Raw genomic sequence first — 72089 nt, 5'->3', positions numbered from 1 at the left:
TGCGTTATAAAATTTAGCGTAAACTGTTTTGAATCTGCTAAATTTGCCGAAGAACAGGGGTCGGACACTAAAAGAATTTGTCAGGAAAGTGATTGGTTTAGATTACAGAAGCTAGAAGCTCTAAGGCTGGCTACAGAGCCAACTAAGTTAGCCATTCACTGGTTTACATAAATAATGTTGAAGAATTAAACAGTTTGTCATAAATATGATCTGAGCACAAACAGTTGGAGACATTGGGGAGGCTGCCCCATCTAGACAAGTGTTGGTGTTGTGAGAGCTCCTCCTCCCCCCCCCCCCCCCACGCCCTTCCCCAGGCACACCTGTTCTGGAGTCCTTGCCTGCGTACGTATTGTCGCAAAAACGTTTGTCACATTCCAATTGTAGCTGACATACAAAAAGCCGTCCTCAAACTGGAAAACTGCTAGCATAATTACGGTTGACAAATATGACCTTGGGAGGCCAGTTTCCAGTTAGAGTTAAGGTTAGTTCTGAAGACGGCACAAAATAGACAACCACACGGAAGGCACGAAAAACAACGAAAGAGGCGCCAAGTTTCAACTAAGTATGATTTGCTCAAAGTTTTCAAGTTTTTTTATCAAGCACCCAGGAGAAAGAGGAGGAGGAGGAGGAGGAGGAGGAGGAGGAGGAGGAGGAGGAGGAGGAGGAGGGGCTTTAATAGAACAGGAGGGCAAACACTCAAGCCGTATCACAAAATACGATCACAAAAAACAATATTCGTCATACAAACTATTGACGCTCCTGCTGACAGGCAGGAAAAAAATTCAGCAGAATAGATTCCGCCTCTTGAAACAGATGCAGCAAACTTTTTAGACTGAGTCCTAAGATTATTGAAGGCACAAAAAATTAATAACAACTAATGACGCAAATTCATCCCCGCAACACGAAAGCACGCTTGTCTAAGGCAACCGATACGCAGAATTTTTTTCCCAAAACTTCTATTCTTAAGAATCAGTTTTAGCTATAAAGCAACTAGCCAAAACGGTTCTTTCAATTAAAGGCCCATTTTACTAACTAGTGTATGCTACAAGAAATGCAAAGAAGTACTGCGTTAAAGCATTTATCATCACTTAGCGGAACACAATTTCTTCACTGCTTATCGGCGTGGCTTCAGGACCGGCCACTCCTGCGTAAGGCAACTGACTGAATTCTTCTACGACACTTCTTGTTTTGATTCCGGAAAGCAGACAGACTCCTACATGACGGATTTTAAAACGGATTTGGGCATAGTTTCTTACGCTGGGGTCATTTTTAAACTCTCCTATATTGGCTTTGCACGACAGGCACTTGAATGACTTCAAGATTAGCTCACAAACGCAATCAACGTGTAGTAACTATGGGATGAGATCGAGAATTAGTCTGTGTGTCATCAGGAATCAGCTGGGACTCGTAATGAGACCACATTTGTTTTTAGTACGGATATATGATGCAGACCTACATGTTGCAGGTAAAACTATGCTATATGCGTTGATTCTATGATTTCTAGAGATAATAACAACCACGTAGACATAACTGCCTTGCAAGAGCATATTTAGCGCAAAGATATGTGGCCGTAAAAATGGCATACGACAATAAATATTGCAAAGTGTTAACAGGTTTCGTTCTGGAATAATCGCGAGCCCAGAGGAAACGACTAGTCTTTAGATGGTCTGCAAATAGCAAATAACAAAGGCAACAGAACACATGCGAGATATATTTTTATTGAACCTCACCTGGGAGTAGCTACACAGACAACATAACAGTGAAAATTAGTGGAGTACATAATTTTTTAATAACAAACTTAGGAAGGCACGGCGAAAAGCCACGGAGGTGTTACACCTTTTGACAGTCTGCGATAACTTGGAATATGCAGCTTCGCTCTGGGACTCCTAGTTTGCAGTCCTTGCTCAGACGAAGAATGGGATCCAAAATAATACAAAAATTATTGTGGAACTATAAAAAGAACGAAGAACAGTCTCCCTGCCCGTGCCACTAAGTATAACGCGCTGGCCGAAATATTACATATGTTAGGTTGAGGCAACCTAAAGATATTGAAAAAGAATAGGCCCCTGCCGGCACCACTGTAGAAAATAACATGAAAATTATTGTGGGTCTATAAAAAGAGCGGCAAATAAACTGCCCCTGCCCGCGCCGCTATCCAAAATAATACAAAAGCTATTGTGGGACTATCAAGAGAACGAGAAATAGTGTCTCTGCCCGTGTCTTTCAGTACAACGGGCTAAGCAAAATTATACAAAAATTATTGTGTGACCATAAAAAGCACGCAAAATAAAGTGCCTGCCCGTGTGCAAAATAATACATTCATTAGGTTGGGACAACCTAACACCACTAACGAACAACAAGATTTGTAACAAACTCTCATGATATTAATACTGGAGTCGCTATCCCCGGATAACATGCTCAAATTTCACGTGCTTCCTAACCGCCGTACAGTAGCTAGCTGTTCACTCTTCAATCTAAATGATTAGAATCATGTCGTCATCAACCGCCAAGTTTTCCTTTGACGGCCTGCCTTTGTCTCACAAAGGCATGATCATAAGGAAGAAATACGCGAAATTTCCCGCCGGTCAAATGTGTTCCAGTCGTCTTTCTTTTCTAGCAGCACTAACGAATGGAATAAACCGCCTCAGACCGTAGTGTGGACAAGTGACAAGATAATCGCCAGTGTGGTAAAAGTGCATCTTTGCGTTAGCACATAGTAAGCTTTTATGATGACATTGCAATTGGTGAAGATTTTTCCACAAGAAAAGCAGGCCCCAGGAACCCATCGACAACTGTTAATTGCCACGAAGTGCCTAGATCTAGGGATTCGCGAAGTTACCCCCTTTAACCATGGAATAACTAGACGCCGCCATGGGTGGTCGCCGACGGTCTTCATCGCCGGGGCCCGATGCAGTAACATACTCTGCAGCTGCAAACCTTGGTCAGGAGGCTCGACGTGTTCATTTTGAGCAATTCAACTCATAAAGGTGTACGGGTATAGTTCTGTACGCGTGGAAATCATGTCGTCTGGTTCCAGTGCTTAAACCCGGAAAATCGCCGCTTGACCTAGCATCGTACCGTCCAATCGCATTGGCTATTTGCATTGGCAATCTCATGAAAAAGATGGTACTTATGCGAATTGAGTGGTATCTGGAGCACTACCAAATTTACCCAGATGCAATGTCCGCGTTTCGACGTTGACGCTCGTCTATTGAAAGTGTGATTGAGGTGGTGTCATCAGTTCAACATCAGAAACATCTGAAATGCTTGACCAGGGCATTGTTTCTGAACGTTAAAGGTGCGTGCGACAATGTCACTCATCAGGCTGTTTTGACGCTCTGGAATCTGCAGAACTTGGTGGTCGCATGTTCTGCTGGATGCGCAGTTATTTATCCAACAAACCACTCTTTATGAGGACTGAGAACGGACCAACATCTTCCCTTTACACTTCCCGGGGGTCCCACAGGGAGGAGTACTTAGGCTAACGCTTTTCAATCTTGCGATTGTCGGCCTTATCGAAGTACTAAAACAGTCGGCGCAACTCTAAGTCTACGTGGACGATATTTGTATCGGAGGATCAGGAGTTACGCTACCACAAGTTCGAGCAAGGCTTCAAAAAGCGGTAAGCATTCTTACAACCGCAATTTTTATGGAATTTCTTTAGAACAGTGTCTCTGCACTTGGTAACTTGAAGAAAACGAATAAACGGTATCTTAAAGCGTTCAAGCTAAAGCTCTCCGGGCGTTCCTGGGAATGCTAAAATCGTGTCTACAGCCGCAACAGTTCTCTTCGCCCAGGAGAGTCTACTGACTACCTATATAACAAACAAAGCCTTGAGAGCGCATATTAGTCACCTGTCTCGGATTCCCGCTCACCAAATTGCCAATATTACAATAAATGGCTGCGTACGTCTTTTTAGAAAGTTATTGATGCCAATTGCGACTTTCTACCATCCCAATTTACACAAGCCTCTAAACCACCCTCTTCATTATAGAGCGTGCAGAAATGTAGTGCAGTTTTCCATACCGGGCATCAAAAACAATCGTGCTGTTTCGCCGACAAAACAGACCACTCTTGAATATTGCCATGAGAAGCACGGACACCAACTGCACGTATACACCGATGGCTATGTGACCCCCTCCAGTTCATCGGGCTCCGCGGTAATCTCCGTAAGGACCATAGTTAAGAGAGTGAAAACATCACACCAGACTTCATTGACTTGTGCAGAACTTCCCGCTATTCTTGTCGGCATTGAGCATATAAGTGAAAAAACAACCGAGCAATGGTCTGTTTTCACTGATTCAAAGGCAGCCCTCCAAGCCTTACAATTTGCTCTTCGTCATGGAACCCATGAACAACTGGTCGCGGAAATCCAAGAACTACGCCACACCGCAATCAATAGAGCACGATATTGTCTACCAATGGCTGCCAGGACCCAGCGGCATCGCAGGCAACCACCGCGCGGACGAGGCAGTGCGAACTGCTCACACCGGGGGTGATCCTGTGTCCATACCCATCTCAACAGCCGACGCAGCGGGTAGGCTTCGGAAGTTGGTGCGGTATATCACGCTTGTCTTGTGGAATTCCGGCCTGTTCTCGAGCCCGCCTTTTTATCCCTGGATTCTGACTTGAAAGTACGGCTTCCATCCAGCCTAGGACGACGTGAGATAACTTTGCTGTGTCGCCAAGTTTTGGTGGCGCATTAAAAAACCATTATTCTACTGTGATCGGCATGGCTCATAACTCTGCGTGGGACATCTTTCGCCGCGATGAGACCATATTTCATATTCTTTGTGAGTGTCCAGCGTACAGTTCAGAAAGCCATTCTCTACGTCGTGCGCAGGAGCACATCGATTCACGTCCGCTAAGGTAGGTCAAGATCCTGGAAACTGGCCGCGGCGATCATCGGCGGTGAGGGCCTGCCAGGCCCTCGTGCGGTTCTTATGGGTGTCGGGCCTACTCGACAGGCTGTGATTTTGCCGAAGCCTTTTCGCCTTCTGCTTTTTATCACTCTCCTTTCTCTCTCACCTTTGTACCCTTCATCCCTTTCTCCCAGCGTTAGGGAGCCAACTGCCCAAGCAGCATGGGTGATCGTCCCAATATTGAGAAGGTGCTGGCAAACGCTGGTCCCACAAAGAACCAGTGTAAAACCATTCATTTACAATATTAGGCCAATTACCTGTTCTGCTTTGGTGGTTTCATCTATACCTCCCCACCTTTCTTCCCTCTCTTCCTCTTGCGTTAATGCGTGTTGCTTCCGCTGTTAGTGCGCCACGAGTGACCTCGGTGGCAGAAGCGAGAATGACAAGGGACCGAACTTAAACAAGCATTGGCAAAACTTTCAAATCCCTACCCCTGGTGCCTGCGTGCTGCACTGCCACCAGAGCTGAGTATAATTCAACATCTTCTTCATGGTCCCTGTAACATTTTTACAGTTGTGGTAAAAACCTCCGCGGTGCGCGAAGAAGCCCAAGAGAGAGAGAGCGAGAGAGAGAGAGAGAGCAAACCTTTATAAGGCAAATAGAGACTACGAGCCGGCGCAGTTGGTGAACGGCGACATCTTTGCCCGCGTGCCTAGTCTGTGGTACCGCAAGATCTCGCCGCCTCACGAGCTCGGCGTGCGAGAGCAGCTTGTACCGTCGCACTCGAGCACTCGAGGGGGAAGGTCTCCCAAGTCAGTTTAGTGGGGGTGAGGTGGGGAGGGAAGTGCGGACTTTGTTGGCAGGCACACACCAAGTGGGATAGAGAACAGAGCTCGTCACAGTGTGGGCACAAAATATTCACTTTCAGGCCATAGCGAGCAGCCATTGTGGGGCACCAGTGGGTGTTCGCCTGTAGCTGTCGCAGAATGCGTTTTGTCTGCTTTCGGCAGCCCCTTTCCCGGTGGATTGAACAGGCGATGCCTGGCGATGCCTGTCTTTGTAGTGGTCGACTATTTCTCAGAAAGAATTCAAAGCGCTACAGACGGGACAAGGTGAAAAAGGAGACACAACACACCAGCGCTACTAACAACTGAAAGAAATTTATTGCTACAAGAGCAATATATACCATTTGGCACGCTCACTGCGTAAAAACATGAAAAATAGAAGGTAAAACAGTATCAAGATTCTGTGCATGATAAGTCATCGAGGAATCTAACCTCTTTTCTTTTTAGCGTTAAGGAGGCCGCGCAAACGCAGGTTATCCCTCTGCAATGAATAAGATAAGCTTCATACATTTCGCGCACACGCTAATACTGCTATTTTCTCAGAACCGTGCTTTTGTCAATGTTAGCCGTGCACTTGCATATTGCCATGTGGTCAGGTAAGTTTTTCCTGGCGCCATCATTTAAGTCTTTGCTATGCTCCCGTAGCCTATCACTTAGACAGCGTCCTGTCAGCCCAATGTAAGATGACATGCATGATAGCGATATCTCACACACGACTTCTTTTTTGCAGTCAGCGAACTTGTTTCATGTTTTTTTCGCATAGTTTTGACGCTGGGCGATCCTTGTTTACCAAGTGGCAAAGCTTTTCCAACTTGTTGGGGGCAGAAAAAAAGAGCTTCACGTTGGCCCGGCCCATGACCTTTTTCAAAGGATGGCTATTCCCATGCATGCAGGGAATCACCACAGTGCTTGCTTGGTCCACTTGCCTTTGGGTAGCTGTGCAAGCTCGAGTTAAATCTTTCACCAACTTGTCACACACACTGCGTAGAACGGTATCCGGGAACCCCGCAAAGCGAAGTCTGCAGTTGGCCTTGAAGCTCTCATCAATACGATGATTGCATGACCGGTTAAGGCTATTCTTCAAGGCACTTGTGGCGATTGATCTTTTGACTAGCTTGAAGTGTGCTGAACTGTAAGGCAGCAGGCCTTTCTTTTAGCGTGGAGAAACGCTCCAACAGATGTGCTTTGGGTTTATAGAAAGTCGCAAATCAAGGAACTGAAGCTGACTTTCTGTCGGCGATTCCAATGTCAGAGTGAAGTCTTTTAGCGTTTCTGAGAAAGTCTTGAGAATCCTCTCTACATCATTCTGCGAACTTGCAGCAGATTCTTTGTAGATGACCAAAAAATCGTCCACATAGCGAAAAACGCTAACCACACTGCTGTTTTCCAGAGCTTTTTCCAAAATTCTGTCATAGTGGCCGAGTAGCAGATCGCTAAGAATCGGCGCTACGCACGATCCTATGCAGACCCCTTCTTTCTGGATGTAAAGCCCATCTCGGAAAGATATGAAGGTTGAGTTGAGATAGAACCCCAAAACTTCAAGAAAGTTGTCGCAGCTTACTCCGCAGGCATTTTAAAATCTTACAGCTCCCACAGCATCAATCCTTTCCTTAACTACTTCAAACAAGCGTTCGTGGGGTAGCGAATAGTACAGGTCTTTTAGGTCGATCGAGAAGAGGCTTGCTCCTTCTGGGCACTGTTCTTGTAGGTACTTTGAGACCTGCTCTGGCTTTTTTATCTGGCTTTTTGTCCCGTCTGTAGCGCTTTGAATTCTTTCTGTCATGAACCAACTTGCCCGGCTGACTCCCCTCTTGGACTATTTCTCGAAGCCGCAGAAGCGGTAGGCTAGGCTCATCGGTTATGGAGGACGCGGAAGTATGTGCCCGGAGCACAAGTGCTCGGGCAGCCACATTCGCAGCTTCGTTCCCACGGAGTCCCTGGCGGGCCGGCGCCCACACGATGCGTTTAGGAGTGCGTTCGGAGTCTTTAACAGCGTTGTTGTGTATGTCATAGGGTAGGGGACATACCTCGCTCTTGACATAGTTCTCGCAAGCGAAACGCGAGTCTGAGATGACAATCTTGTATGGGGGGTCTGCGGCCGCGAGATAGGCGACGGCGACTTCTTCAACCAGGTGGGAATTCTCGGCGCGGAAGGAGAGCTCATTGATTTGAAATTTCTGGTGAACTACGGCTGTGGTCCAGTGGCCCGAGAGAGTCCGGCCTGCGACGTCAAGGTAGAACACGCCGGGGTTTGAACCATGTTGTGCATCCAGCGCCCGAGCACGCGCTGTTCTCCGGCCTTCGTGTGTGTGTTGTCAAGTTGTGCGGCACGGGTTCAACCCATAGCATGTGCCGCCAGAGCTCCCACCTGCGCGCGTCGAAAGGAGTCGGGCCACACATTGGGTCCGAAGATATCTGCCGAAATCTGCGGTCCATAAATATAGCAGCTATCAATTTTTAAGAAGCCCAAGTTCTGCCCTGCTGTCATAGAGGTGCACGAGCAGTCCTGGTGGCATTTGATGAGTGAGGCGACAGGGCTGCGTGAGTTGCCTTCATCATGCAAAGCACGCCCTGGCGACACAGGTCCCGTTACGCCATCTATGAGCACGGCCAGTAACGACCTCTGATCGGGCGGGTCGTCATACATAAAAGCGGCAAAGAAAGCTGAGCTCCCTGTCGCTCGTGAAGAAAAAGTTTGGGAAAGAAAGGGGCTGATGTGGAACGCTCCCTAATACTCGCGTGCCGCTTATCAGCACCGATGGGCTGTCCTAGAAAACGCGATGCCTTTCCGGCAGTGCATACCACGCATAATTTAACTGTGGACGGCGATATAGTCGTGATTTTTTTGTTTTCCAACTACAGGTTTTCCTCGTCCCTTTTTTGTTTTAAGGCAGCATTTTGTTATAACGTACACTCTAAAGATTGTGACTGTGTTTTGCGTCCTGCACTTTTTATATATATTGTTTGCTTTGTTTCCTCGTACAACTCTTTAATTGTTCATCTTAACGCTTCACTATTTACTGTTTTTACTTGTAGAAATTTTGTTCTTGTAGTGCTTATCAGCTTTTGTTTTAATGCTACCTTAAACCATTCACCCTTGTTCGAGTTTCTCGCTCAGTAACGTCTCCCTTACAACAATGTGTCCGGCCGATTTATATTTCCAGAATAAATAAAATTGGCTTTGCCTTAACTCGGCTGAGCGAGGTTATAGGGAGCGAGAGATCGATTAAGCGTGGTTTAACATGGTTTAGCTTTGGGGCAGCGGAGCGAGGCACCGCCGCGTTACCGCACAGTTGGCTAGCGCTCAACTTTATTTAGCAAGAGAAGATCACGTGGTTAGTCACGAGACACGACTGACGAAAGCAAGCGGTGGGAGCTGTGGTCTCTCCAGCGGCAGTACGAGCGGTAACAGCTGCCACAAATCACGTGGTATGACGTCACAGCCAAATCTGCGGCGAGCCTCTGGTAAGAGGTCAATTCTAAGCGTCACTGAACTTCAGCTTTTCATGCGAGTAGTGGGGCTTTCGCTTCAAGAGGAATTAATAGAAGAATTCACTGCTATCTCTCTATCGGGAGAAGATATCAGCATAAACTCCACTTGCGGCATTATAGGACGGGTCATAAATACTGGTAGCCGCACGCGAGTCTTGGGGTGCATAGCACACCAGCCGCGTTTCTTTGCTAAGAAAGCAAGGGCATACATTCCTTTGCGTACACAGCAGTGGAGAAAGCCTTAGTCAGACCTCCGTCGTGCGCCCTGCCTCTCGGCCCAAGCATTTGGTCTGTTTTTAACGCGACAGCGTTAAGGACCCCGTGTCCCTGAAGAGCCCGCTTTATCAGCGTGTGTTGTCGGCATGGGCGTCGCCGAACCTAACATGAGCGAGAAAAGAACAAAACATCCTCAAACAGAGGCAACCAAGGTGCGCCAGCTAGGTCGCGTCACTTTGTGGCGTCATATTAATTTGCCCACCATGGCAGGTGGCAGTTAGATTAAATAGGTTTTTGGAAGTGCAACCAGGGTCGTACATGCCCGATCGGTAGCAGCACCTGCCACCGCAGGCAAGTAGCGCATCGCTTAACCGCAACACCACTACGCCAGGAGGGGTACGAGAACTCCCAGGGACCTGGGAATGTTAAATAGAGAACGACCAGTTCCGCATATATGGGCATTAACGCTATCGCGTCATTCCCTAAGGCGGATCTTATGTGCCACCTGCGTTTTTATTTCAAATTTTTTACCTTAGAGCCGGCCCGCTTTCCTTCCCTTCTCTACAGTTGGGCAGTGCACCGGCAGCGCGCATAGGCTGTTTGTGTACATTCTAGGGGCTGCTGCAGGTGCGCCAGAATTTGTGTTGTAAACAGTTCGTATCGGGCTAGTTGGGGAGACAAGAACATAACGCTAAAATTCTGAACTTAAGGGGCAGCCACGAAATGTGAAATAATAACTTGCGAAAGAAGGCTGCCAATATAGCCTCAACTGCGCTTGCACTTCGCGTCTTTGCTTTTTTTTTCAGTTCTCCTGCTTGCATTGCCCGATCTCTCCTACAATTTGTGTTTCTCTTGTGTTGAGTCTTGTGCTTTATTTGGGGTACGAGGCAGTTCAGGGAAACGATGGAGAAGGCAGCTGACAGCGTCTTCAACTTGCATGCGACGTGAATAGCAGCGCACAATGCCGATAATCTTTACACGCTGAATAAGGACACGCAATACGGTTGGAACACACACAGTCCTTTCAGAACTTTTCCTAGAGAAGAGTTCTCGATCCAAGAAGGAGCGTGAAATCTTTCTTTAAATGAAGATGTAATTCTGAAAACCCCTCTTCAGTGGTTATTCGAATGGAGGACGCAAAATAGTGATCAGTCGCCTCGCAGAATTAACAGGCTATACTAAAGATTTGGAGTTTTGATTTCGATTACTGGAAATTCGGAGGACTTGTTTTGGAGCTTAATTAGCTATCAAGTTATATGTCGTTTTTTTCAGCGGATTACGCTTTCGACGGAAGAACTTCCCGGTCTTTTCGGCCAAAAGTCACATATCATATCTTGCCCTTGCGGCATCTGCTAGGAATCAGTTTATTTATATTACCACATAAATAGTCATATTTTGAGCTATACGTGCTCGTAGAAGCAGATGCTATCTCCATTTCAGAAAGGCATGTTAAGCAAAGGTTGAAACCGTTGGAAAAAAAATCAAGGGAATGTAACTGCGAAACGGTGTGTTGCCGCCGTATTATCGGTGGGTTTCACAACACCTGCTGACGGTCTAGATGGTGCATTGCAGATTGACGGAATAATAAGTGCACAGGTCAACACACACAAGAGCAGAGGAAGACACGGACTGGCGCTAACTCACATCTGATTTATTTTCAGCCACAGCAGAAAATATATAAAGGGGGGGGGGGGGGGAAGACATGCGCAGTACACACAAGATGAAAAGAACACAAGGTGACAACGCAACCAAATGATCACATCAAACCACACGTTCAAGAAGCCTGATTGCTGCTTTGTAGAGTTTAACCGACGTATCACTGACACATTTGTCGCCCAATTTCCTGATATGAAAGGCTTCTAGTAACTCGCGCGCGGTTTTATCTCGACCTTTACCTAGAATCTTTATAGCGCTCAGTCGTGGTTCACACCCTGTGCAGTTGGCGCAATGAATAGCCAAATTCGTTCCACCTCCCCTAATAGCCCTCAAATTATCCCCCGCGCGATCATTAATGCAACGCCCCGTCTGGCCTATGTAAGCCATCCCACATGTGAACGGGATCTCATACACGACTTCGGTGGAGCAGTTCACAAACTGCTTGGCATGCTTTTTCCTGCATCCCCTCAGATTACCATCTCGCGAAATGCGTGAGCACAGCTGGGCGAGCTTCTTCGGAGCAGAGAATACCACTGGCACACCATGTCGGTTCGCCGCTTTCTTCATGTGGTGGGCCACCTTGTGTACATACGGTACCACAACAGGATTAACAGGGAACTTCTCCCGTGCAATCTCCTTCCCAAACATGGCACGCTTGGTTTTTTTGTAAAAGGCCTTCCGGCACAGACACAATGACCTCGCAGGGGTAGCCAGCAGACATTAGCCGATTTACTTGCTTGTCAAAACTAGACTGCACAGAGTGTGGGCATGACTTCTTGAGGGCAGATCCCAAGCATTGGAAAGCGATACCTCTTTTCACTGTTTTTGATTGTGCCGACAGGTAGGGTAAAAGTTCCTTCTTTGCCCGTGGTGCGAACTCCCAACATACGTGCCCATTATTTAAGGTAATGTTAATATCTAAAAACTGCAACAAATTGAGAGAAGGCAGTTCATGCGTAAACACTAAACCCTTCCCATTTCTTTTAAAGTCCTTAATAATGCTACCCACCGAGTTAGTGTACGTCAAAACATGCAATTTCTTAAGAACAATAATATAATCATCCACGTATCTGAACACCTTCAGCACTCCTATCCCACTAAAACTTTGTTCAAGGGAGCGCTCCAGAAAAGATAAAAACAGATCACAAAGAATCGGCGCAACGCAGGATCCTATACAGATCCCTTGTCCTTGAAGATAAAATCTGTTCTCAAAAGAGATAAAGGTAACATTGAGATAAAACACCAGTAAACGCATAAAATCATTCATCGACAGACCGCAGGAGTTCTGAAAATCTAAAACACCGTTCCCTTCAATGGCATCTCTCACCGCAATAAACAGGGCTTCATGGGGCACAGAATAAAACAAATCATCTACATCTACAGAAAACATGTAGCCAATCGACTCTTTACTCTCAAAGAACTCACAACTTGAGTTGAGTTCTTTGTTCTAAAGGGGTCATGAATCATAAGAGAATTTAGGTATTTATGAAGGTACTTGCTCAGAGCATGTTGCCAAGCACCATTCTCACTAACCACGGACCTAAAAGGAATATTTTGCTTATGGGTTTTGGCCGTCAAAAACACAGACAGAGCACTGCACCTAGTATCCATAATAGCATTCGCTAACCTGTCTAGCTGCAACTCTTTGCACTCAGCAACTGACTTGCACTTTACTCTCGTGGCGCTGGATTTTACTTGCATGAAATTCTTGGCGATTGCCTCCTTTGCCCTCTTGTGGAATTCATCCTCAGTCAGCACCACGAAGCCTCCTTCTTTGTCAGAAATAAGGAGTCGTAGATTATTGCCTTGGAAATCCTTAGAGCGGCGGTCTGTAATCCTTGTGGTCTTCATCAGTGCATCCACTTCGTCAAGCAGGCATCTTTCTTGGTTTTCTCCTGGCGCTTTCATAGCAATTTGACGGTTCAGCGCAAGCATCTCATGTCCCGCAACACTTGGTTCCTGACAGAACTTAGGACCATTGTTTAAAATGTTGGTGACGTCCCCTGGCACAACCACATCTCCAATCACAGTCAAATCCTTCTTACGTTGACACTTGGTTTGCCTTGCCTTAGTCGAGTGCAAGGCATGGTTTAGAGTGTGGACCCAAAGGGATTCCGTCAAATTAGCTGCATGACGACTAATGGAACGTAGCTTGATACCTGCCAGCCATCCGGGATCCAGCGCATAACACAGTATCCGCAAATGGTCATAACATCCCCCCACGCGATCATTAATGCAACGCCCCGTCTGGCATATGTAAGCCATCCCACATGTCAACGGGATCTCATACACGACTTCGGTGGAGCAGTTTACAAACTGTTTGGCATGCTTTTTCCTGCATCCGCTCGGATTACGATCTCGCAAAATGCGTGAGCACAGCTGGGCGAGCTTCTTCGGACAAGAGAATACCATCCGAGCGGGTGCAGGAAAAATCATGCCAAGCAGTTTGTAAACTGCTCCTCCGAAGTCGTGTATGAGATCCCGTTGACATGTGGGATGGCTTACATAGGCCAGGCGGGGCGTTGCATTAATGATCGCGCGGGGGATCATTTGAGGGCTATTAGGGGAGGTGGAACGAATTTGGCTATTCATTGCGCCAACTGCACAGGGTGTGAACCACGACTGAGCGCTATAAAGATTCTAGGTACAGGTCAAGATAAAACCTTGCGTGAGTGACTAGAAGCCTTTCATATCAGGGAATTGGGCGACAAATGTGTCAGTGGTACATCGGTTAAACTCTACAAAGCAGAAATCGGGTTTCTTGAACGTGTGGTTCGATTTGATCATTTGGTTGCCTTGTCACCTTGTGTTCTTTTCATCTTGCGTATACTGCGCATGTCCCCCCCCCCCCCCCCCCCCCCCCCCCCTGTCCTCTTCCCCTCCCGCCTACCCCGCCCCTCCCCCCCCCCCCCCCCCCCCCCCCCCTGTTTTATATGTTTTCTGCTGTGGTTGAAAATAAATCAGATGTGAGTTAGCGCCAGTCCGTGTCTTCCTCTGCTCTTGTGTGTGTTGACCTGTGCGCTTATTATTCCATCAATCTATCGGTGGGTTGGAGCGCTGGTTTTAGTGACTGAGTGAAGGTACGCGGTAGCACATGGCCGTCGGGTTGACATCAGCGACGAAACTGGCGCTCAACGGTCACGGTAGCTAGAACACATCTTTCGGGATGCTCGTTTCATTCATTTTGTTGTAATACCCACGCACCACGGTGGGGTATTAGAGTGGGGTGGATTAATGCATCATACAAATGAAAACGGGCAGCAAGCTGCTATACAAACAAACAATGCAACCGTGACACATCACGGGTTAAATGAAACAATAAGAGATTTGAAGAGATGAAGGAAAAGAATCACTGGACCTAATTAATACTACCGCTTCAGAGCCTTTTCGAATCTCTTACAGATCTAGGAAAAACCGCGTAAAATATCACGCAGTGTCCTCTGTCTTTAATGGACTGTTTCGCATGCTTTCGCGTCAGTGTCTCTACGTCGGGTGATTAAACCTACTTTAGCGATATAAATTTCCTAGGGAGTAATTACAGTGAAAAGCACTGCGATAGCCGACGCTATTTGACTGGGAGGATTAACCTCATGGACTTGGGAGACCTGTTATTTTAGCAGAGAAGTGCTCAAAAACGCGCACCAGGGTTACCTAGCCAAACGCTACCACAGTCCTACCACGCCCTTGTCTTGCATCCTTTGTTAATTTTCTCGTACTGAATCGCCAGCTCGCACCGACTTGCATAATACGAATGCTAACTCTTGTCGGTTGAAATGAAATTTCAAAAATTCAGCTAAATGTTGTTTTATTGTTTTTATTGATATAATCCGAAAAGGACAACGTGTAGCTACAGCGTTTAGTCTGGTAGGACCGGGGCAAGCTGCGCGGAATTTTAACAGGCTTGTTTAGGCAAATAAGTATTCTTTCATGGATGACTCGACAGAAAAAAGTGCAAAGCGCATAAGTCACTGCTTTTTTTTCTATATAACGGGCGCCATCGGCTCGAGAACTGCAGCGAACAGCTTATCCTGCCGATGAAGAATTTTGTTTAACCTGGGAATGATAGACATTAGAAATGTGACGCAATTTGCGGCTTTTTGAGCGTCAATATGAAGTTCACGTGTTTATGCGATGCAGTTTCATCAAGGATGGCGCTCATCAAAAGTAGGCGATTTAATACGAATCATAATGTTTTATTTTGACCCCACCGATGGTTTTTGTTCAAAACGATGAGGTCATGGTGCATTCAAACTGTCACAGGCACTTTTTATTACATGTAATTTTAACTGAGGACTGTTGAGCAGGTTTCGAGTGTTGGGGAATTTGTGGCGAAAAATCTTTTTCTTTAGCAGTTTTATGAACCAGCTGTTGTGTTTCTACTTTCGCGTACTACAGTGCAAGACTTACAGCGGTTCAGACTACAAATCTGCTCTTACCAAAGTAAGTATACGAAATAAAGGGTAAGAGCGGTTAGATGAGATTACTTTACCACGTGAAAATGAGGGCAAAAAAATCATCTCTCTTTTAAGAGCTGGAGGAAAAATGCAATGTTTTGCGACAGGGGAGGAACAGAGGCGTGTCGACAATTTCTAACAAGGTTTACATAATTTTAGGAAATGCTGACGCAATTTCATTAAATAAATGTCTATATGTTATCTTTGCCCCAAGACATGAGGACATGAAAGAGCGGAAAGTGTTGCAGAAGGAAAAGATAAGAGGAAACGAAAATCAGTTTTTTTAACCAATCCTAAAAATGCAAGTACTTGCTCGACAAATTAGCAAAGAGTAATAAATCCTGAAGAGTTAACAGCAAAAAAGGCGTAGATCAGTACAATAGAGCTAGTAACAGTTAAAGGCGCAAATTCAAAATGGGTGGCGGGCGAATAAGAAAAAAACATAAACCCTCACACAAAACAAAAAGCAATACAAACAAGAGATGACAGTGTACACTGGAAAAGGACACGTCACCGCTGAATGAAAGCTGTATTGTAGCGAATAGAGCATCCTGGCTTTGAAGAAATTCTTGAGGCCTGCGTTATGTTCGAAAATGTAAATACAGATCATGTATTGTACGAATTGTAAAGTAGAACACGTCATAAAAGTCATTTTCGCGCAATTTCAAAGCAGTGGGGATTGCCTCTCACTAGCTGCGGTCATTCGGCGCTGGATAGTTTCCCTAACGGGCCCTCTACGTTGGACCCGCAGTGAAACTTCTTAAATAATAAGACAGTGCTTTGGGCTGAATGCAACAGAAATTGCTTATTCTCGTGGGTCATATTCTCCGCCCGACAGCTGCAGTTTTAATTCAGCGCCCGTCAGAGTCTATGCTTATTCTTAACACATTTTCCGTCCTCTCAGCTTCCATAATAAATCTGGCTGCAGTGAGCCTAAGAAAGGGTAGGCACAAACTCTTCGTCCACTCTCTTTCAGGACCCACCAGTGACCGAGAATCATTGCAGCCAAACATCGTTCTTTTGTCTAACACTCATGCTTTATTTGTTGTTCTTCTAGAGTGATGTCAAGTTGCTGTTTCCACCTTGAAACAGCCTCTAATGAATTATAGGCACGGGCCCCAGGGTGGCGCAGACGGCGAAGCACTCGCGCATCGTCTCGAAGCTGTTGCCGTTGCCGTGGCAGCCTCCATAGAGGAACGACTTGCATTGGTTTGTCTTAGCTTCGTAGTAGAAGCGTGGGATGAAAGCCACACACGGGCCGGGGTACGGTGGGAGAAAACACAGATCTGATGGGGAAAAGTTAAAGCAATTAATGATTATGCAGCACCATGCGGAGAGAAATAAACTCGGTCTTCTCAGAGTTTGCCGGAAGCAGCTTGATTTTTCAACTAAGTTATTCGTTGGTATCAAATACAAATTGGCTAGAGTCCAATTTCACTTCACAATATTGCCAATGTGTTTCTCTAGTTACGTTTTCGCCTAACTTGATGCATACTTCCGACAAGCAACACAGCCATTTCGAGTTGTTGATCAGTGGGCGTTCGCCCTGTTATGCTCGGCGTCCTGGTCAGCACAGTTGGTAAGCCGGATGCCAAGGACAGGTGCAGGTCCCGGGTTAAAAAGTTTTCAACGGCGAAATTTCCAAAACTGTGTTTGGTTTATTTTTTCAAGTAAGCCTGCGCTCGAATGGCTCCTGGGGCCATATTCCGAGTCTGTGTCATAATAAAAAGCGCCATAATCCGCTGCAGCGGCCACGGCGGATTGCTCGAAACGCCGGAAGCGGATGTCGGTTCGTCCACGACTGTGAGCTGCGGCAGGATGTCACTGCGTTGCGGCTGCAGCAGCGAAACGCCCAGCGGCTCTAGTGCCCTTTGCCCGGAAATCGAATGCGACCAAAGAGACAGAAGAAAAATTCAGCCACAAGTTTAGTTGCTCATCGGATTCCTCTGTAAAGGGGTAATACCAAAGGTGCTTAAATTACCAATGGACTTGAACAAATGAGAAACAGTAGTTCAGATACTGTTTTCTGCATCGTAAAGGCCGGAGGCGTACTTAAAGAAGAAAATATTCTACTCAACTACGCATGGCTTTGCAGCCACAGTAGGCAGCCGCTACAGCCTCCGATCGTCGTTGGTAAACAAAAAGCAGCTTTCTTGTTGGCACAACAGGGCATTTTACATTTATCATTAGGGTAAAAGGGAACAGAGAGGTAAACTTGTGGTCTGCACTCACTCGCTGTACAATGCGCGCTCCCTGCTGTGTTGAGCCATGAAGACACCAAGACGACTTGCCCTCCGCAGCATCGCTGAACGTAAGTTAATGCTCTGATCGGACGGCTGTGCAGACGGTAATTTATGTTTTACATTCTTTTTATGCAGACACTGAAAATCGCGAGATGCCGCCATTACGTTTTTAATTTTTTATATTGGAAACATATAAAAATGATTGCGCTAAAAATCGTCTTGCTGTGTTTCTTTAGATACATGGGTTGGGAGATTTCGTATACGAAGTTTTCATGGGTTCTAAATGGTACGACGCGCACGCATGCCCACACTGACGCCTGAAAACTAATTTTCAAGCTAACTCGCGAGCTCAATGTAGAACCACACCACCGCGGCTATCGAGAACATTATGGGACGCCGAAAAACCACCTGTGGCATGTCAAACGCGTCGGTGCAGTAGCGCGTCGCTGGCGACTGACCATCCGTGCACATGAGCGGTTTCACGCTGCCAGGTATGGCAGACGATCATAATTCAGGACGCTTCAAAGAGAGTTCTAGAATAGGAAATGCCCGTTAGCGCGCAGTAAACGTAAGCATTCTTCAGGACATTATGGTTTATTTTACATCATTCAATATACGCAGACGAGATGACCGGTTATATTGGCGCCATTCGGTTTGAATGAAGAGAACAATTTCCACAATAAACCAGGGCTCTTTAGGCTTAGGAGCTACCGCATCGTACAACGAAATACAAAAATAACAGGCAAAATTTAGCGCCCATCCAATTCGTTATACCCTGGATAAGACGAAGCGAAAACGTCGTACCGTGTTTATAGGCAGCTCACACGCAGAAAAACGCAGTAACTTTGACAAGTTCACTTCGAAGCGAGAGGCTCCGCTTCAAAGCTCGCCGCCGTGCTGGCCGTCATTGAGCAGCGTACGCTATGTATTTGACGTCACCGTCAGGTTTCTTCGACCTTTTCCGCTGCATCCGAACCACACATTCGCTTCCAGCATTTCGACCAATCCGGTGTGGCCACTGTAGCAGATCATGGTGCTTTTTATTATGACAAAAACCCAGAATATGAACTCTCATGAGCAATGTGCCATTTGCAGGCGAGTTTAAGGGCAGCTAAAATAGGCACGGCCAATTTTAGAGCCACTAAAAGCCTTAGTGCTCTCTTGATGAATGTAACTCAAAGCGCATCTAATATACGTACTTTATTCAAAAAATTACATGGCAAACACATAATTAGTGGAAATTGGGAAAAAAAATTTCGAAAATTAGCTTTAGTATGGGTAACGATTATATTCGCTGAAATAGTTCCTCGGCTACAAAATCCGAAGGTGGGTCTAAAAATTGCGCTATGAAAAATACAAGCAGACGAATATAGCGCCATATTTTTGGCAGTATCTTTCTGAAACTTTTGTGGCCGTGTTACTAAACTAGGTGACGCAATAGAAGTAACGTCGTTAAGGAAAGTCGCAACGTACCAGGCTTTTTCTTCGCAGGCTCACTGAGCAACACTGTGGCTTCTTGTTTTGGCTGGAAGATAGCTGCAAGGTGGTAAACAAAAGGAAGAAAATTTTTGCACAAGGGCAATAAGGGGCAATGGAAGATATGTATAGCTTTCATTTAAAGCAGCGCTTCACATGTTTTGCAGAGGGAAAAGGAGGTGATAAGAAGGTAATCATGAATTTATTTAGACTGCTTTCCATCTGATTATTCCTCTCAAGGTTAAAAACGCATGTAGCGGATTTGCGCCTATGAAAATGAAGAGGTGAGTTGAATAGTTCTCAATGTTCTAATGTAGTGCCCTATTTCTACTTTATTTTCTTTCCAATCGCCGTCATTAATTACCCTTACAACTAGGAAGGCAAGATTACAGCTCACTCGCCCTCTTTCTTCCACGTTCATAATATTTTCTCTGGGAAGAAGACGTGGTAGGGAAGGACGTGGACTAAAGAAGCAAGACACACACAGAAGCGCTTATATGTGTGCTCTCCTTCTTTTGTACTCATCTTCCCTGCTGCGCTATTCCTCCCAGACCGTATCGCGCCAACTTGCCCAAATCTTTACGCTGCCCATAATATTTGTCATTGAGTGCATTCAGGGCGGAAAGCTGGACTAGTCGGTTGCTCACGATAATATGAAATCAATGCCGGTGCATACAGGCAGTGTTCGTAGCGTGCGCCCTGTCTGCTTTATTTTCTTGTTTGCCTGTGTGAAGCACTGCACGTTTTATTACACTCACTGTAGAAGCTTATACGTAGGAACTTACGTTTTTCATCCGAGCACGTCCTCTCGCAATCTTCCTTAGTCCTGTATCTGTTCTCGTTTCCTCCGCAACCTCCGTATTTGAACCGCTCGCATTTCTTAGATGCCGTATTGAACCACTACATCGGCTTTAGTGCCAAGCAGGGGCCGCTATCATGCAAATGGACGCATTGCTTATGGAATTCAATGCCCGCTACATGGAAAAAGAAGAATATTTAGCTCTTGCAGGATGTGCCAGCCGTAACAACTTTGTCTCAATGTGAACTGCCCAATTTATATGACTTTAGAAGTGCCTGCTGTATAATACACGGGTGGCCAGGGATAGGTACGTTTGACTGAACACACAACGCATTGGCTCCTTTGGACCGCACGACTTCGAACGCAGAGTAGTTTGCTTTTCTTTTCATTATAGGCATCTAAACTAAATCATCGCTTCGTTTCCTGTCCCGCATAGGGTGGCTTAATAAACCCTGATGCTTTAATTACACAGAAGAACCGAGCGTCCAGTGCACCATCCTTCTAGAAAGGCTTTCGCTTTCTCGTGTAGTGACAAATTTCGACTAATTTTGGTGAAAAGTAGTGAGAATGTTTGCGCTAGTGGTCTTTAATAAAGATTGACAGAGTCCGTTATCTTCTGACACTCTGAGGGTATAATAGTGACCTGATGTTACAGAAAACCATCCTTGTAGTACATTCTAAAGCAGACAAATACAGTACAAATCTTACGAGCCACCAAAGAACATACAAGTACACAGAAGGAAAAACCACCGACACATACCAAATGCGGAGCTGACAACAGCGAGGAGAATGTAAGCCTTCATGTTGCCGTACTGGTGGCGTCTGCTTTCTGCATACTTATTTTTATCTGCTCAAGAACAATAGGAGGAAACGTGTGTTTGAGCTCCGGGCCTTATCATTTATCTTGTGGTGTAAATGATAAAAATCGTCTGTTAGAAAAGCCTCTCCTGGCACCGTATTTTGGGGCAATTCTTTCTCAAATAACGATAGTCGCGGCGTTATTTGGCTTAGATATCAAAGTGGGCTGAGTGATCGCCGAGCGCGATAAGGAAAAATAGAATTTGAATTTGTATACAGCAGTTTCATTGCTTGTGCCCGCCATTTGGTACATCCGGTGTCAAAGCCATAGCGCTGATTGTAAATTAATTACTCACATGAATGGGGCTGGCATCACTCCAGCTGATTATTTATGTGCCAGTAGAAGACCTTAATCAGCTACCTTTTTATTTCTCAAATATGGTGGCCTTTTAAAACAAGGCTAAATCGCGATATAACAATGCTTCGAACTCTTTCTGGTGAGTGGCAGAGTTGAGAATACCTCTTCCAGCAAAGCCAATGGCCTATGCCCTAAAAAGCGTTCGTTATTTCTGACTTTCAAATGCATTATCCTTAGCCCTCATATAAGTTAACTACAGGTTCGTTGCAAGGGTACGAGTAGCATTGTTTTCCTGAATGCTTTTTCGAGATATGAGTGATGGCATGACTTATGCGTGGTTTGGATTATCGGTCACTCGGAAGTTGAAACCCTGTTATCTGAAGAATACTATATGCAAATTTTCAAATTAAAAGCAGTGCTGCCAGTCAGTGGGAAGCGTATTGTGCAGTAAACATATCAATGCTAATATATAAACCTTGATATGCTCGGTACGAAAAACACTAATAAAAGGGAAAACGAAACATGAGCGCCGTGCAATCTTGAAGGTATTCACGACGAGTGCCTTCTGTTATGGTTTATTATAATGTCTTGCATGAGTGCTGCCAGAAAACGTCCACTGTCGGGCGTAATAATCCTGTATAGAAGCAACGCGAGTTCATAATGCGAGGGATGTCGCCTCCCTGGCTACCACGAATTTAGGAGTGAGGGTCTAATACCCTTCGTATAGGCCGTTAAGTGGAATTGTTAGTAGGTACAGCTGTAGATATTTTGTTGAAGCTGTGCATACGCCTCGCGTGCAAAAAGGACGATGGTTCGAATCCTTGCCCAACACAATTCTCTACTGGATAAAGAATGATCCCAAGTGTCGATGGAACTGAATGGTCAGGACTAATGTGCGGCCTGATTACGGCGTCCGTAGCCAACAACACATCCTCTCACTAGAACAAGATTTGACCATCTTGACATACTACCTGGACAACGCCTCGTGTGCAGGCACTCCAGTTCACTTTAGGCCCCAGCCTCTGCGGAGCCACTGACCAAGTCGGCATTCAGACCTGTGACACAGCAAAAGGTGCCGTGTTACAGCTGCCACACGGGCATTCAGAAAGGTTACTCGACGGTAAGAAATGTTCCCACCATAAGTCTGGAGATAGGGAAATGCTCAGAACATAACCAACCTCAGCAGATAGGATTCATACAATATTAGAAAATATTTGATTCTGTCGAAACCTCTGGGGTCATGCAGGCATTGCGTAACAAGGTGTGAGGAGAAAGAGGGCATGCTGCAGATCATGAATTAAAAGACTAGCGCATATAACAAAGACACAGACAAAGAAGTAGACAGGACGAGCGCTAAATTAGCGCTCGTCCTGTCTACTTCTATGTCTGTGTCTTTGTTATATGGGCTAGTCTTTTAATTCATGATGAAACACCAACTAGCCCAGCTTTCCGCCTTGAATGCTGCAGATACCGCACATTAAACGGTAAAATAAATAAACTGGGCGCATGTGAGAGAAACTCTAACCTAAGTCTTTAGAAAAAGCAGTCCACGGAAATACAAGAACAGCAAAGAAAAAAAAACACTCACGAGAGGCAAAGGGAAGAGCTTAAAAGGCGGAAAGAAAAGTCCGCTCAAATTTGATGTTCCAATGCTGAGTCTTGTAGGTGGTGCGTCGGGCGAGGAGGTGTGGCGGGGCGTCGGAGCAGTCTGCGGGTTCCAGTCGGTGCTCTGATGGAGACGTAGGGGGGAAGCCAGTGTACACGGCAGGCGTCAATGCCACGGCGTTAGCGTAAGGTGGACGGCGGTCCCTACGGCAGGCATCAACGCTCCCCCATGGACCTTTCATCTCTCTGAAACCATGGCGCGGCCCCGAGGTCACGTAGCCCGGGGAAGTAGCTGTGGAGACGGAGGCGGCCCGTGTTCAATGGTTACCGGCCACGGGAAAGGCAGGAAGCGAGCAGCGGCGCCTGGGTCTGGTGGCTTAGCCTGTCGACGGCGGGCCTTCCAGGTCTGGTAGTCCGGACATCTGTGCCTGAGGACCAAGCATCGGAACCCGGGGCGCCAGCAGATATGGCAGACGTCAGTCGCTGACCACGTTCTTCCTGCAGTTGGCTTAGTGACATGGCACATACCCACGACGTGGGATTGGCCAGGGTTCAGTGAGTAGGTTCGAGAGAAGACGGTAAACTATTGCTGACTTAATGGATCTGCTTTGGATAATAAGCCAGAGATTAGTTAAATATTAATTGAAAACAAAAACAAAAACTAGTGACAAATCAGAAAATGGCATACATGAAAATTACTGAAAGATTTTTTTTATGCGGAAATTTTGGATGCATTAAGTAAAGGAAGCTGCCGGAGCTATTATGTAATTCTGTAGGTGTCCGCAAACGTGATGCAATGCAAAACCTCTGGCTGTCGCAACGAAGGAGAGAATAAGCCAGACTGACAAAGTGAGCGCGTACTTTGTTATGGGAATTCCTTGATGCGTCCTTCGCTGATGCGCAGACCACCGGCAGGAGAGCAGGAAATGCCTGTTCTCCGCGGCACGCTCTCCACACGCCGCGTTCCTGTTCCACTTCTCTTCAAGCGTGTCCTCGTGAGGCTTCTTCAGCCGCAGTGCGGCGCAGGCTACTTACACAAAGGGTATAGAAGAGACATATGTGGAGGTTCTGGAACAATGGTTTCGCAGAAAGAATAATCACTAAGAGGAAACATGATATAATACCGAAGCTAAATAGTGTCACGCAAGGGGACACGATCTGTTCTGAATATTTTACCCGGCTGTTTAACTGAGGTTTTAAGAAGTTGACTGGAAGAAATAGGGACATAAGATAATGAATGTACCTTACAAATATTCGATTTTCTGATGACATAGCATTGCGAAGTAAATGAGTGCCAAATTGCAAAGCATGATCAGGGACCTAGACTTCCATAGAAGAGAGGTGGGTCTATATATTAATATATATAAATATAAATAATTGTTATGAAGTCTTGGAAGGCAACAGCTGTGTACGACATGCAATGAATTTTTGGGATAAGACTTGCTATCAGTGTCCTACAGAACCTAACTAAGGGGAGCAAACGTTGAGGTTAACGAATTGGTTTGAACTTAATTTTAAAACATCACAGTGATCTATGTTAAGGAAACTGATAGGCGTGACGTTTGGAAGGGTAGAAAGCATAAGAGGTCACAGAAAAAAAACTGAACTAGTGGTATTCTTGAGACGAATCGGATGAGCCAGTAGGCACGTGAAATAAAATTACCAGCTGCAAAAACGTTGCTTGCTTGGTATCGGCGTAGATATTGCAGGTTCAAAAAAGTTTACACACTACTGGTGTCAGTTTTCTAGTGACAGCTACATTACGGCAGCCTTTCGAGCTTTCAGCGTGGCGGTGGCACGTGACGGTGGCAGCGCAGCCATGGCGTGGCTAGCGTGGCGGCTCCGCTACCACCACGTGGTCACGTGGTTTGTCACGTGGCCAACCACGTGGTGCGAGCAGCTGCTGCTACCGGCGGCGCGGCGGCGCCGGCGAAACCGAGCTGCAACAGCTGTGCGCATGCCACGTGTGATGTAGGAAGAAAATGAAGAAGGAAAGCCCAGCGAAACGGAGCGGCGTAAAAATGACTTTGCAGTCCAACTGAGCAAGTTCCACCCGGCCAGCATTAGCTATCGCATCACTCCAGGTTTAACCAGAGCTAAACCGCAGCCAATTTTTTTCTCCCTATCTACATGAAAGGCGCACATCGCACTTTTACAGCGAGACTTTTTTACCGGGTACCTTCAGCCGATGATCACACTGCGCTCTTCAACGGGGCGGGAGGAGTGTCTTCACTTTCATGTCCTCGGGGGGCGCTGGCGTTTACTCGTGACCACCCAGTGCACGCACGCCGAGCCTTACGAAGCGCAGAACGTTTGTCGTCGTGCGAGAAGAGCGGATAAATGAAGCCCTGCCAAATATTTCGAAAGGTCTCTCTACCTTTGTACCCAGCCCAACGGTGACAGGCGCTGATGCGAGGCTCGTTGATCGCAAGCAGTACAAGTTGATACAAAGCCAGCAAACGCACTAGGCAAAACATTCCCAAGTCTGTGACCGTGCCAGGCTACACCAGAGGATCGAAACGTGAAATTATCTGCAGAGCACAAACATACAGTAGAGGACTTATAGACTATAGCGCACTACGGAACACAGCTTCAAGTTTTTCATCTCACAGGAAATTATGTTGAGTTAATTTTGCCTGAGACATCATTTTTTTTTATTTTTTTTTGTGAGGCGCAAATATATTCCTCTTTTATTGCTGCTTTTATTTTGGCTGCACATTAAGCTAAAATATAGATTAAAACTGTGTGTAATCTTTTTTGTAGCCTGTAATATACCGTATTGCTGAAAGTACAGTTTTCTGCTTCGGTTTAAAAACGAAATTGTACACAATAGTGTCTATTTCAGGTATAAAGTTGATAATGCAATTTCGACAAAATAGGAGCTTTCTTAAACAGTGGAGAGCATGGACGTGTTTTTTTTAGTTACATTTGCGTCGCCAGTGCCTATGCGTAAGTCCTTTTTCCAGCTTTTGCGAGTACCAGACCGCCTTATAAGACCCAGTTGCACTTGTATTGCACACGCGTGTGATGCGGTCGTCTATCTTCCAACCGCCTAGCGTAAGGTAACGGTTCTGGACATCCACGTACTGTATATTTCTCGACAATATTAAACACCGGTTTGGCCAGCGCGATACATTCCGTTCCGGCTGTTCATTTCAAGTATGAGGGCGTGCTTGCTCCTGATTCTCATCGACGCCGCTTGTGGTGAGCCTCGTGAAGACACTTGTTAACTTCTCCAACACATTTATGCGGGATGATTATTGCATTTTGTAAGCTCGCGTTGCGATGCGAAGTACATAGTTCTCAAAATAAAAAAAAAACTTTTTAAATTTTTACCAACTAAGTAGAATTCACCTCCTCTATCAACACTGCTTCTGTATACGTCAAGTACATTTTTCAGAACGCCAACGCCAGCAAATGCTCTTAGTACTCGGCAGCCCCAAAGGAGACTGCCCTGTCCAATGTATAACAGTCGGAGTGTTAATCTCGAGTTTATAAGAGGTATTCAGAGGTTGGAATTGAGAGGAGCTTGCGAAACAATTTCATACAGCCAACCTCACCCTGCCCTGGTTTCCTGATGACGTTGTTTTGATAAGTAACTTAGGGACGAGGCACAACGCATGATTGAGGACATTAAAACTGAAAGCAACAGCGTGTGGTTGAACAACGATAAGAAAATAGGGAAATCTTCTACAGTGTGAGAAGGGGTCAACAGTTTATGACAGGCGACAGGGCGTTGTGTGTGGTAAGTCAATGCAGTCGAACCCACTTAGAACGAAGATTACGGTCGCATACATTCCGTTCGCTCTATCTAAAATTCATATTATGTGGACTTCCAGAGTTTAAGCCATAATCGCAGTCTAGAAAAAGTGGCACATCTTTAATAAAAAAAATTGCGCTATGCGCATTTCCTTCCCCAATCCATACTTGATTAAAAGTCCTTCCAAGCTCTCCAAAGAGGTAATAAAGAGGTGATGGTATTGCTGTCAACAGCGTTCGTTATGAACCAACATTCGTTATAAGTGCGGCCGCTATAAGTGGGCTCGAGTGTACAACTCTTTAACGAAAATTCTCACTAAAGATCCGTAACGCGAATGAAAAAACGGCTAGGAGAATAAGAACCGTGTGGATAGCGAACGGCAGGTCCATACGCGTCAGGATTATCAGCTTACTATTATCCTTAAACAATAAAGTATAACACCTAATCACGTCTGTTTTCACTACAGGGACAGAGACCAGAAGTGTAATGCAGATGCCTCAGATTATTTTAGGACACCATGATGGGAAACGGAAAAGAAAATGATAAGCGTAACAAAAAATAGGATGTCATAAGGGAAGAGACCCAAGATAATGGTATTATAGTGAATTAAAGAAGAGACAGCAAGCACTGGCAGGGCTTTTAATGATTCGTACAGATGATAAATGAACTCTTATGATAAGGGATTTTAGTTCAAGGAAAGCAAATGCACCAACAATTAGGCTGGCACACAAACGGCAGAATTGCGAACTAAAGGGCGTTGCACCTGGGGCAGCAGAGATTTACTTGGTTATTTATGGGAGAGACATTTATTTTAAGGACACAACTGATAATGATAATTTTATTGCGAAATGGTATCTGCGGCCTAAAAGCGCCAAGGCATAACGTTGTTTTGTATGTTTAAGGTGGGGTCGAATACTCATTTTCCCACCATATCAGCCTAAATAAACGAGGCATCGGGCTAAAGAAATGCTTGTACCCGTTGCATCCCCGTGGATGCCCGGCGGCTGTATGGATCCAACCCTGTACCTCCCGCATACGAGCGGATCCTCAAACTAATTGGCCGCTTCTGTGGTTAGACACAACTGAGCTGAAGGTGGTGACATGAAGAGGGTATAAGCAGGCAACCGGAAAGTTAAGAATTGTCACAGCACTCGAGAGAGCGGTTTGCACGCTACATATCTGATTGTCATTCCGACCCTCTAGGCAGCGAATAATTAGAACATATCCTCAGCTTCTTGGTTGAAGACAGATAAACGTGTGACAGATATACGGCGCGCGAAACGAGTTTGCCGGGTCATAAAGAAAAATTCCTGCACTTATTACGGTATAGCGTCTCGCGAGTGACAAGAAGCTCAAATCCATAACTTTCTGACGAGAACTTCAAAAAGTTTGGAAATGTAAATAACGGCCTCCGCCAAACAAGAAGCAAAATTTCTAAAACCTCCAGGAAAAGTGATGATTACAGCCCTTTTTCGATTTGGTTCTTCGCAAAAATGATTTCCGAAGAGACTTATTTATCAGGATTATTTGGAATGTCAAACAGTTCTTTCGCTGGCATCATTTAATTGTGACCCGAAGCTGGAAAAGTTCAGGAAAGGTGAAGTTTACAGAAGCAGGGTCGAGGGGTGAAGGTATTTGAAGCCCCAAGTACGAGCTGTTCTTATCTCAGAGAGTTTGTGGTGATGCGTAGCCCTCCGCTTCCGATTTAGGTGCACCGTTATAGCTCCCAGGATGTTTACGGTATGAGTTGGTGATTTTGTCAATTTGTTATGCTTATGCAAACAGCCTGGCATTAAATGGTTAAGAAAAATCTATGACAGGGGCCCTCAAAACAATTGTTTCTAAATATTGCCAGTAAACTTAAGTCTCCGGTTCTTCCTCGCTAAGTTGACGTTTATTAATCAGCAAACAAAGCATTTGTCGGCGAAAAATTTCGATTAAAAACCATGGCGCTACTCGATCTAGTTTTCTGAAGCCCTTTCACTGAAGTGAATGGCAGTGCAACGAAGTGTCTGGGATTTACGGTGGGAAATAGCTGTCCACGCATAACGTTTAACTGCGAAATCTGCCGGTCTTGGTGACACATGATTTTCGATTCTTCGTCTTTTCTACGGTAGCGAGAGGGTCTGCAGATGGTTGTTAATAATCACATAGTGAACAACGGTGATAAAGAAAGTCCGTTTTTGTTTTCTGTGCTTTCTCTGTCATTATAACGTCGTGTCCTATCCATAGAGGCCAAATTGTATGTATTCTTAGTGTTCTTTTTCGAAGCAGACTCGGGAGCAGAAAAAACTTTTTCTTCAGACGGCTATGAATAGTTTGTGAGAACATTGCGGTATGAAGATATTGCGGCTCGAACCAAGGTTTAAAAAAAATAATTTATGTTGTGTTCATTAATTTTAGGAACAACCTCATAGTACACGACCTTCTATATTTAACCTTTTTCCTTGCAGCACTGCGCGCGCCTGCAATCTTGCACCTACCGACGTCAGTCTCCAGAAGGATCAATCAAAAAGTTTTCTACCAAGGACTTCACAATTTTCTGCTACATGTACCTTCTCTCCACTTAAGGCCTCGTTGTACCCTTGCTTGCCGACTGACACTTACCGGTTCTCCCTTGTGCAATATAAACTTGCGCACGACACGTTCATGTCAATTCTGCTGACTCAATATGTCGTGGAGACGAATACCATACGGAAACCGCAAAGATAATGGAAATTAACAGGGCTACCATTAACAGACTTTAAGAAATCGGTGTGAATCTGAGAAGAAGAGCGAGTTAATTATATCCTAGTTTGAATGAAATATGGGCACGGCATTTCATGCGAAAGCAACATACCAGATGGGCGCTAAAATAAAGCAATGAATTCCAAGAGAAGGATAGCGTGGCAGCGGCAACAAAAGTTAGTGTGAGCGGGTCGGATTAGGAAGTTCGCGAGAATAAGGCAGCTGCCTCCGGCTTAGGAGCAACATAGTTGGAGTGAGATAAGAAAGAAATTCATCCTGCCGTTGACACAGTCATTATGAACGGTAATAATGATAATATGGCGTTACTGCAGGCGTTGCGTAGAAGGAAGGAGCAACCACAATTCGTGTTAGCGTATGAGCAAATGCGATGCTACCCAAATTCACCAAGAATTGTACAAACTTGTACACGAAGCAGCGGCTCTTGTATAAAACCCTGCTCATGAATGAGCACTCTTAACGTTACTTCCACATACATTTTCAAGGCTAACGAATAACATTTGCCTGAAGCGCCTAGCCTGACGTACAGCAACGTGGCCACACCATTTTCTAGTTCTTTTTGTGTAAGGATACTTTTCAAAAGAGCCTGGAGAAGATTGCGCTTGGTTTCTATACATCAATACCACAGCATGCTTTCTGTTATATTCCTAAATTTTATAAGTGGCATTCTGTTCTAAAAACAATAATGGCTGTCTGGGAAACTTGTATGAAAAAAACAGATAACATTTTCTTGGTACTGCAAGGCGATACTTCATTTTAACTTTGTATTGTGCCCCACTACCTTAATGTTATCATGTTACTTTACCTCCACAGCAGCTACAGATTTTGAGAAACAATGCACTCCAAAGGCGGAAGTTGGGCGGTGCAGGGCTAAGCTCCCGAAGTGGTGGTTCAATACAGAGTCTGCCAAGTGCGAGCCCTTCTACTACAGCGGCTGCGGTGGCAACAAGAACAGATACCTCTACAAGGAGGACTGCGAAAAGACATGCGCTCCACAGACACGTGAGTTTCTGCCCGTAACTGCACAAATGTTTAACGCGTAGCCCTGATATAGAGCGTTAAAATGAAAAGCGTGTTATAGGATACTTTTGAACAACTTGTTTAACCTGCTATACGGAGCAAATAAGAAAAAATTTATGCATGGAAGGATAGTTGCCAGTAGTACTGACTGACAGTCTTTGAGAAGAACTCAGCAGATTTGGTTTTAAATGAGATCAGGGACTATTGCCAAACAAACATTTAAAATATTGCATCAAAAAGCGTCTCACACATAATGCTTCTTAAGGCTAAATAATCCAAACCACACAGTAACCATTACATATAATAATTTTAAAAGAAGAAATAGCTGAGTAGAATTTTTCTCACTCGCAAGAAAATTTGTTTTCCTAGAGTGCACAAGCCGAAGGAAGACCAGTTTTTTTTCTTTGTTACTGCATTTCACACTGCTTTGTTGGCACTAGAGGCAAGTGAATCCCGGCTGCTTGACATAATCTATGCATTCCCATAACCAGGATTGTTCAAGCAACCCAGGAAGGTCACCATTTTCCTGATAATGACGTTTTTCTCTCTCCCTCTCAAGATAAACAGGAAGCAACTGCTTGTTCTCAGGAAATATGTTTATGGCAAGTTTCAAATGGCGATGCTGGACCTTTAGGAAAGCGATGTACAGCATTGGCTACTCATCATGCATTTCCTTTGTGATTATCACGTTCTCACCACCCCACACGAGCGCGACACAGCGTGTTACACACAACGCATGTCGCCCAACAGGTTTCAGGCACAGATTTTTTCCGCTTTTGACTGGAGCAACGTATTTAGTCATAAAAAAAGAAACCAGCTCTACGCATTGAAGGAGGCGTATTGTGAAAAGTTCAACTCTGAGTTCTAAGTTAGAATGCATTTTAAAATAAGGAATTAGATCTCTATCTTACGGTTCCGCAGGTACGGCTGCAGCTTTCACTGCAAACTAGAGCTCAGAGTTAAACCGTCCGTACTTGGCTACCATAAACCTTACTGCAATATCTTATTGAAGTCTGAGGTCAAGAAAAATCTCCGATTTCCGTTTGATTGCTTGTCATAGTGAAAAACACTACCAACCTAAATACATTTATCTTTACTTCCTGGCTTAAAACAAACCATAGGGCCTTACAGACAAGTAAATTGAAATAACAAATGGAGCACTTAGTCATCAAACTATTCATCCTGTTCAATAGTGTATAAAAAATGGCTTTTTTTCACGCAGGACTAGAAAAAAATGTTTTCGGCTTGCACTCTGCAAAATTACTAAACATTCTAAAAAGAGGTTTGATCACAGTTACTCTAGTGATCAAGATAACTTTCGTAAAGTACAATTCCAACTGTTGAAACTTTCAGAATAAAACAGCTAGCATAGGTTTAAGAGAGCCTGTGCTATTCGAACAGCTGAGCTTCATTTCCTGTTTGTAACAATATTATGCGCACCTTATTTCCTCGTGTTTGCTGGATTACTGTCTTTATTAGAATAGAACATTTCAGACAGCGAGTAAATCTTTCATCGATATTAGCTTTAGGATTGACATCGGCAAGAAGGGATATATGGCAGACCGTTTGGTTTCGCTATCCTAGCCCCAAACATCACCCCAAGTTTCCTCCAAATTGCCAACCGGAGTAACATTTGTATCCTTTGCATTGAACCAAACGCCTCACAGCGTCAAGAAGGACACATTCAACGATAAGAAGGGCGAAGTACTCGGTAAGTGGCTGTCTTTTAGCTACACCATAATTTAAACACCTCTGAAAATACAATGAGCAAGTGCGATAAGCGTAAGATTCCTTCTCTCCAGCAAACTCTGTAACGAAAATGGACTTGATGTCTCACACGTGCTTGCCTTTTTTATTTGCTGGTAAGTATATATCCCAAATGCTCAAGCGTATGGCACAACAGTTTCTCTACACCTTAGTCACTTTGGCTGTTATCGGTAGGTGACTGGGCGTAAGTAAAGATTCTCAGCTTGTAGCCGGTAATGTAAAACAAATTTTTCTTATCCAAGCACAGTTTTGCTTTCGGCAATGCTACGACAACGTCAGCACATTCCGGTACTTAAATTCTAAACAAAGACGAGTAGACCACACCAATCCATGAGCGTAATCAACTACGCTTCACCTAACGGAAAACAAGGTTGAAAATCGGATGTAGAGAAATATATTGTGCAATGCAGCTGGGAGGAGCGGCAGGTGGATAGCGATGAGTTAAAATGTTTGGATGCAGCGGTCCAGAAAACACTGCAACCCTGCGCAATGAATGCCTCGTGATATCACACATTCCAAGAGGATGAAGTAATGGCAGGACTACACTACCAGGGTGCGTATCTACGTTACCTTAAAGAAACTTACCGGGCGTGATTTACGTGCTGCTTAGTTGTGGAGTTCGTAATGAAATGTAATCATTTCATCAGACTTCAATAACTTCAGAAAAAAAGCTGCTTCATGGACTATTCAATGAACAAAAATGCAAACTCCCATACTTAGCCTGATTGCGGGGAAGTCCGCTGTGTTAAATCCTTCTGCTTATCTGGGTTTTATAGATGCAATCTTGAAGCGTATTTAAATTTTTGAACTTTTACCGTTCATGGGAGGTTTGCGTAATGTTAGAAGAGTTACGATGTCTGACGATTTCCATCAAAACACAGTGAACTTCACACCATTCATACTCTTAAATAAGAAAGTAGATAACATAAATGAGCATGTGCGCGAAGGAAGACGAAACATTCTTTTTGACGTTGTCCACTGTGTATTTAATTAAGTTTCAAGGCACGGTACTTGCCTAAGCGAGACCTAATAAGGATTATAAAAAATGTTGTTTAAATTTTTATTTGTTCATGAAAAAGCATGAAAGTGCCCAGCAACGTAATATATTAAAAAAATGCTGCTCATCTTACAGAGACTTCAGGTTACAAGTGCGAGTGTAAGCAGAAAAAATGCAATGAAGATTTTAAAAAAAATTTCTTGCCAGGGAATTCAATAAGACTTTACTATATTGAAGCTTGAGCGCAGTACTCTTTCCATGTCAGCTACGAGTCAAGTATCCGGCACTTGAAAAGAATTACAGGCAGCGTGCGGGCGTTCATCTGAAACGCTTACGCGTCAAGGGAAACAAAAACCTTACAATATTTTCGTGGCAGCATAGTCAGCTTCGTAGACAGAAATAACAGAACAAATAAATTTTCTCCTGTTTCCTGTTGTAAAGAAGCGAACTTTGTCTTGCCTTCGTACTTTAATTCATTACTTCCAAAAGCTTATACAGAGCGTAACAATCTTCTCCTCGCCCGTTGCCTCTACTGTGGATGCACCATGTTTCAATTCCGCACTTAGCAGATTTTTAACATGACCATTATTATTTCTTTACAAGTCTGCACATCGCGCCGTTTCTAATAAGGTATTTACTTAGATAATCACTGAAAGAGGACGGAGAACCTTCGATTTCAATCATTCAAATGATTAGGCCGTCTCTCGTGACGATTCCTCGAAAATAAACCACATACTTCCTATCGATCAGGTGACAGAGAAATGTGCAGAATATAACCAAACCACATATATAGCCTTCCTTTATTAAGACAGTATCTGACTCATTCGAAACCTCAGCAGTGTAGATGGCATAGCGGAATCAGGCTGTAGGAGAGCCTTAGGTCAAAATACTGGAAGATATATATTGTCACGTAGTGGTGACGGCAGTCGAAGCAACGATGAAGACGGACGAAAGGGTCTTCTAAAAGAACTGTTTATTGGGCTGACTTGCACCCAAAATGGACTGAATCACTCGGCGGCGGCGAAGCGACAAGCGTGCTCGGCGGTCGTCGAACAGAATGCCCGCCGCTGTCGGCCGTGCTCAATTTAAAGCTGCTAGCGAACATTCGAGATAAAGGGCGCAAAGTTACTAGAACATTCCGGAACAACGTAGAATCAGCTTCGCCTGGCTGCGATAAATCGAGATAAACCTAGTCGCGTCTTGCGTCGCAAACAAAGCGATAAGGTGGTGTCGCGGCGGATTTGAAAAACGAACAAACACTGCAAATATTGGCGGCATTACTCCCCTCTCAAAGAAGCATCGACCCGATGCATTAAAACAAATAATGCGACTAGTAAGGAAAAAAAACGGATCTTGCGAAAATAGAGCATGGAAATGCAGCGGCCTTTAGCGCGCATAATACGGCTTCAGACGGACTACATGGACAACTTCTGGTAGTACGCGGCGTCGCTGGGATGCAGTCATTGCGTCAGGGATGACTTCATAATCCAGTTCACCCAGCCGACGAAGAACCTTGTACGGGCCGAAATAGCGGCGCAAAAGCTTTTCACTCAATCCACGGCGGCGAATGGGCGTCCACACCCAGACTTGGTCTCCTGGCTTGTATTCCGCGTTGCGTCTTCGTAGGTTGTAGCGTCTGGCGTCGGACCGCTGCTGATCTTTGATCCGTAATCGGGCAAGCCTTCGAGCTTCTTCTGCGCGTTGAAGGTAGGCGGCAACGTCGACGTTCTCTTCTTCTGTAACGTTGGGCAGCATGGCGTCTAGCGTGGTCGTGGCCTCCCTGCCATGGACGAGCCTAAAAGGCGTCATCTGGGTGGTCTCCTGCACTGCGGTGTTGTAGGCGAAGACGACGTAAGGCAGGATGACATCCCAGGTTTTATGTTCGGCATCGACATACATAGCGAGCATATCGGCGATGGTTTTGTTCAGGCGCTCGGTCAGTCCGTTGGTCTGCGGATGGTATGCAGTTGTCCTCCGGTGGCTGGTTTGGCTGTAGCGCAGGATGGCTTGCGTGAGTTCCGCCGTAAATGCTGTTCCTCTGTCCGTGATGAGCACATCGGGGGCGCCGTGTCGAAGAAGAATGTACTCCACGAAAAATTTGGCCACTTCTGCTGCTGTTCCGTTCGGTAGGGCTTTCGCCTCGGCGTAGCGGGTCAGGTAGTCGGTCGCTATGATGATCCACTTATTTCCAGATGTTGACGTTGAAAAAGGGCCAAGCAAGTCATGCCAATCTGCTGAAAGGGTCTTGAGGGAGGTCCAATAGGGTTCAGAAATCCTGCTGATCGTGTGGGAGGAGTCTTTCGTCGCTGACAATCTCGGCATGTTTCCACATAGTGTGCGACATCGGCAGACAGTCGGGGCCAGTAATACTTGCCTTGAATGCGGCGGAGGGTGCGAGTAAACCCGAGATGTCCAGCTGTCGGCTCGTCGTGTGAAGCCTGTAGAACGTCTTCGCGGAGACAAGTAGGTACAACAAGAAGGTAGGCTGTTTTGTTCGCTGTAAAGTTCTTCACAAGGACCTCATTCTGCACACAGAAATAAGACAGTCCTCGCTTGAATGAAGCGGGGAGGGAAGAAACCTTGCCTTCCAGGTACTCGATGAGGCCTTTTAGGTTGGGGTCCGAGCGTTGCTGCTGAGCAAAAGAGCTTGCGCTGATGGGTCCCAGGAAGACGTCCTCATCGTCGTCCAGCGGCGGTGCATCTACAGGGGCTCGTGAGAGGCAATCGGCGTCAGTGTGCTTGCGTCCGGACTTGTAAACGACGGTGACGTCAAACTCCTGGAGACGCAGACTCCATCGAGCGAGTCGGCCAGAGGGATCCTTCAAATTGGCAAGCCAGCAGAGCGCGTGGTGGTCGCTGACCACCTTGAACGGCCGTCCGTAGAGGTAGGGGCGGAATTTCGACGTAGCCCAGATGATGGCAAGGCACTCCTTCTCAGTGGTCGAATAGTTAGCCTCGGCCTTGGAAAGGGAACGGCTAGCGTATGCGATGACCTTCTCCAGCCCGTCACTTTTTTGAACGAGAACGGCGCCTAGTCCCACGCTGCTTGCGTCGGTATGAACTTCAGTATCGGCGTTTTCATCAAAATGCGGAAGGATCGGTGGGGACTGTAAACGACGCTGAAGTTCCTTGAAGGCTTCTGCTTGCGGCGCTTCCCATTTAAACGGCACGTCTGCCTTCGTCAGTTGGGTCAGGGGCTCGGCGATGCGCGAAAAGTTTTTCACGAATCGTCGGTAATATGCGCATAGTCCGAGAAATCTGCGCACTGCTTTCTTATCGGCCGGTGGTTGAAACTGTTCAATAGCAGCTGTTTTCTGCGGGTCTGGGCGTACTCCTTCCTTGCTAACGATGTGGCCTAGAAACAGCAGCTCTTCGTAGGCAAAGTGGCATTTCTCTGCTTTCAAGGTTAGGCCAGACGACTTGATTGCGTCTAGTACTGTTCGAAGTCTTTTGAGGTGCTCTTCAAAGTTCGAGGCGAAGACAACGACGTCATCTAAATATACCAGACAAATCTGCCACTTCAGGCCTGCCAGCACTGTATCCATTAGTCGCTGAAACGTCGCTGGTGCGGAACAGAGACCAAATGGCATCACCTTGAACTCAAACAGCCCATCCGGAGTTATGAATGCTGTCTTCTCGCGATCTCTTTCGTCGACCTCAATTTGCCAGTAGCCGCTCTTGAGGTCCATCGATGAGAAATATTTGGCGTTGCAGAGGCGGTCCAGTGTGTCGTCGATGCGGGGGAGGGGGTAGACGTCCTTCTTTGTTATGTTGTTCAAGCGGCGGTAATCCACGCAGAATCGAAGTGCGCCGTCTTTCTTTCTCACTAGAACAACCGGTACCGCCCATGAGCTGTTTGAAGGCTGGATGACGTCGTCGCGAAGCATTTCTTCGACTTGGTCCCGGATGGCTTGTCGTTCTCGCGGAGACACACGGTAGGGGCTTTGACGGAGAGGTCGGACGTGTTGATCCGTTATAATGCGATGCTTGGCAATTGGCGTCTGTCGCACCTTCGGCGATGTCGAAAAGCACTCACTGTAGTTTTGACGCAGATTGCGGATCTGGTCTTGTCTGTTCCGGTGCAGGGCTGGGTTGATGTCGAAAGTGGGCGAGTTCTCTTGGTCAGGCGGATCTTCTGCGGAGGAGTCGGAGAGGGCGAAGGAATCTCGTACGTCAGATATTTCGTCGTAGAAAGCAATTGTCGTTCCTCTGTTAATATGCCGGTATTCTTCGCTGAAGTTAGTCAGCAGTACTTCGGCCTGGCCATTGCGTGAATGTGCGATGCCTCTTGCGATGCTGATTCCTCGGTCTAGTAGTAACTGCATGTTCCCCTCGATGATGGCTTCAGTGTTTATGGCTTTCGTGGCGCCTACGGTCACGATAACGCTTGAACGGGGTGGGACGCTCACTCCTTCCTCCAGGACACTTAGGGCAACGTGATTTTCCCGAGTTTTCATCGAAGCGATGGCTTCGTCCGTCGAAAGCGTGATCAGCTTGGATCGCAGGTCGATGATCGCCTGATGCTCATTAAGGAAATCTATACCCAAGATCACTTCGCGGGAGCATTGCGGTAGCACAACAAAGGTCGCAGGATAGGTATGTCCTTTGACAGTCACTCGCGCTGTGCATTGTCCTGATGGCGTAATGAGGTGGCCCCCAGCGGTGCGAATTTGTGGGCCGTCCCAAGCCGTTGTGACTTTTCTGAGCTGCGCAGCGAATGTTCCATTCATCACCGAGTAATCGGCTCCTGTGTCGACTAGAGCGGTAACTTTCCGGCCGTCGATAGTCACTTCTAGGTCACTTCTAGGTGGCTTTTGCATTGCATGTCGTTCTCGGCGTCGGGTCACGGCTTCGTCGCGTATGCGAGTCACGGGTTGGGCGTGTGGTCGAAGCTCCTCTGGGTGGCGGCGTCGATTTCAAGGTAGCTTGCGTCGTGGTCGAGGTTCTCATTGTGTGCGGCGTCGGTGCAGCGAGTGTCGGTTCTTCATGCGGCGTCGCGGGTGCAGCGTCCTCATGGGGCGTGGTCGGAGGAGGATCTTCGGCGTTTAGCTCGTGAGCAACCTCACCTCCAGAGGTTGCTGCCTTTAGTTTCCCCTACGGGGGCTGGGCGACCTTCCTCGTACCGCGGCTGCGTAGCTGCGGCGTGGCGACGCAAAGCGCGAGGTTGACGGCGATGGTGAGCGCGAAAAGCGGTTCGGCGTGTACTCTTCTCGACGCAGGTACTCGTCGATTTCGTGCGGACGTTGTCCGAAGCGTGTCGTGGGGCGTTAACGGCAAATCCTCGAAGACCGATACGTCGGTACGGGCGGTGATGAAGAATATGGCCGGCCTCACCGCAATGGAAGCACAACGGCCGGTTGTCGGAAGTCCTCCAGGCGTCGCATTTCCTGGGGCTTGAGCGTCGGTCATAGGCTGGGCGGGCGGGGGCTGGGAGGCGGCGTTGTGGAACGATTGGCTCATCTCGGGGAGGACGTGGGGGTTGTCGCTGGGGCTGAGCAGTACTTACTGCAGCGGCGTAGGTCATGGCCTGGGGTTCTGTGGCCGTCGGGGTGCCAAGTGCCTGTTGCACTTCTTCCCGTACCACATCCATCAGAGTCGCTGCTTGTGGCTGTGGGGAAGATGGCAGTAATCGGCGTAGCTCCTCTCGGACGATTTCGCGGATAACTTCCCGCAAGCTGTCGCTGGTGGTGGCCGGCGTGTCCGAACGGATTGCACAGGCAGAGGAAGGGCGATTGTACTGCCGAGCTCGAACGTCGAGGGTCTTCTCAATTGTGCAGGCTTCTTGCATAAACTCCTCGACTGTTTTTGGCGGCTGGCGGACGAGGCTTGCAAAGAGTTGTTCTTTTACGCCGCGCATTAAAAACTGAACTTTCTTTTCCTCGGTCATCCCGGGATCGGCGCGGCGAAATAGGCGCTTCATCTCCTCGAAGTAACTGCGGACGGGCTCATTCGGAAGCTGGATCCTGGACTCGAGGAGTCGTTCGGCTCTTTCTTTCCTCACGACACTGGTGAATACCTTCAATAGTTCTCTCTTGAATAGCTCCCATGTCGTAAGGGACGACTCGTAGTTTTCGTACCACGTGCGTGCGGAGCCATCCAATGAGAAAAAAACGTGTCCAATCTTTGCCGCATCATCCCACTTGTTGAATGACGCCACGCGCTCAAATTGGTCCAACCATTCTTCAGGGTCTTCGCCTAGGGATCCATTTAAAGTTGGCGGCACCCGCGGCTGCTGCAGTATGATCGGTGTCGACATCTTTGGCGAGGTTGCAGTGCTGGTAGCAGCGTCTTTTCGCTGTCTGGTGCGGTCCGGCAGTTTCCCGAACTCAGGCTCCTCTCCCTGGAGACGTCAGCTGGCTCTCTGAGCTGCTGGTTCGTCCTCGGGTGTGAAGCGCTTAGGGCTGGGTTCACGACTTGAAGGGGGCGTCCGGAACATGGAAGTTACCCCGAACCTCCACCAGATGTCACGTAGTGGTGACGGCAGTCGAAGCAACGATAAAGACGGACGAAAGGGTCTTCTAAAAGAACTGTTTATTGGGCTGACTTGCACCCAAAATGGACTGAATCACTCGGCGGCGGCGAAGCGACAAGCGTGCTCGGCGGTCGTCGAACAGAATGCCCGCCGCTGTCGGCCGTGCTCAATTTAAAGCTGCTAGCGAACATTCGAGATAAAAGGCGCAAAGTTACTAGAACATTCCGGAACAACGTAGAATCTGCTTTGCCTGGCTGCGATCAATCGAGATAAATCTAGTCGCGTCTTGCGTCGCAAACAAAGCGATAAGGTGGTGTCGCGGCGGATTTGAAAAACGAACAAACACTGCAAATATTGGCGGCAATATAATGGCTTGCCAGCCACGATTATGCTTCATAAAGTCAAAAGTAAAGTTCATATAAGGATGGATGGCAGACACAGAGATGTGATCTCGCCAACGCTATTCTCCGTCTTTTTACGGGAGGTATTCGGAGACCTGCAATGAGAACAGTTTGGGTAAGAGTTAATGAAGAATACCTTAGTAATCGACAATTTCCTGATGATATTGCCTTGTGATGTTACTCAGGAGATGAACTGCTAACCATAATCTATAATTTTCACAGCCAGAGGAGAACGGTTGGCCAAAAAATCTGTAAGTTGTAAAGCAAAGCGATGTTCAACAGTGTTCGAAGGGAACTGCTGTTTTCAGTTGGTAGCGAGGTGCGGAAAGTGGGTAGGAATTACTCATAACTGTCGCAGGTAGTGACTGCAGATACGGATCACAAGAGTGAATTAACTAATAGAATAAGAATGTGTTGGGGCGCAAATGAAATGTTTCCTCATGTCATGAATGGTAGTTTTCCAATACTCCTCAACAGCAAAGTATACAACGGATGTATCTTGTCGGTACTCACCTAATGTGCAGAAACGTATCAACGGAAAGGGCTTAGCTAAAATTAAGGACAATGCAGTAAGCTATAGAAAAGAAAATCCTAGATGTAATGTTAAGAGACAAGAAAATGGCAGAGTAGGTCAGAGAATAAACGAGGTTTATTGACATCGATAGTCGAATTCAAGAGAACAAAATGGGCATGGGCAGGGCATGTATAGCGAAGACAGGATAACCGAGGGTCGTTAAGGGTAACACACCGGATTCTAAGAGAAGGCAAGCTTAGCAGGAGGCGGAAGAAAGTTAGATGAGCTGATAATATTACGAAAGTTTCATGGTTAGGGTGGTCGCAAGCATGTACAGGAAAGTTTTATTTAAAAACATTTGGGGGAGGGGGCCCCTTCCCTGGAGTGGGAGTACTCTTGCTGATGGTAATAATGAAGGGGTCCAAATTATATAATTAAGAATGCCTATTATATGGACACAGAGTACAGCCTCTGATTACTGTTGCCCCAGAAATTATATATTTGTCTTGTCCTGGTTATGCTGACGTTTAGTCAGGAGGAAAAGACCCATTTTTCTACAAAAAATCTTGGTATGCACATCATGCCGCTAGTCAATAGAGTGGTCGGAAGCCCTTCAACTGAAGTGAATAGCACGTTAAAATAGCGTCTGGGGGTCCCGCCGAAAAGTATGTGTCCATGCACGAATTTTACTTGCTAAATAAACCGGTCATGGCGACTCATATATTTTTCGTTTCTTGATATTTTCTAGCTTATCAAAGCTAGTTTCTTTATATGTAGTTCCTTTGTGATTAGAACGCGATGCCCTGTCGAACGCCAGTTCTCTTCGTTGGCATTGTTCCTTTTCCGAGTAGACTGGAGAGCAGAAAAAACTTGCTCTTCAACAGGCTACGAAGCATTTTTGAAAACACTAGGATCTTGAGATATCGCTGCTCAAAACAAGATGTTAAAGAAAACAATAATTCATGCTGTGTTCACTAACCTTAGCAACAAGCTCACAGTACACAATGCCTTAAATATACCCTCTTTAATTCCTGCGTTGCAAGCGCTCGTAATCTTGCCCCCCCCACCCCCCCCCCCCCAATCTCACACTACAGAAGGTTCACTAAAAAACATTGCCCCTTTGCCTAGGCAAAAAATATTGCCTACGCAGGACAAAAGACCAATATGTCAGTTTTAACAAATATACATATATAGCTCTGGCAGTTAAAAAAGGCGTTCCACAGGTGTCGTGCGCGGCTGGCTTGGGCACATCCGGAGCCCCAAGTAATCACGTACGGAACGCCGCCTGTGTGTGGACAAGAGTGCGTACGCTGTGATCCATTTCCTTTTGACTCCACATGGAACTAATGAGTCAAGCGGACGGCGACGGAGGGGAGTTCGGGGTGCGCAGGCGACCCAGCTTGGCCGGGCCCCATTGTTCGCAGCCCGGCTCCGAGAAGCAGCAACGAAGACGCGCGTCGCCTTTCATCCCTACCGCGGCGACGCTGCCCAAGGCCATTACCCGGGCGGCGGTCGTTCAGTGTGTGGCTAGGAGGCAATTTTGGAGACGCGTTCCTCATGTTCACTGTGAGCGCTTATCAGCTCCATATTACTGCCAGGCACTTCCTGTGCACGTGGGGGCATCAGGAAGAATTGGGGAGCGGTGGCGCCTTAAGTGGCCCCTCGTGGACTGCTTTCGACAATCTGTGCGGCCCTCGCATGCTATTTCAGCGAGTAAACATGCCGCCCCGCGGGGGAGGATGGAGTGATCCGAGAGGGGAATTGTTAGTATTCGTGACAATGACCTGTCCCCTCTCCCTAATCTTTTATTGGGCGTGTTTTACGCTCCTCTGTTTCTTTTTCAATGTGTTTTTCTTTCCCATCTGTTTTATTGGATGTGTTTTCCTTTCCCCGGTCCTTGATTGGATGCGTGCTTGTGTTTTGACCTAATTGGTTGGTGTCCCCACTGAGGGCGGGGACTTAGGGATTAAAAGAAGACGTTTTGGTGGGACCGGGGGTTGATTTTGTCTGGTCACTCTGCGGATCAATCACTATGTACATAGTTGTTCTCCTTGTTGTACTTTCGGTTCTGTCTTAACTATTTTATTTGTGATTAAACAGTTCCTGAAGTTCCACGAGTAATGTGACTGAGCAAGTTTAGAACCTCAAGACGTCGGCATCAAACAACTTCTACCTTTCCCCTTCGGGCTGACATCAAAGAAGAGAAAGGGGTAAAAAGGAAGCCAACTGGCGCAGTCGACAGGAATGCGACGTCTTCCTACTCGAGGCAACTGAAGGAGGGCGGAAGTACAAGGCGGCGGACGAGCTATAGCATCGACGTGATGCTGAAGGTTCAAGTCAGCGGGCAGCTGAAGGAACCAGGTGACCTGAGTCAAGGAGGGCGCTGCTGATCAGGAGGAGCCGACGACGACGCGGATCAAGGAGACGAGTTCCAACCGGGACCGTGCGGCGCAGCGACCAACTTCCGGGCCAGTCTTCCATGCTGGGGCACCGGCAGCCTCGTAAAGCGGAGCTTCGGTAGCCAGGCGAGTACCTTTCTGTTTCTGTCGGGCTTGTGCTGATGCCAAAGCCTTGGGTTTTGAGAAGTGACAGTGTTAAACATAAAGAGATGGAGAACGGGGCAGGAAACGGAGAGTTGGCAGCCGCGAGTCAGGCAAATGAGGGTGCGACGTGTCCTCTGACAGTTAGCGCGCCGGTGCAACAAATGACCGAGTTGCAAGTGCAATTACGAATTGCTGAACTAGCGGTGGAAAAGGAGCGGTTGGCTTTGGAAAATACAAGGCTGAATCTTAAGCAGAGCGGAACAGCGGGTGGGCTTGGTGAGAGCGCAGGAGCGAGCGGAAGAATGGACGAGGACAGAAGGTTGAAATTTGCTAACCTTATGAAAGGCGTCCTCACGCCGATGCCGCTTCAAGAAGCCCTGGTGCCGCGGTGGTTCGAGGACGTAGAGGCCACGTTGGGGTCATACGAAGCTCCAACCCAGTGGTGGGCTGGATTAGTTTTGCCACACCTAAGCGAGAGGGCACGCACGCTACTCACGCGGTTGTCCGCCGAGGAGAGGAGCGAGTACGCACTCCTGAAAGATAAAGTGTTAGACGGCTTGAGGCTCACTGCCGCCGAATACAAGCGGCTTTACTCATCCGCGAGCAAAAACCCAAATGAGACGTGGGAGCAGTTTGCGGTACGCCTGCAGAACTACCTGGAATACTATTTAAACAGCTGTCAGGTAACTTCGCTAGAGGAGTTCAAACTGCTAGCCGTCGCGGACCGACTAAGGGAAGTCCTCAGTGCAGAGGCGAGAGCGCACGTTGCTCTAAATGATAAGCCAGGGTTCCTAAAACCTAGTGAGATTGTCGCGCTGGCAGAAAACTACGACGAAAGCCGAAGATATATGGTCGGGAAAGCAGCGAGCGCGGCGATGGCGACGAACGAGGCAGTCGAGGTAACACAGCGCGACGGAACCCAGTCCCGACCAAACAACACGCGGCCCCGGGAACGTGGACAGTGTTTCCATTGCCACGGGCATGGGCACATCGCAAGATTTTGCCCGAAAAGGCAAACCGCGGAAAAGCCAGACATGGGGGGCGGACGCGAAGACCAGAAATCGGTAATCGCCCGAATATCGGTCCCCTTGCATGACAGGGAGACAGTGCACGGCTCAGTAGAAAGGCAGCCCGCGGAGGAGAAGGTCAGCGCCGGAGAGGTGACATTGTTGAGTAGTGAGAACGCTATAAGTGCGCGCATTGACTCAGGGGCCGACATCACGGTCATCCGCAGGTCGCTCGTGCCGCGATATGAATGCGCGGGGGCAACAATAAAACTCACCGGGGCTTTCGGAAAGCAGGTTGTCGCGGAGCTGGCGTACGTTCCCCTAGTAACAACTCAGGGAGCACCGCGAGTATCATTTGACCCGTCGGAGCGGGACATACTGTGTGCAGTCACAGACGAGCTTATAACTGGGATAAGCGCGTTAATCACTCCCGAAGACAATGAGCAGCTTCTGAGCGATCGTGTCCATGCGCAAGAACAGGGAGAAGCCGAGGGTTCTGACGAAGAAATTGAAGAGAGGGAGAAGCGGGTTGACGACGTTCTAGCGGGCGCGGTAGCAGGAGATTGCAGCGAAGGGGAAACCGCGGTGGCACAGACGACGCGGCAACGGTTTCGCGAGGCGCAGATTGGAGACGAATCACTCCAGGAAGCGTGGGCTCAGGCTAGAGAGGGAACACACGGCATGACGGTCCGGGACGAGCTTTTGTTCCACCAGGAGCCTGTTGCTGGGCATCCGTGTACTCAGCTTGTCCTCCCAACCGAACGACGCGCAGAGGTGTTAAAAATGGCGCACGACTCAGTGTGGGCAGGTCATCTCGGCGAGCGGAAAACGCTTCAGCGGATAAAGGCTTCATTCTTCTGGCCCGGGGTCACACGCGACGTGAAGCAGTACTGCCGCTCATGCCACTCATGTTAGGTGAAGTCGCGTGCACGCACAGCAGATCGAGTGCCGATCGCGCCGATTGCTAGACCAGAGGCCGCATTCCAAGTGGTGAACATCGACTGCATAGGACCGATAGAACCACCGTCAGCTCGAGGGCACCGCTCTGCACTTTGTGTAGTGGACATGAACACGCGTTGGCCCGAAGTCGTGTGTTTAAAAGTGCTGACCGCTAAGGCCACGTGTGACGCTCTTTTGCAAATATTCGCGCGCCTGGGAGTCCCTGAAACAGTGTGCTATGACCAGGGCACAAATTTTACCGCAAAGCTTACACAAGAGCTTCTCAAAAAATTGGGCGCCTCTCCGAGGTTCTCCACGCCGGACCACCCTCGAAGCAACGGTCTGGTCGAGCGCTGGAATGGAACATTCAAATCCGTGCTATTCCAGATTATTCAGGAGCACGGACGTGACTGGGATAGGCTTGTGCCATTCTTGCTCTGGACTTACAGAGAGGTCCCTAATGAGACGACCGGGCAGTCGCCGTTTGAGTTAATGTATGGCAGAATACCGACCGGACCGCTATCCATTCTCCAAAAAACTTGGACGGGAGACTGGGCAGTACCAGATTCTTTGGCAACGCCGGCGGCAGAGTACCTGTCAGCTTTGCGCGAGAAGCTGGCCGAGGCAAACGCAAAGGCTAGTAACAACAGCACGGTAGCGCAACGCAGGTACACTGGACAATACAAATTGCGCGCTGTCGATAAACATTTCACAGATGGGCAGCAGGTGTTGTTGCTTGAAAGGGATGGCGAGGGAAAGTTGATGTCCAAGTGGACGGGGCCTGTGACGGTAATGCGGAAGACGCGCCCGTACAGTTATCTGATCAAACTCGACAATGGCGCATGTTGGACTGTCCACGCAAACAAGCTCAGAGCATACCACGCACGGGTGAATGTAGTAGGGGTGATATTCGAGGGCGACGCGGAGTTCGGAAACGTGCCCACGTTCCCCATGCGCTCAGTGCCAGGCGACGCACTGCCGCCGGGTGCTCTCGAACATTTGAACGAAGCGCAGCGCCGAGAACTAGAGGCACTGATCGAGGAGAATGGCCAGGTTTTCAGCAGTAGGCCCGGCAAATGCACGCTAGGAGCGCACAAAATTGTGCTAAAGGAGGGTGCTCAGCCACGGGCTGGCCATGCGTACAAGGTCCCGATGGCGTATCGGAAGGAAGTGGAGAGGCAAGTAGATGAGCTCCTGGAGTGGGGACTAATATATCCCGTTGAGAGTCCCCATGCTCACCCAGTGGTTTGCGTCGCTAAAAAGGATGGGGTGCTGCGCCTGTGCTGCGATTATCGCATGTTGAATGCGATAACCGAGCAGGACGCCTTCCCGATGAGCCTACCGTCCGAGCTGCTGTTCCGAGTAGCGAAGGCCAACTTAATCAGCCTAATAGACATGCTGAGAGGCTATTGGCAAATATCCCTTGACGAGCAGGCACAGGCCCTCATGGCATTCGTCACTCCGGTGGGGCAGTACGCATGGAAGGTCATGCCCTTCGGCCTTCGAAATGCGAGTTCGACATTTCAGAGGGTCATATACCGGGTACTAGCACCGCACCGCGAGTACGCATGCGCCTACATAGATGACCTCGCGATTTATTCAGACACCTGGGAGGAGCATTTGAGGCACGTTCGGGCGATGCTCGCTTCGATCACAGCCGCCGGGTTCACCATGAACGCAGGCAAATGTCGTTTTGCGAGACGAGAAGTCGAATTGTTGGGCCATGTGGTCGGGTCGGGGAAGCACAACGCTAATCCAGGAAAGGTCAAGGCAATAGACGCGATGCCGAGGCCCCAAACAAAGATGGAGGTCAGAAGCTTTCTGGGCTTAGCTAACTATTACCGACAATATGTCCCCGATTATTCTCGCGTCGTGCTCCCACTGACGAGCTTAACTAACAGGCGGACACCGCAGCGGCTCCCATGGGATGACGAGGCGCAGAAAGCTTTTGATGAGGTGAAAGCTTGCTTGAAGAGCGCATCCTCACTTCATGCGCCTGACCCAAATAAGGAGTTCGTGCTTGCAACCGATGCTTCGGACTACGCGGTGGGTGCCTGCCTTGCCCAGTGCGATGACGAGGGCCGCGAGCAGCCTATCGCATTTCTGAGCAAAAAGCTAAGCCCGGCTCAGACCCGCTGGGCGACTATCGAGAAGGAGGCTTATGCCATCATTTGGGCATTAGGGCGACTTGAAGTCTGGTTGTGTGGCGCACAAATTCGGGTCATAACGGACTATAACCCGCTCAAATATTTGACTCTGAGTAGTCGCACAGCGCCAAGCTGACACGCTGGGCACTCGCTCTGCAGAGATTCGCTATCCGTGTCGAGCACAAAAAGGGGGAGCAAAACGCTAATGCCGATGCAATGTGTCGCGACTCGTAGCTGCCAACTGGAGGCGTGGGGGAATCCGGGGCCTGGAGTTATGTCATTTATGTAGGTGTACCCTGAGGCTTTGGCAACGCATATGGTTCGGCAGCGGCAGGTGGTGCTTCTTCGGCTCCGGGCCCGCGGCACGTCGGTCTGTTCGGTTTTCTGTAGCCCTGTCTACATGAACCCGACAGGACCGGGTAGAGTCAGCGTCGGGTTAGGTGACCCGCCTCTGACTCGCCTCGATTGGTGTCTACATGAACTCTGTTCAAGCGCGTAAGTATCGCAGCGGCGCCTAGCGTCGAGGTTCGCAGTTATCGTGCAAGTTTCCGGTTCCTGTTTTTGGCCCGCGGGTTCCCGCGCGTTCGCAATGGCCATGTCGTCTGCTGTTTTGATCATGATGCTCACTCTCCATCAGCTTTATTTCATGACCCTTTTGATGTCATGGATAAGCTTTCATAATATGCTTCTCTCTGCCGCGGTGATTCATTACCGGGCTCGTTGTCAACGTATACGGAGTATATCAAACAGCCGAACACCGCTCACCGCCGGTTGGTTCGTCAACGAAGTCGCCGTCATGTATGGTTAATATCTATTCTTCTACGCCTGTCCTCGCTAATCCTGGAGTGCAGAAACTAATATAGCGGATGATGTGGCGTTCCTAAAGTCGCAAGCTACATATCTCGAATACAGTAGGCTGCATGAGTTTTAACGGTGGAGTGTGAGAGGAAAAATGGAGTGCGGAAGTGCAACCTTTTCCAAAACTAACCGATCAACGGGTTTTGCATGTTAGCCGAGTAGCATGACACTTATGGCAGACCTTAAGCCCTAACTCTGTGTAAGGTCAGGAGAACCTCTGTACTCACCTTTCGGGACTTTTCACTCAGTAGGAGTGCCGTAAGGGGGCTGAAAAGCTAGCCCCGTTGCTCGGTTGCTTTTACAAAGGGCGTACAGCTCGTTGCCAAACATGCACTGCGCTGTTACGGGAATACGTTCTCCTGTGTTTGGTGTAGCTGAACAGCATGGTGACGCGGCTGCAAATGATCGCATTACGTAATATTAAACATCGTTACTTTATAACGCTTCATCAATCGCGAGGTTTTCATAAATTGCTTCTTAGTTTTCATAGGGTAGCAGGGTGCAAGCACATGTGGTAAAACTAATTATATAATGTAGCAGGATTTTGGTAAGTGCTTTAGCGAAACTAGAACACTATGGTTTTCGGGGAGTATCAATAAATCTCCTGAAATCTTATCTCACAAACAGGCAACAATCCGTCGTAATAAATGAGGACTATTCTACTCCGAAATTCCTGAAAGCAGGTGTTCCACAAGGTAGTGTCTTAGGACCTTTGTTATTCAGTTTATATATAAATGATATTGTAAACATCACAGACCATGCTTCCTTCATTATCTATGCAGACGACACGAGCGTATTTATAAAGTCTGACAGCCTTGACGATCTTCATGATGCAGCCAATGCCACCCTTGAGGCGTTACACCATTGGAGCCAAGCAAACTCACTGCATATTAACACTAAAAAGACTAAGGCAATCCTTTTTACTGTGGCCCAAAAACGCATAAGTTGCAGATTTGACCTCTATATTGGGTCAGACAAGATTGCACTTGTACCAGAGACTAAGGTGCTCGGTGTCATATTTAATGAACATTTGGTATGGAACTCGCATGTGAAGTATGTCCTTGCTAATTTGGCGAAAGTAGTTGGAGTACTGTGTAACTGCCGTCATGTCTTACCTCCAAGGCTTAAACTGCAGGTATATAATTGCCTTTTTTCATCCCAAATAGACTACTGCTCTTTAGTTTGGAGTACAACATCAAAGGTAAATATTAATAGAATCCACATATTACAGAAAAAATCTCTCCAGCAAGTTGCGGAAGTTTCTTGGGACGCACCATCAATGCCTCTTTTTCAAGCGTACAACGTTTTACCGTTCACTAACTTGTACAGCTACCGACTGATAACGCGATATAAGACATGCCTGAAATTCAATAATAAGGCATATCTATCACTGCTTAATCTGAAACGGCCTCCTGACGTGCAATATTCTCTTCGGAACCAGGAATCATGGTTGAATCCGTTTTCTAGGACGAGTCAGGGGTGGAACAGCATTGAAAATCGTATAAGCAGGCTTCTAAATGAGTTAATCTAAAAAAATGTAAATGTATACAGCATGAAACCGGCCGAACTTAAAACGTATCTGTTGAATTTTTAATAAGTGTGTCTGCAACTGATCACTCCTTAGGGTCAAAACAACTAAATCTTTGTAGTAGTTCTTTTGTGTACCTAATTTCGTTTTGATTGTGGTAATTATGTCATGTTATTTCAGTCCTTAGTGATGCTTTTTGTTGCAGTGTACGCCAGCAATTTGTAAGGGCGCAGGGGCCCTGTCAAGCTGTCTTCTGACAAGCTTTTTTGTCCCTGTGCCCTGCATTTCTTTGTATGAAGTGCAAATAAACCTTTGATTTGATTTGATTTGATTAACCTCATAACGATGGAGTAACCTAAAGAAATATGCAATCCTGTATTTTCAATGATTACTTTTAATAACTGCACTAAAAGCCAGCAGCAAGTGAATTGGAAATACTCAAAATCAAGCAACATAGTTCATGCTTTCCAATACCTTATGTAGCACCATGGCATCTTTTGTGACACTCGTTTTTAGGACTGTGATATCCACGCACTAGCCTGCAGTTTGTGCATATTCATAAAAAGGTAGTGAAAAAAAAAGTGCGTGTCAAATTGATAACACCAGGTATCTTGCAGGACTGGAAACCCCGGCACCACCCCCAAAGCGGCGCATGTGGATGAAGAACAGAACTAGTGATTGGTGGGACAATATTGTTTGCTCCAACTTTGACGATGGTGAATGGAAAGAAAATCTCAGCATGTCACGGGCAAATTTCTGTGAATTGGTTGCTGCCCTTGCTCCATTTATGTCACCAGAATGTAATTACGTTCGAGAGCCAGTGCCAGTTAACAAAAGAATTGCAATTGCACCGTACAAACTGGCTAGCTGTTGTGAGTACCGAGTAGTTGCAAATCAGTTCGGAATTCACAAAAGCACTGTGCAGAAATATTTGTACCTTTTCTGCAGTACCGTAAAAAGGCACCTTTCAAACAAATTTATCTACCTGCCATCAACTGAAGAGGCCACATTGATTGGCAGGAGGTTCTCTGAGAAGTGCCACATCCCACAGATATGTGGTGCTATTGATGGCACTCATATTCCTATCACTGCACCAAGAAAAGGGTACAGAGACTTTATTAATCGCAAAATGTGGGCATCCTACAACATGCAGGCAGTCGTGGACGACCGTGGACTGTGAGTATATTTGTTTATTCGTTATTGGAACTAAGCTTTGCTGTTTGCATGCAACAGCAACAACTTAAACTTATGGAAAACAGTAATGAAGCATGCTGATGAAGTGTTTCACACTAAGTACTCTGAAATTCGAAGCTAGATAATTATTTTGTTGTGCTTGTGTGCAAGGACAGGCATGACGAATTTTCAAACTTGACATTCTTGTGTGCTAGGACCTCTCCCATGATATGCTTATCATGATTGACTAACATGGCATCCATTTGTTGGTACTGTAGTGCATGTATCTTGTTCTATTTAAACTGTGGGACATCCATAAGTAATCTATTTGCCTTTAATATCTCACTGCTGACTTTCAGCACACTTCCCACTGAGCAATCTAGTGGTGTTGTACAGTTTGCTTGTGAACTATTTCCGTTAAACCTGTACTAACTTTTTGGCACCTAAATAAAAACAAGCTATATGAATGCAACACATGGATAATTTGCAATTGAGATCATAGCTATAGCAAAAAAATATATAAAGATGGCAGAAAGGAGCTCAACACAGCTCCTGTGGATGTGCCCAGTGGCACATTTCGTGGCAGTGATGCGAAAAAGTTTTTAGAACGAAATTCAGGGTCTGCAATTTGTTTTTGCTTTTTCAAGATATTTTGTAATTACTTCTATTTCCTTTTTGACATTGTTTTGCTGGCTAGTTTTGCTTCCCTTTAGTGCAATTCAAATACAAACTTATTGCTTTTATTTTGCACCAGTGCTTTAGCACCTAATAGATGGTGTAATTGATAGCCTTCAAAAGCTCCTTTGTCTTGACGTGCATCGCATTTTTTCTGCATTCAGGTTTCGCAGCATTTCATGCCTTGCGCCAGGCAGTGCGCATGACTCAACCGCATTTAAGATGTCGAAACTCTACAAGAACAGCGACCAACTGTTGCCAAAGGGCAGCCAGCTCTTTGAGGGGAAGCTTCTTTCCTTCATGCTTCTCGCTGACCCTGCGTATCCCCCACTGCCCTGGATCTTGAAAGGCTACACAGGGAGGCTATCCAAAGAAGCTGAGTCCTTCAACGTGTACCACAGCACTGGGAAGAATGTTGTAGAACAGGCATTTGGCAGGTTGAAGGGGCGTTGGCGCGTTTTACTTAAGCGCACAGACATAAATTATAAGTTTGTGCCCACTGTTGCCCTCACAGCATGCGTGCTGCACAACTTTTGTGAGCAGCATTCAGAAACCTATGAGGACTCCTGGGGTGCCATTGTTTCATCTACTGAGTCGGAAGACTTTCCGCAGTCCGTCAGCAGGCCTTATACAGGCACCCAACAGTCGGATGTAAGGGACTGCTTGAGCAATTATTTAGCCCATAACTTCCCGATTCGCACAAGTAGCTTCCGCTAAAGTGAAAATGAAAATTGGTTATGGGGGAAACGAAATGACACAGTATCTGTCTCACATATCGGTGGACCACCTGAACTGTGCATAATGGAAGGGATAAAGGAGGGAGTAAAAGAAGAAAGGAAGCAAGAGAGTAGAGGGCTCCGGAATAATTTCACCACCTGGGGATCTTTAACCTGCACTGACATTGCACAGCACACGCGCGCCTTAACGTTTCGCCTCCATCGAAATGCAGCTGCCGTGGTTGGGTTCGAACACTAAAGTGCATTGAGCAGAAAATTGTTAGCACAGAAGACCGGAACGATGAGCACAGTAGCACAGGATAGGCATGAGGTGTCACTAGAATTTTGTTGCGAAGCAACATTTTACGGCATTTACCACACACAACTTGCATCTTGTGGAAGTAGGCAGCAAAGAAGATCCCACACATTATATCAAGCACGTCCATTTTGCACAGCCACTTATGTGAAGAGCACCACAACAAGCAATACTCAGGCAAAAGGCATTTGTTTTTAGTAGCCTGAAAAATCATTAATGCTTTCAGAATCTCAGCAGTCTTGGAATTATTTTATTTGGCTGTGCAATAATGACTGCTTTCCTGGTTTTGGTGACAACTGAACTACAGTGTCTTTGGACTGAATGGGCTTGAAATGTTCTCTGCTTCAGACAGACTATTATGATAGTCCTCATAATATATGCGACTGTGTGTGCCACATGTTGCTTCTGATATATCATGTGGAATCCTGTGTACTGCCTAGTTCCTTATGTTGTGGATTGTATCTGGCAATGTGTGGTTGTCAGAGAGAGCTTGGCTCGGCAATACTCTTCACTTCGCAGTTCACGCCTGTCCGGAGTTAATGTGTTCTCTGTCATCTTTTGGTTTGGATTGGTTTTTGGAGTTTAACATCCCAAAGCGACTCAGGCTATAAGGGACGCCGTAGGGACGGGCTGCGGAAATTTCGACCACCTGGGGTTCTGTAACGTGCACTGATATCACACAGTGCACGGGCCTCTCGAATTTCACCTCCATCGAAATTCGACCGGCACGGCCGGGATCAAACCCGCGTCTTTTGGGTCACCAGCCGAGCGCCATAACCACTGAGCCACTGCGGCAGCTACTCTGTCATCTTTAGTACTGAAAACAGTTTTGCTTTTGTACCATGCATCACCTACTTGAAACCAAAGTATTATTGCATTTTGCAGTTAGTGTAGACATACTATAACTGCCAGCCTTTTTTTTTTCACTCGTATCTTGAACAGCCCTACTATGCATGCATTAACCGAGTGATGTTCAAAATCACTTGAAGACAGTGATTTGCCCAATAATTGGAAAATGGCGTATGTTGTGCCGATTCCTAAATCAGGGCCATGTAATCTGGCATCAAATTATTTCCCATTGTCCCTCACAAGTGCGGTTTTCAAGGTTTTGGAACATGTATTTTTTACATTGTACACCATCTTAAGTTTTCCCTCATAATTAATAACCAACATGGGTTTTGTAGTGTTTTCATGTGTCACACACTTAACTGAACTTGCCCATGATATAGCTAGTTCTTTAGATAAAGCAGTTTCTGTTGAGTGCATGCTTCTCGATTTTATGAAAGCGTTTGACGTTGTACCACATACTTCATTACTAGAAAAATTATCATGGTATAACATTAGCAGTAAAGTAGTAGCATGGAGCAAAGCGTACCCTCATTTAAGAAAACTTAGGGCGGTGGTTAGTGGTGAAATATCGGATGATGTTGCTGTAACCTCAGGAGTACAGTCACGAGTAAAAGAGATTAGCACACATGACGGAACACCTGAGCGCCGGAATGACAATGCGTGGCGCTGCGGATGACAAAGAGGCTGATAACGAGAGTGCCGGGCCGTTCCCATTCTACAGTATTAGGGGGGTTCAGCGGACGGTCACGGCCCAGCAAAATTTATTTTTCTGTCTCGCCCTCTCTTTTGTTTAGCGCAGCCTTGCTCCCACAGGCAACGGGTGAAGAATAGGATAGTTGTTTTTTTTTGCTTGTTTGGCAGTTATTTTTGCAAGCAGCCTCAGCCGCGCTGCGTTTGGTAACTGCTTGAACAGCTCTGCATCCAGGAGTTGCCATGGCCTCCAAAAGGAGCAGATTTGAATATAATTGAAAATATATGCGGATTAATGAAAAAGCGACAAGCTGTAAGGCAGATGCACAAATCATCACCAGATATCATTTGGGCGGCGGTTCAAGAGGAATAGAGCAGGCTCCAGGCTCTTCCTGACCTTGCAAGCAGCCTGTTTGACTCCTTCCCTGAGCGCCTTCAAAGCGTTGTGACGGTCGGTGGGGCCTACGCACGCCATTAGTGCAACGACGTGTTTGCTCACGCATCACGACAGCGAACTGGCTGTCCTCCTCCCTTCTTTCCCTGAATTGATGGGATAGTGCTCCTGTTAATAATGTTACTACACTTTCCCAACAAAGTGACCTGTGTGAATTAGTTGCATCGGAAAAATAAACTCTATCTGTTTTTCTTGCTTGTGTAATACTGGCTAAAAGTAGCTATATCATCCCGAGCGAGTTCCTTTTGACAAACCATCACGGACATAAAAAAACAGTAATAAAAAAGAATCCATCTTTGCCCATGATAACCGAGCCAAAATAAATGCCGCATGCACAGTCACGTAGGGTCGGCACTTCGACGCTCGGGCAATGGCACGCTTCATAAAGCTTACTTCCTGCCGTCCCCCCCCCCCCCCCCCCAATGCTGAAAATATGGAAACGGCCCGATAGGCAGGTCTGCAAACCACAGCGCCGCATGGCGAGATATACAAATTCTGATCGGCAGTGACTTGTGCTAATATTTTTTACTTGCGACTGTATCACAAGGGTCAGTTCTGGGACCACTTTTATTTGTAATTTTTATAAATGACATTTTCGTCTACATTGGGGCTGTTTGCAGATGACTGTTTTGTACCGAACTGTTTCTGTTCCTGCTGAACGTGATGCTTTGCAATGCGACCTTGACAGAATTTCTAAATGGTATGATAAATTGGGCGTCACTATTAATCTCCGGAAAAGTCTCCATATGTGTTTTACTAAGAAAAGGTCACTTGAATTTGTTGTCCGTCACCGAATACAAATATCTCAGTGGGTATTTAAGTAGTGATCTGTGTTGGCATAGGCACATCAATTAAATAACTGCAAAAGCAGGTCGAATTTTGACTTTCTTATGCAGGAATTCCAAGCGTTTTCCTTTACAAAGTAAAGAACTGCTATACACAACTAACGTAAGGCCTATACGTGCACAGTATGCGCATGCGTGCACAGTATGGGGCCCTGAAACTAAAAATATTGATAAATTACAGAAGGCCCAAATCCTGGCTGTCCACATTGTTTTAAATACTTACAGCAAAAATTTCTGTGTGTCAGCAACGCAGAAGTCTTTCGGATGGGTTTCACTGCAGGGACGCAGATATGTACTTAGGCAGAAATTCTTCCGAACTATATACCATTCTAAAACAGGCATTGACCGTGACCATTATTTCCACCAGACTATATATCTGCAAAAAGGGACCACACTTTCAAAGTAAAAGAAGTTAAATGCACTACTGATTAACTGAAAATGTTATTTGTTCCAAAAACAATAAATGAGTGGAATAAGTTGCCCCAGGAAGTCATTTCAACAAAATCTAATGAATTGTTTGCCGCATTGCTGTAGTTTTATGCTTGTGTTTGTATCAAATTATGTTGCAATGTATTTTTCGTGAGAATTTTTTCCCTGCCACTATACTGTATGATAATGTTGTAACTCTCTCCCTTCACTGTACTGCCAAACAGGCACTTTGGGTAATGTGATAAATAAATACATTATACAGCCGTGTTTGGAATGTAGATCTTCTTTTTTATTTGTCTCAGAAACCACATACAAGAAATATAAATGTGTTTTCGAACAACACCAAAGGGTGCAGAAGTCAAAGTGTCAGGAGGACACCTGATTATTAATGTGATTGGTATTGTTTTCACATCAGATAAACACACCACTGTTTGTACCTCTCCGGTGAAGCAAAATAAATGTCACTCTTTGGCAAGTAATAAAAAGAAAGCATGCATAAATAGTTAATTAAAAGACAGCAACAAAAAGCAGATGTCACTAATATTCGAGATTATCACATATCTGCAACAAGGTTATCAAAAATCTTAAAATCAAATTAGGAACTGAGGAACAGATCACACAGTTTGTGCCTTTCTGGTGAAGGAAAACAAATGACCTTTGGCAAGTACTAAAAGAAAGCACGCATTAATATAGTTCATTAAAAGACACCAGCAAAAAGCAGATGTCAATAAAATTCGAGATTAACACATCTGAAACAAGATTATCAAGAATCTTAAAATTAAATTAGGAACTGGGAAACATATCACATAGTTTGTACCTCCCCAGTCAAGCAAAATAAATGACTTCGGCAAGCAATACAAGAAAACATGCAGAAATATAGTTCATTAAAAGGCTCCAACAAAAAGCTGGCATCATTATAACTGAAGGTTATCACATTTGAAACAAGATTACCAAAAATATCTTAAAATCAAATTAGGAACTGAGAAACAGATCACACAGTTTGTACCTGTCTGGTGAAGGAAAACAAATGACCTTTGGCAAGTACTTAAAGAAAGCATGCGTAATTGTAGTTCATTAAACGAAACCAACAAAAAGCAAGCTTTATTAATACTCTTAATATACATATATCTGAAAAAAACATTGCCATTATCTTGTAAACAAATTAGGAACTGACAAACACATCACACAAAAACACAAAATGAAACTGAACAAGGACGCAAGATAAACCACTGTCTGGGTAGATAATAATAATAATGAAGATAGGAGCATATTATTAAAAACAAAAAGTACATTTACTTACTGCACACTTTTGACTTGTCAGGAATCTAATGTTGCACTTATACTGTTTGCGATAATATTGCACATCCTTATAGTTACCTATAAGGTATTAGGGTAGATTAACTGGACACTGAGAACAAATAGAAGCTGGCCTGTATTGTAACTGTAGCGTGCTCAAACCACAAAGAGACCATTCACACCAAAATTGGAGCTTTTTGTAAGCTGGAAAAGAAAAACAGGCATTGCCGTCAGCGGCCGATTTCGGAAGTGAAATGCATGTATCAACACAGATTTTTGGGCGCGGATCCCTGAAGCTAAGCTACACCACCATTCACTTGTACACGATGGCATCCCGGTGGCAGAAAGTACAGATGTCACGAATTTGAATTGACTACTGGCAAATTTTTAAAATTCAATTTTCTCTGCTACAAATGCATCTTTTGGTGCTAGAGAAATGCCAATACAGCCAGAAAGAGGCAAAGAATCAGCCGCCGCGATGGCTCCGTGGTTATGGCGCTCAGCTGCTGACTCGAAAGACGCGGGTTCGATGCCGGCCGCGGCGGTCAAATTTCAATAGAGGCAAAATTCTAGAGGCCCGTGTACTGTGCAATGTCAGTGCACGTTAAAGAACCCCAGGCGGTCGAAATTTCGTGAGACCTTCACTACAGCATCCCTCATAGCCTGAGTCGCTTTGGGACGTTAAACCCCCATAAACCATAATTTGTATCTAAAACAATGATTGGATGGATTTGTCCTCAGTGTCCCTTTCATGTTTCCGAGGCTGCTGCACGTTAAGGAGGCATCAGTCGCTATTTTGTACTCTCGAAGTGATCAAATGAAACTGAAAAAGGTGGCAAGGTCACGGGCGTAGTTCACCTCAGTGTTTAGGTGTTGGTGGTGTGTTGGTGGCTGGCGGCGGTGGTGGAAATTGGTGTTGCAAGTTCATGTTTGACGGTCTCATAAATTGCGGGAAGCTGGGCATGTGTTGTAGGGATGCCACCAATGCTGCCTGCTGAGAAAAAAACTGCCCCATTAAAGTTTGTGTGCCCTGCAGAAAGGTGGTGGAAACACCTTGCAAGAGCTCCTGCATGTGCTTGTTTTCATCTGCAAGCAGTTGTTTTTGTTGTTGAAATTGTATGTATGCTTGCTTCGTCCAAAATTATTCATTTTTACGCTGCACATTTAACAGCACCTTTTCCAATTTCGCCTCTCCCATGCTGCGTCGTTTCTGTGGCGGTGGTCTGCTTGAGGTGCTTGCTCAAAAAAGAAGGAAAACACATGCAAATGGTCACAACTTTCCTTCGTGGACTATTCACACTTTGCTGAAAAATAAAGAATTGCAGAGCAAAAAAAGGCAGGTCTGCTAAAAACAGGTTTGAACTTTTAACTTTTTATACGTGCTGTGGCTGAAGCAATCAATTCTTGCATGAAAACTACACGGAGCTTAAATGGAACAGTGCTACAAGTAAGCTTCCACACAGGACACTGTTGCTGGTGTAAAAAAAAAAGAATGGGTACTAGCAGTTGTCACGGACATTCTATTGAAGAAGCGTAGCTTGTTAAGCCGGTTGCTGCATGATACGTGGAAAACCAGAGGAAAGGACGCGTTCACAAGCAGAAGTACACAGGGCAACTTTGCCCTGTGTACTTCGGCTTGTGAACGCGTCCTTTCCGCGGGTTTTCCATGCATCACCGACATTCTTTTTGCGTGCAGCGCGAATCCTAAAAAGTTTCTGAAAACTGCTCACAGTTTCCCTCTGTGTTTATGCATATCCTAAAACATAGCCATACTGAAATGTGACAAGCACCCATTACATTTATAGCATCCTGCCAGCTGACCCCTTTATTGAACAGATAAGCACTGCCTCATGTTCTTGAACAGCACACATACTATACCAGGGTGCTCACTTCTTTGCACATTGTTTACTTTTTCTTTGCTAGAGGAACCAGTGTTCTGAGTCCATGCAGGTTGGAAACTGAAGAAAGTTCTGATTTTATGTGTCATGACTATCATTCTAGTATATAACACTCTTTGGATGCAGCAATAACTTCAGACTCCTGCTGCTAGTGCTTGCCCAGGCAATTTTTTTTTTTTTTTTTGGAAAACACATTCTAGAATGCTATGACTCCGAAAGAGAGGAAAGATGCTATGGCAAGGTACTAGACCTGGAATTTGAGACTACGTCCTGTATCGTGGTGTCCCCTTTTCACTAGTAACATTTCTGTGTGATACATAGCAATGTCCATGTTTACAAAGTGAGGTAACAGCTTTAGGCATGTTCAATAAACCGAGAGACAGTTTTCAATTAGAGGTCAAATAAAGTGAAACACTGCAGGAACATACTCACCCTTAACCTTGTTCAAGTGAAACTAAGTCCACGAGACCTTGTGGTACAAAGTTTGCACACACTTTAGATGAAAACATTAAAATTACCAGAATGGAAAAATGCCATAGTATGCTTAAATTCTGACCACCTCAGCAATGCCTATCACATGCACACTGCTCCTTTCACTATAAAAGAAAGTTTTTTTGTCGAAACACTGGTCACATATGTATTTAAGTTTGCACTACCTAAATATTCCTGGCAATACAACACATCAGGATTCTGCAAACAACCACACTTAAAGATAGCAAGTTGCATCACTTTACTTTGACAACACTTCTTAATAGCATAGGTATAAGAGCTTTGTGCTGTGTTTGAATGACTTTTTCTTGAAAAAAATTCGTGTGCTGCTCCTGTTCTCTCATTACTGCTGCATACAGATGAGCACCAGCGATGCCACTAGGCTTTTAGAGTGCAGTACAGTGGCCACTATAGTGGCCAGTTCAGTGGATGCTGCGCTGGCGCAGAGGTAGAGCATCCGCCTCGCGTGCAGGAGACCCATGTTTCAAATCCTTGTGCCGCCACAATTTTTCACCAGAAAAAGAAAGAATGGGTGTGAGGAAATTGAACAACAAGGTCTGGGGTGTAGAGTAATGTACCAAAATGCTCATTGGAAAGGGTGTAGAGTAAGGCGACATAAGCTCTTTGATGCTAAACACTGCATGTTTACAAGAGTCAAAGGATTGGACTGGGACGAGCTTGGGATAAACATTAATGGAGGAAATCCTAGGAACCTCCGATTTGCTCATGTTGTCCAGCGACGTAACTCAGAAGGAGTCCCAGTGCATGACTCAGGGCCTCAATATTCAACTAGAATGGTAGAGCTAAAAGTTAATAAGAAGAAAACTGAAGTCACGTCCAGTAATTTGGCAAGGGACAAACAGATAGGCAGCAAAGTATTGTATACTGTAAGAGAATACATCTATCTTGGGCAAGTAATGACCGTAGAGTTGGACCATGACAGTGAAATAGCCAGGAGAATACAAATAGAATGGAGGGCATTTGGAAGGCACTTGCATCATTTAGAGCAGCTTAGCATTGCCCCTTACAGGGAGAGAACATAGTATGTGTGGAATGGTATGGTATTTGGGTTTAATATTCGAAAGCAACAAATGGGCCATGAGATGTGCCATACTGGAGAGCCCTGGATTAATATGAACCACCTCATGTTCTTCCAGGATGCAGGAAAGACTAAAATGCAAGAAAAAAAATTTGATTTTTGGATTTTTACTAATATCAAATTCTAAAACCTTCATGAATATTATTCAGCGTCTCGCATGCTTTTCTGCCCTTTAATAGAGCCAGGACAGCCTTTTTTTTCAAAGCCAATTTCTTTGAAGCTTCCATTTGCTCACATTTCTGCCATGGAAAAAATGCCAAAAGAAACACTGGAAATTTCATAAACACAGTTGATCCATTGACAGCCTCCAGGCAATGCAAGCAAGGCACTATGCATGTTTTATTCAGTGCTGACACTTTTATTCTGCGCTATTCTTGCCTCACGTGAAGCGTAAGACCTCGCTTTTGTATGGATGTATTTAAACATTTCTTTTGATTTTTAGTGGGCACATAGAAATTATGCGTAAGGCTGTTTTGCGCGGGTATTTCCACATGTTGGCTATCAACAGCAATGTCTGTCAAATGCTGTGTTCAAAAGACTGAGGCACCTGCTGTGCTGACAAGAGCGAAATGATGAACAAGCCTTTCCTGCATTGGTACTCGCTGAAATCAGTTCTTCACACCACAAAGCCTGCTCCCCAGCAAGTAGCGCAATGCACAACCAAAGCTTCTAGAATAGTGTTTCTACAGGAGATGCAAAAATACTTACGAGTCATTTAACCATGCAGTTTGGGAATGTGCACCGAAGAATTCCTTCCTTACCGGCCACACATCCGAACTACCATCTTAGACGCAGCACTAACATTCAGTCATGGGAGCATAGCTCAAATTGATACCCTTTGATATACCCGGTGACATCCCAAGGTATCTCGTGCATCACCGGGACACTACATCATGGCGTAGCTGTGTGAGGTGGACCGTAGTAGAAAGTACTTCACTGAGGAGAGATGCAGAACAGATCAAAAGGGAAGCTCAGCAGAAAAATGACAGGCAGAGTAAAATTTGCTTTCGTATTGGCTACATGGCTAGTAGGTATAGATTCAAGTTTCGGTGCATGTTGTTCTGTTAAAAAATTGAAGCAAATATGTTTTTGTCTTCATCTCAAAAAACTCAAGATGTCATTTATTGTTATATTTGAACAATTATTGGATAAACAAGAAAAGAAATGAGGCTGTCTTTTTCTATCTTCAGCTACACAGAGATGCAAAACTACTGAATCAAAATGGTACGCAGGAAGTATGCAGGAAGCATAAAGCAGGGCAAATATTCTAATTCTGACCTCTCGAGAGACTCGCAAGCATTCTTTGATTGGTTGAAGCAGCAGAAGCAGTTGCGGCACTTGCATCGTCTGCATCTGCGGGTAAAAAGCCCGAACGGTGCCACAGCAAACTGTTTATATAAAAAAACAAAATGCAGTAACGTTGGAAACAAAACTCTGCGCCAATGGAATCCACACCATCCCACTAAAACGATGTCTGGAAATATAATCACGTATACCTCACTATTTTCAAGGCTGGTCCGACGACACTTTGCAGTGCAACTGAGCAGCACATCCGCTTCCGCTGCCTCAGCCAATTGTTGAGCACCTCAAAGGGTCAATACCACGAGAAATCGAAGTTTGAACATGGGCCCAGGGAACCAATTTTATTCTGCAGCCGAGCTATTAAATGCCTTCCAGTGCTTAAAAATTGCCCAAGCTTACGTTCACTTTGTTCCTGAAGGATATCAGCGTCGTCCTCCTCAGTCCTGGTGTCAGCATCGCTGATATCTGCAAAAAGAAATCACTGCTCCTATAGCCAAAAGCGCTGAAATTGCACATCTTGCAGTCCAAAGATTGTAAGTTGCCATCCCATCCCACTGCATAACATGGGCCCTCTATCTCCAATCACCTCTCCTTAGCAACTAGCATGCCTACCCTGTTACCAGCAAACTTCCTTGCTTCGTTACTGCAACAGACTCTCTACTAACTTTAACTACTTGTGCCTTGCCTTGACAGTCACTCAAAGACACCATGCTATATATTGCATGTTTCACCCATGTCTATTTCCTGCTCTTAATGAACTGAGATAGCATTAATTCATGTTCTCTCATACACAATGTTCTTGTGTCCTTTTTACATTACACTTGTTTTTTCTTTAACTCATTGTACAGCCCTTCATTATTTTTTTAGTTTATTTGTTAGCTTCCAAGTTTCAGCCCCGCAGGCAAACACGAGCAAGAAGTGTTGAACTTTCCTTTTGGAGATATCAGCCTTTCAACACTGTCTATACCTCATCAGTATATAAAGCCACCGTGGTGGCTCAGTGCTCATGGTGCTGGGCTGCTGAGCCCAAAGACGTGTGTTTGATTCCTGCCGCGGCAAATGCATTTCAATGGAGGCGAAATGCTAGAGGCCCGTGTACTATGTCAGTGCAGTGAAATTTGAATGAGATTAACCATGTCTCATGAAAGCACAATAATAATCTACGTCAAAGAAAATGTGCACTTAAGAGTTCGCTTTTAAGGGGAACTGTGCTTAGGCACACAAATTTTAAGCCACTGCATTTTCAAAGCAGTTGGTGCGTACTGCAGTCAATGAAAACGTGCACTAGGAGCAAAGAGCATTTCATGTTAGGGCCAAGTGCAGGGCACCTTGGTTATTTGTCAAATACATCTGCACAGTTACATGATTGCATGATAAAAAAAATTGAGTCAGCCCCGCTGCATGCCCAGTGGATTTGTCAAAGAACAAATTCAGTTGTCAGCTTATTGAAGCTCTTTACTGGAAACAAGAATGTTTGTGTGTCTCGCTCAAGAGTACCTGTGTGCACTCGTTATCAGCAGTGCCGCATTTGTCCTTACGATTATACGTTTTCTGGAATCGATTTTTTTTGTTTACATCGCATTTATTGTAGGACTAATATCTTGTTGCGGGCTAGTTGGTGAATCATCATGGACAGCGACAGCGCGAAGCAACAAGTTCGAAAGAGAGAGACGAGATCAGCGCTTGTCCAGTGTTCTCGTGTCTCTCTTTCTTCCTTGTTCCTTAGCGCTGCCGCTTTCCAGGGGGTTGTAAATGATCACGCTATTAGAAATGCGAAAGCTGGTTGAAACTGCGTTAACCGCTCTACGTTGCGGCATTCAAATCAGCGCTCACCAAAACAACGCAGCACCGAGTCGCCGACTTCGGCGCTGCTGACATGCTACATCACATAAAAGTAAACGAGCGTGAAAACATATTTGGGTGTATACTTGCCTAGCTGCGAGTTGTCGCCGTAGTCTGGTGGGACATCCTGCGAGTCCACGCCGTACTCGCGAGGCTGCACCATCGGCCTGTGGCTGAGAAGCGCACTCATGTGGTCATACCACTTCCAAGCGACGGTGCAGCTCCACTTCTCTCTTGCTCCAACCGTTCCTGTCACACAAGACAGAATTGTGCTGCAACGTCGTATCATTCCGTATGGGTGTCGAAATTCGGGTGAGGGAATGTTTATACTCACGGCCGTGAATCTCTTCTTCAAATTCTTCCAGCAGTTCCGCAACTGCTGCCACGTCCAGTGATAGCCGAGATTGGCCATTTCGGCCTGCAGCTCTTCAAACGCATCTTGGTTGCGCTGCCGTCTGCTGTCCAGCGCCTCGCTCACTTTTTTTTCACTGATTAGCGCTAAAAAACATTCCACTTCCCGGTCGGTCCAAGAAGCTCGGGTGGAAACAGCGCGGGGACCGACGGCGGCTGCCATTTTGGTCGACTGGTCACATGACCGAAATCTTTCCCAGAGTTTCCCGTTATCCGACTCCCTGACCCGACTGCGTATACATGGTTTTTGGAAAGGCGGGTCAGGCGAGTTAACCTACCCCCTGCAGGCGAGTTGACTCGCTCTGCCGCTTATTTTACTCGACCCGACAGCGTCTACATGAACCCGGCAACTGGTTTTTTACCCGACAAGCAAACTCTACTCGACTCTATCGGGTTCATGTAGACAGGGCTTGTGTGTGCTTCATTCCAAGATGTTATGCAGCACACTTCGTAGGGAGGTGTCGTGCGTGGCTGGCTTGGGCACATCCGGAGCCCCAAGTAATCACGTACGGAACGCCGCCTGTGTGTGGACAAGAGTGCGTACGCTGTGATCCATTTCCTTTTGACTCCACATGGAACTAATGAGTCAAACGGACGGAGGGGAGTTCGGGGTGCGCAGGCGACCCAGCTTGGCCGGGCCCCATTGTTGGCAGCCCCGCTCCGAGAAGCAACGAATACGCGCGTCGCCTTTCATCCCTACCGCGGCGACGCTGCCCAAGGCCATTACCCGGGCGGCGGTCGTTCAGTGTGTGGCTAGGAGGCAATTTTGGAGACGCGTTCCTCATGTTCACTGTGAGCGCTTATCAGCTCCATATGACTGCCAGGCACTTCCTGTGCACGTGGGGGCATCAGGAAGAATTGGGGAGCGGTGGCGCCTTAAGTGGCCCCTCGGGGACGGCTTTCGACACTCTGTGCGGCCCTCGCATGCTCTTTAAGCGAGTAAACATGCCGCCCCGCGGGGCAGGATGGAGTGATCCGAGAGGGGAATTGTTAGTATTTGTGACAATGACCTGTCCCCTCTCCACAATCTTTGATTGGGCGTGTTTTACGCTTCTCTGTCTCTTTTTCAATGTGTTTTTCTTTCCCATGTGTTTTATTGGATGTGTTTTCCTTTCCCCGGTCCTTGATTGGATGCGTGCTTGTGTTTTGACCTAATTGGTTGGTGTCCCCACTGAGGGCGGGGACTTAGGGATTAAAAGAAGACGTTTTGGTGGGACCGGGGGTTGATTTCGTCTGGTCACTCTGCGGATCAATCATTATGTACATAGTTGTTGTCCTTGTTGTACCTTCCGTTCTATCTTAACTATTTTATTTGTGATTAAACAGTTTACTTCCTGAAGTTCCACGAGTAATGTGACTGAGCAAGTTTAGAACCTCAAGACGTCGGCATCCAACAACTTCTACCTTTCCCCTTCGGGCTGACATCAAGGAACCCAACTACAGGGATCTATCATCGAGCCTTTGCTGTTCATAACATAAATAAATGATTTCTGCTCTTTTCCTAATACCCCAGAACTAATCATGTATGCAGATGATACCAACGTATTTTTCTCTAGCCGTTCACCCTCTAATATTGAACATGCTGGCAATAACTATTTGCTCCACCTGTTTACTTGGCTAAACAGATATAAATTAAGCGTGAACGTTGAGAAAACGAAATACACATTGTTTCCGCCGTTAAACAAACCTAGGAAATCTGCCATATAAATTTTGTTTTAATGGCAAAGGAATAGCTCAAGTCAAGGCCCAAAAACATTTAGGTGTATGGTTTGAAGAAAGCTTATCGTGGAATTCTCATGTAAACGGCCTCATAGCTGACCTTAGTAAAACAGTTGGCTGCCTCCTTATGATTTGTACACTCATCCCTCAACGGTTACGAACTGCTCTTTGTTACTACCTCGTCTTGTAATCTTTCTTGCGCGCTTTATTCTTGGGTACCACTACAAGTCACAATTACGAAAGATTAATTAGCCTGTAAAAAAGTGCTAAGAAATTTGAGCAATATGAAGGCCCGCCGGTATTGCTGCTAAAGAGCCGCTTTTCCTGAAACAAAATGTTAATAAGCGATCAAGCTTATTATTTCAAATTGCTTCAGTACATTAAAGAAAAAAGCGAAGTTTACAGCGCACAAACATGCAATGCAGCTCCAGCACACACACTCCGTAATGAAACTTTACAGCGTCCCAATATAAGGACAAATTATAGACAACAACATATTGAATATAAAACAGATAACCTTCTAAATAAAATACAAGAATTAACAGATCTTAGTGCTAATGTCTCCAAGAACACGCTTGGGCTCTGCTGATAGAACGTAACTTAGCACTCACATAATCTGCCATGTTTTTGATGCTAATTTGTATTTTTTAGAAGTGCACTATTGTTTTGAATCTTGCTGTTGTATGTTGATACTATTATGTTGCTTTTGCGTTGTTTCTAAGCTTGCAACGACTATGTTCAGAATTCTGTTATATTTTCATCGCTGTACTAAAAATTTTGTGTTGACCTATACAGCTTATTCTTCGCTGCTTACGATTATTTTTTCGCTACATGATTTATTCACCTTTCTGTTCCCTCAGTGCTGTGTAATATTTTTTTAATTACCTCATAAGATTTTGTTGTGAAACTTGTCGCTTAAAGCTATGTTAAGTAAATGTTTGTGGAAAACTGTATGCGGGGCAAGAGCCATCGTCAGGCGTTTTGCCTTGGCCCTTGCTCTTCTTCATCTATCAGAAAGCAAAAAAATAAATCAAATGTAATCAATATAACTGCAGGGTTATACAAGGAAAATTCGTCCAACAGTAGACGTAGTCAGTCTGATGACGATGATACATGTACCTGTAGACGTTGCATTGAAGGAAGGGGAAACGACAGCCCGTGTCGGCCTATCAGCCAGTGAGAATGCTACCAAAGTAAGCCTAGTCTACTGACTAGAATTCTATGAATTATTTGGTGCTTTGTAACGTAAACAGCCGCCGCTATTGCTTTGGCGACTCTCGGGAATGCTTCCTATTGCACGAGTTAGAGGTGTGCTTGACATTCGCTGCAGTCAAAAGAACGTTCCCAAGTCATCGCTTCCAGTATTCATTGGGAATGCGCAGGAAATATGAGGCCCGTTATTTTGTCCTCCCGTGCGCTATTTACAGCGGTGTTTGGCTGTGTGCGAAACATTAAACTTGCAATTCGTTTTGATTTATGCACCTGCACCGGGCGTGAAAGCGAAAAAATTATAAAACGCGAGATATGTATACATCGCTATATTGATAGAGACATGCTTGTAATATTCATCTGCAACTGAATCGAATCCTGCTCCTGACAGAGAGTACTGCGAATAGTACTTCTGCATGCTCTTCTCCACAGCAGCCTAGACAAATAATTTTCTAATTCTTTTGGCGCAAGGATACTTTTCAAAAGTACCGTGAGAAGATTTGGCATGGTTTCTATACATCAATAGCCCGGCATTATTTCTGTAATATTCCTAAATTTTATAGTTGCCATTCGGTTCTAAAAGCAATAATGGCTGTCTGCGGAACTTATGTCAAACAAGAGATAACATTTTCTGGGTACTGCAAGGCAAAGCTTCATTTTAGCTACCTATTGTGCCCCACCACCTTAATGTCATCATTTTACTTTACCTCCACAGCGGCTACAGATTTTGAAGAACAAGGCTCTCCAAAGAGGGACGTTAGGCCCTCCAAGGCTAAGCTTCCGAGGTGGTGGTTAAATACGGAGTCTGGCAAGTGCGAGCCCTTCTACTACAGCGGCTGCGGTGGCAACAAGAACAGATACCTCTACAAGGAGCAGTGCGAAAAGACATGCGCTCCACGGACATTCGAGTTTCTGCCCGTAACTGCACAAATGTTTAAAGCGTAGCCCTGGTATATAACGTTCAAGTGGAGAGCGTGTTATAGGAAACATTTTGAACAACTTTTTTAACCTGCTATACGGAGCAAGTGAGGAAAGATGTAAGCACCAATGGATATTTGCCAGTAGTACTGACTCACTGTCTGTGAGAAGAACTCAGCAGATTTGGTTTTAAACGAGTTCAAGGACTGCTCACTGACTGGCATTTAAAATATTGCATTAGAAAGCATCGCATATATAATGCTTCATACGCCTAAATATATAAAACAACACAGTATTCATTACACAAAGAACGCAGTGTCAAAACAGGAAATAGTTGAGCGCAATTTTTCTCACCCGAAAGAAAATTTGTTTTTTTTATAGTGTAAAATCCAAATGGATACAATTTTTTTTTATTTTACTGCATTTCATGATGCACAGTAGTTTTCATGCACTAACGGCACACGAATCTACGCTGCTTGATATATTCCATACATTACCAAAAAGAGAATTGCTGATGCGACAGGATGGGAAATGCTTGCTTTGATGTTGAATATAAAATGAAAATTTCGAAGAGCGATGATATTATGTGTTTTTATCTGTACTTTTAGGGAAACTATGCCCGGCAGTGGCTACTCATGGTGACGTGCACTTCCTCTGTTATTATCACGTTCTCACCATCTCAAGCGAGCGTTGCAGTACGGCGCGCACGCCACGCTTGTCACTCAACGGAATATGAGCCACTTAATGTTTTTCCGTTTTTGTTAGAACAAAATCTTGGGAACTAGCTCGAGACATTCAATGAGTCAATTTGGAAAATTTCAACTGTACGTTCTAACATCGAATGTGTTGTAAAATCAGAAATTTCTAGCTCCACGTAACGGTTCCCCATATCGGTGTGTAACTTTTGCTCTGAGGTTAAACGTTCGTTACTTGGCTACCTTACAACCCCTTCAGCATCTAGATGTCTTAAGGTGAACACAAATTTACGTTTCCGTTAGATTGGCAATTACCCAGTGTAAAAAAACCGCTAACCTAAATACATTAAACTTGAATTGCAGACTCACAATTAAGCCAGTGGGCACCCAAGTCAAATAATTTCCTACGGTTAATTATTGCAGTAACTAGTGAAACTATCTATGCTATTCAATATTGAGTTGAAAAATGTGTTCTTAACACAGGACTGAAACTTCATGTTGGCTAGCACTCTTGTCAACATTCCAAAGAGGTTCGATCACAGTTCCTGCAGTGTTCAACATGATTAACGTAAAGCAAGTTTTTAATATGTTGAAACTTCGTGAAGAAAAAAGAGAGCAAGATTATTGGAGATCGCCGTGTTGTTGATATGGCTGTATTTTATGTGCTTCTTGTTACAGAATTAGCCCATGGTATTCCCACTTATTTTCTATGTTATTGTCTTTATTCGCCCGTAGTATCTTATACCGCGATTAAATCTGCCATCGATATTAGCTGGAAGAAAGACTTCAGGAATTAAAGATAATGCACTGACTGTTTGGTCTTGCGAACCTAGCCTCAAACCTCACCGAAAGTTTCCTTTAGATGGGCAACCACAAAAACATTCGTATCATTTCCAGTGAACCGAACGCCTCTCAGTGCATTAGGCGACAACAAGGACCGCTTACTCGGTAGGTAGCTGTGCTTTGACTCCATCATAGTATAAATGCCTTTAAAATCACTGAAATGAGTTAAGTGTAAGATTACTTTCTTCAAAGAACTAGGTAACAAAAAGTGATATGAGGTCAGACATGTACTTGTCTGTTTTCTTTGCTGGTCTTTATATATCCCAAAATGCTTAAGCGTACAGATCCTCCGTTTCCCGACGCATCGGTGACATTGGTTGTTATCGGTAGGTGCTTGGGCGTAAATAGAGATTCTGAGCTTCTTATTACTAATCTCAAAAAAATGGTCGCTTACCGAAGCCCATTATTGCTTTCCGCAAATGCAACGAGAATTTCAGCACATTGCCGCCCTTGAATTCTAAACAAGGAAGACGCAGAGCGCCTCAAGCCACGCTCCCAGTCTAACATCGAAAAACGCGATTACGTCTTACGTAATGAAAAAAGTTTGAAAATCGGTTGATAATCGGAATATATATATATATATATATATATATATATATATATATATATATATATATATATATATATATATATATATATATATAAAGATAAACGCATTTGGTTGCTAGAGGCGAAAATTCAAAGTTGAAAACGTTTCATTTACCCATAGATTTATTTTGAGTCGACGTTTCGGACAGAGCCTGTCCTTTCTCAAGACTGAGGTTACAGGGGTCTTCTTCCTCTTCTTAAGGAGTTGGCACTGGCACACATGTACGACACATGAACAAAAGAAACAAACGGAGGCAAAGAATACTAGAAAAGATACAGATGGAAAGAGAAAAAAGCAGAACAAATAAAAAAGAAAAACGTGCTGTCCCCCGCCGCCCACCCCGCAGCCGCGGGGAGCCGACCCCGGACGAGGAAAAAAAAAGGAAAACAAGGAGCGGGAGGGGATAATGGCTACCCATCAAGACAACAGAGCGGCGACGTGTAAGGTGCACAGGAACAGACGGTGGCGGGATCGCCCTACACACAAAAGAAACAAACGGTGGCGGTATTGTCCAACATACAAACACTAGAGATGCGTGCACTCGCGTGCCCTGGCCAGAAAAAGTAAACAAATGAACAGAATAAAATGCAGACAGGACAGGAGACTTCCGTCATCTGGAACCATTTCGGCAGCCCGAGTCAAGGCAGAATCAGCGGCGCCGTGAGCTTAACTACACACACGTGCACTGTGCCTGAAAACACCCACAAAAGAAAAAAAAAGTTGAAAAACATCCGAGTTCGGGCAAGTGTCGTGTGGGAGGTAAATGTGAATGGCGTGAGCACTTAGGCAAGGGTTCTTCAATTCCACCCCGTCGGCAAGGTAATCGAACTGGGAAGATAGGGGCGGGATGGGGTAGAGAATGAAGGAATTTGTGTGAGCTTGAAAAAGATGTCGCTAGCAAGAAAAGACCGAGGTATGTCAAGCTGGCTCTCGTAATGCCAGAAACGGCCCTGCAAGGGGCGGATGGAGGACAATACACCTGGACTTTCATTAATGCCTTGAGGAATTGTTTCAAATTTGTAAATGAAGTACGACTCGCGTTGTTCTCTTTCCCGGGTGTTGTGGAACCCACACTGTAGGATTGCGAACTTAATTGCATCAAATGGGTGGTTTCGCTCATTAATGTGTTTTGACAAGGGAAGGTTGGGTAGGGATAAGATATGCGCGCGGTGGTTATGAAAGCGAATTCGTAGAGGGTTGACGGTCTGTCCAATGTACTGCATACTGCACACACTGCATTCTAGGAGGTATATTACGTTGCAGGAATCACAATCAAAGTTGCCATTAATTTCTCATTTGAAGCCTGGAGCTATGCTTACTGCACAGCTTGATGTTTGTATGTGTTTGCAGACCTGGCATCTACTTTTTCCACAGGGCCGGCACCCCAAAACCGGCTGGTTATTTGTTTTTGAGTGTACTTGAATATTTTTAATGTTTTTTGGTCGCCTGTAGACAACGTGTGGGGGAGCAGTGAAAATTTTGGTGAGGCGCTCGCTTTGTTTGAGGATGTTGAAATGTTTTCTGAGGATTTTGTTTACGTTAGGCGGGTTACTGGTGAAGGTAAGAGATTTGCCCGGTGGTCTGTTTCCTCGTTGTAGCGACATCCCTCCAGTATTTGCTCTCGGATGAGTTTAGATGTCTTTTCAATGGCATCGTCGACAATGGCGGGGGGGTATCGTTGCTTAATGAGGACTTCTCGCATGCGTTTGGAATTTTTTACGAAGTCCTCGTCTTGGGAACATATTCTTTTAAATCTATTTGCCTGAGAGTATGGGATGCTTGTTTTAGAGTGACGAGGATGGCAGCTTTGGAAGTGTAGGTATTGTTGGCGGTCCGTCGGTTTTCTATATACACCGGTGTTAAGTGAGCCTTTGTTTACCGAAATCTCAACATCTAGAAAGTTAATTGTGGTGTTGGAGTACGTGTAAGTGAAAGATATGTTGGGGTGGACGTGTTTGAAGTTTAGAATAAAACGTATGAGTTCTTGCTCTGTGTCAGTCCATATTAAAAAGATGTCATCCAAGTAGCGTTTGTATAGGGTGGGCTTAATGAGGCAATCTTTCAGAAATTTGGATTCAATACTATGCATGAAGATATTGGCGTAGGTGGGTGCCATCCTTGTACCCATGG

At 45.7% G+C, this 72089-nt stretch overlaps 1 protein-coding gene across 1 annotated transcript; it reads right to left on the bottom strand.

Annotated features, from left to right (window-relative positions):
- Positions 1 to 16540: 16540 nt before the first annotated feature.
- On the bottom strand, positions 16541 to 63765 carry LOC144133863 (uncharacterized). Its single transcript, XM_077666935.1, has 5 exons — positions 63666 to 63765; positions 62133 to 62198; positions 20804 to 20890; positions 19242 to 19304; positions 16541 to 16811 (listed from the first exon to the last, which is right to left on the bottom strand). The coding sequence occupies exons 1-5, from the start codon at positions 63763 to 63765 to the stop codon at positions 16621 to 16623; spliced, it is 507 nt and encodes a 168-aa protein (XP_077523061.1). The 3' UTR covers positions 16541 to 16620.
- Positions 63766 to 72089: the final 8324 nt, after the last annotated feature.

This window comes from Amblyomma americanum, chromosome 5, assembly GCF_052857255.1.
Source record: "Amblyomma americanum isolate KBUSLIRL-KWMA chromosome 5, ASM5285725v1, whole genome shotgun sequence".
Lineage (NCBI taxonomy): Eukaryota > Metazoa > Arthropoda > Arachnida > Ixodida > Ixodidae > Amblyomma > Amblyomma americanum.
The sequence above is the reverse complement of the archived record's forward strand: the minus strand, read 5'-3'. Positions and strand labels throughout refer to the sequence as shown.

Excerpts from the sequence above, each read along its gene's own strand:
- LOC144133863 (XM_077666935.1), bottom strand. The coding sequence starts at position 63,765 with ATGAGTGCGCTTCTCAGCCACAGGCCGATGGTGCAGCCTCGCGAGTAC. Across the intron at positions 62,199-63,665 it reads CGGCGACAACTCGCAGCTAG|ATATCAGCGATGCTGACACC; the intron begins GCAAGTATACAC and ends TTCTTTTTGCAG. Across the intron at positions 16,812-19,241 it reads GCCTGCGAAGAAAAAGCCTG|ATCTGTGTTTTCTCCCACCG; the intron begins GTACGTTGCGAC and ends TTTCCCCATCAG.